Here is a 72,089-nt window from a genome sequence, read left to right as displayed (position 1 = left end):
GACTGTCAGAGTCGCCGTGAAAGTGTCATGTCGCCGTGTGGCCGTCAAATCACCAGGGTTGACAATGCCCTCGGCGGGACAATGCCCCTAGATAGCCGTGCCGCATGTCGCTGTCAGAGCTGACAAGATCTGGCGGCTGTACGGCGATTGGAGGAGTCGACCGACCCTAAGTCGGTGGCCAACCGAGTGGCGTCGGGCCCCTCCGATGGTCGGGGAGTCTTACATGAGTCGGCAATCAGACCTCTGGGCTCAGTCGGTCGGAAAAGGTGCGTCCGACATATCCTCAGTCGGTCGTGAGCCGATAATTAGTCGGTGATGGCATCCGTCAGTCGGTCGCTCCGACCGCCAATCGGTCGGTCCGGCCGTCGGTCGGTCGGTCGGGCCGTCAGTCGGTCGGGCCGTCAGTCGGTCGATCAGGCCGTCGGTCGGTCGGTCCTTCCGGCAGTCGGTCGGTCGGTCGGTGGGTATCCCCCAATAGTTGCCCCCCTCCACTCCTAAGTCGGATGGTGAGCTGGCCGATGCTCTTACTCGGGCAGCAATCCCAGGCGACTAGGAGTGGGGTTGTCGTATGCACAGACCCGACCGTACCGCCGGCTGATCCGATATCGGATGCCTCATAAATGCCAAGCGATCTGGACGTCTAGTCGGTGTCAGAAGTCATGTCGGCGTCAGGTGTCAGACGTCGCGTCTTGTCGTCGTCAGACGTTACGTCAGTGTCAGAAGATCGGGCGCCGGACGATACGACGTCAGACGACGGGATATCCGGCGCCGATCGTGGGAGTGTGGGGCGCTGTCAGGCGTCCCATCGGGAACGCGAATCGGCGTGGGCGCATAAATGCGGAACCGCGTCCGCGCGTGCCGCGTGTCGAAGGTGGTTGGCCGGCGCCCCCCCGTATTTAATATGGGCGGTGCGGCCGTCCCGGGACGGGGCGCGCCGAATCCTCAGCCACTCGGAGGTCGCCACGTGTCGCGCATCCATGGAGCTTCGGTCGGCGCGGAGTCATCTTGGCCGTCGGTCGGGCCTATATATATAGGACCCCTCGGACCCAAGACCCCACCATTGCCATTTTACTGTCGAAACTCTGTCCGGGCGATTTCTCAGTCGTCGCGGGCAGAGCTTTCTTGCTTCCAGAAGAGCTCCTCCGGTTCGTGGTCTCCTCTTCGTCCTCCTCACCTTCTTCTTCTCCTCCGTTTCTTCTTCTTCTCTGTTTCTTCCTCATTCGGTTCCGGTGCAATGGCCAGGAATCCGACTCAGGGAGCTCGGTCGGGGAACCCGACTGACGACTCCCGCTCGACTCCGGAAGATGAGGCTTCCTTGCTTTCAGGGCCGAATGTTGATCGGCTTCGGGAACAATACTGCATCCCGGAGCAGTTTCAACTGTCCGCCCCAGGGGCCAGTGGTCGGGTTAACAGCCCTCCGCCTGGTCAGCTGGCGCTTTATGTCGAGGACCTCCGCGCAGGTCTTCGGCTCCCGATTCCGGAGTTCATCCGAAATCTTCTGAACTATTACGGACTCTGTCTGGCGCAACTAGCACCGAACTCAGTCCGTCTCATCATCAGTTTTGCTTTGTTGTGTCAGCTTTTGCCAACAAACCCTCGCATTTCTCTCTTCCGGGCCTTTTTTGTGCTCCGACCCCACCCTAAAGCCCGAGGGTGATGACTCTTCAACCCCCGGAAGGGTCTTTCTTTCATCACCGGTCTTCCATCGTCCATTCATGGGTGGAAGAACCAATTCTTCTTTGTTTCTTCTCCGTCTTCTTGGGGCTTTCCTTCTCATTGGGGCGTGCCCCGAACCGAAGCTAATGACAACAGTCGGGTGGAAGCGGACGACCGGGAGGACTTCCACCGACTAAAAGATATGTCGGTCCCGAAGCAGAGGGAGCTTGTTACCGAACAAGCTCTCTATGACGCCGGCTTAAGCTTGGTCCCCCGACTAGGTATCGTCCGATTTTTCGGTCTCCTTTTCATCCGACCCTTAGTCCGGTCCTTTAGCTAACACCTTTGTCGGTATTGCAGGGACACCTCCAAGAATGCGGCCGACAGACGTGGAGATTCGGCAATTCGCGACGAGGAAGAGGCCAGCATCGGGGGCCGGACCTTCGCGCCCCCCGAAGAAGCCTGCTCCAGCGGCGCCGATCATCGAAGCGTCGGTGACCGATCAATCCGAGCCCATCATCGCGCTCGCGGCTCCGGCGACGCGTTCGGAGGAGAGGTCGATGGGTGAAGCGGCCGAAGGAACGTCGGCGGCATCACCGGAGGCGGTGGAGCCGGATGTAGTTCGGGAATCCGAACATCATCCGGCGGCGTCTGTGGCCGCAGCGGGGGGTGCTGGTTCTACTTCGAGCATCCCCTCGCTGCCGGTTTTGTCGGTCGGGGCAGCCGATCGAGGGAAAGCCCCGATGGACCCCACGGACGAGACAAGGTCGGGGAGCCGATCCGTGCTGCCCAGCGCACAGTACCCCGAAGGCGCGTCGGCGTTGGCCGACCACAACCTGGCGAGGAGGTTGTGCCAGGGGATTCTTCTTCCAGCCGATGTTGAGTCACTGAGATCTCGGCAAGTAATCGAGATGCTGTCCAGGTTCTATCCGACTATGGTCGAGGTAAGCTTCGCATCACCTTTTCTTTTCCTTAGAATTTTTTCTTGTTATGTGATCCTGACGAAGCATTCGCGATCGGCAGCTAATCTATACAATGTCGGAACTGGAGGCCGGGTACCGGAGGTTCGGCAATGTCCGGGCCGCTTATAAGGAGAGGTCGGCGGCGGCCGAAGCCGAGAGGGCGATGTTGGCCGACCACCTTCAGCAATCGGCCGACCGGGAGGCCAAGTTAGTAGACGAGGTCTCTCGGCTTGGGTCCGAACTTAGGTCGGCCAAGAAGGAGGCCAGACATAAGGGTCGGGCCGTGCGTCGCCTTCGGCACGAACGGGACGGCGCCACCGCCGAACTCCAAGGGGAGCGCGAGCAGCTTCGGGTGAGCCTGGAGAAGCTCGCCAAGGCCGAGGAGGAACTCTCGATCGCCCAAGCCGACGCCGACATAGCAAAGGTGGAGGCGGAGTCGGCGAAGGAATCGCTCGGCCGAGCGGAGGAAGAGGCAAGGTCGGCGAGGGAGGCGGCCGACCGGGCGGTTGAAGACTTCAGGGTCTCCGACCAATATCGGGAGGAGATGCTCGAGTCGGATTTCGCCTCGTACCGGGTGGGGTACGAGGACGGTCGGGAGGCAGTCCGGGCCTTGTATCCGGAGCTTGACCTTAGCAGCATCGTCCCACCGGGGGCCGAGGAGGAAGCCACCGAGGAGATGGCCGACCAACTGTCGGGAGGCGTAGTTGCTGCGGAGGAAGTCATCCCGGAGGAAGCGGCGCCGACTGCCAGTCCCCCGCCGACCGAAGGACCGGCTTCAGCCGTCGACCCAGCTCTGCTTGTGGCCGACACGCCAGTCATCCCCGATCTCCCGTCGGTCGAGGAGATCGACTCAGATGGGTGATCGGGCCATACCGACTTTCCTTTACTTTTCTGTTTTTTTGAAATACATGTAATCGGACTTCGATCCGACTTTGTACTTTTTGAATGAAAATTTTGAATGAAAATTTCTTCTGTTTTCCCTTTGTCTCCTTCTTCCAGTCGAATGCCTTAGTGAGTCATTAACTTGTGTAAGTCGCTAACTCACATAAGTCGGTAGGACGTTCGGCAACTCGTGCCGCTACGAAGAAAGGGTAAGTCCCGACTTTGGGTCGGCTTCTGATAGTCGAGCTCATCAGTCGGGCGCGTCTTGTTGAGTCGGGAGCCGACCGAACCTGGCAAAGGTTCGGTAGTCGGGCTTCCATGGACGCGATCAGTCGAATGTCGTCCGGCGCAGTGTCGGGGGTACGACAACAAGTCGGATCCCCATGCTCTTGCGTCGGGTATTCGCTTTGTGTCTTTCGATATACGGTAGTAAGCCGAATATCGTCCAGCCGGCCGTAAGTCGGTCAGCAAGTCGTGGATACGACTAAGGTCGCGTTGTGCGATAGATGGTGGTAAGCCGAATATCCTTCGACTGGCCGTAGCCTGGTCGGGAGTCGCGACGACAGTCGCGTAGGCTTTTCGCCTCTCTTTGGTCGGGGCCCGATCGGCTTGTCGGCCGATGGTTTGGTCCGAAAGTTCGACCGTAGAAGGAGTATTAACTCCCATCCATAAGGGTTCATCGGTCCTTGTAAGGGTCCGACGCATCGTCGAAGGAGTGTCAACTCCCGTCAATAAGAGTTCATCGGTCCTTGTAAGGGTCCGATGCATCATCGAAGGAGTGTCAACTCCCGTCAATAAGAGTTCATCGGTCCTTGTGAGTTTCCGACGCATCGTCGAAGGAGTGTCAACTCCCGTCAATAAGAGTTCATCGGTCCTTGTAAGGGTCCGATGCATCGTCGAAGGAGTGTCAACTCCCGTCCATGTAGATGAGTCGGTCCTCACAGGAGTCCGATGGATCATCGGCGATAAGGCCGTTGGTTCCAAGAGGACACTAAGTCCACATCGTCACGTCGGGGCTTGACCTTGATGAGCACCGATCATTAGTCGAAGAGTTAAAACTCCGAACCTTCAAACTGAATTTGTATTCCGACTATTGAATTACAAAGTTCACTGGTAATACAGCTTCAAGTTGTCGGCGTTCCAAGTTCGGGGAATGGGTTTCCCCTCAAGGGTCTCTAGTCGGTAGGCTCTCGGACCGTAGGTGTCTGCTACCTTGTAGGGTCCTTCCCAATTGGGGGCCAGCTTCCCTTGGTCCAAGGGCTTCGACACTTCTGCCTTCCTCAAGACCAAGTCGCCAGGCCTGAAAAGCTTCGGTCTGACCTTGGCGTTGTAATACCGAGCGATCCTCTGTCGTTACGAAGCCATGCGAATTTGGGCCTCGTCCCGTAGTTCGGGGAGGAGGTCTAGGTCGGCCCTCCGACTCTCGGAGTTGTCCGGCTCTTGGTACCGCTCGACTCTTGAAGATGGCAGTCCAATCTCGAGCGGGATCATGGCCTCAGTTCCATAGGCCAAACTGAAAGGCGATTCTTCGGTCGAAACGCGGGGTGTCGTTCGGTAAGCCCACAGAATGGAGCCTAGCTCGTCGACCCAGAGACCTTTGGCTTCGTTCAGTCGGGTCTTGAGTCTGTGGAGCAAGGTTCGGTTGGTCACCTCGACCTCACCGTTGGACTGGGGGTGCCCGACTGAAGTCAGTCGGTGCCTGATGTGGAACCTGGTGCAGAAGTCCCTGAAGTCCTGGTTATCGAACTGCCGTCCGTTGTCGGTGATGATGGTGTGCGGCAATCCGAACCTGAAGATGATGGATTTCTGGATAAAGTCCTCCATCTTTCGCTCGGTGATCTGCGCCAATGGTTCGGCCTCCACCCACTTGGTGAAGTAATCGATGGCGACAACGATGAACTTCCTCTGGCCCGACGCTGGTGGAAAAGGATCGAGAATGTCGACCCCCCACTGGGCGAAGGGCCACGGAGCGACAATAGGGGCAATTTGGCTGGCCGGTTGGTGTTGAATGTTGGCATACTTTTGACATGGCTCGCACCTCCGGACCAACTCGGCTGCATCCCTCTTCATGGTAGGCCAGTAATAACCTTGTCGCAGGACCTTGTAGGCCAGGGACTTGCCCCCCAGGTGATTCCCGCAAATTCCTTCGTGAACCTCTCGGAGAGCGTAGTCGGCGTCGGTCGGTCCCAAACACCTAAGCAGGGGAAGGGAGAACGACCTTTTGTAGAGTCGGCCGTCCATGATGACATATTGTGAGGCCGACCATCGGAGTCGCTTGGCCTCCGTGGGATCTTCGGGACTGATCCCGTTGGTCAGATACCGGACGATCGGGTCCATCCAACTTGGTTCGGATGTCAGCTGCAGTACTTCGTCGACCCGATCAATGCTCGGGTGCTCGAGGTTTTCCACAAACGTCCGACCCAAGGAGTCGAAGGCCGAAGTCGCCAGTCTGGAGAGTGCGTCAGCACGGGCGTTCTCCGACCTAGGGATGTGGGAAATTTCGAAATACTTGAGGCGTGTCACGAGGTCCTTCACTTTCTGAAGGTACTTGACCATGGTCGGATCTCGCGCCTCGAATTCGCCCTTGACCTGTCCTACGATCAGCTGAGAGTCGGAGAATGCCCGGAGGCTGTCGACGCCCAGCTCCCTTGCCATCCTCAAGCCGGCGAGGAGTGCCTCGTATTTGGCTTGATTGTTGGAGGCCTTGAAGTCGAACCGGAGGGCGTACTCGGTGACCACCCCTTCCGAATTCGTGAGCAGGAGCCCGGCCCCGCTTCCCTGAACGTTTGAGGCTCCGTCGATGTGGAGTACCCAGGTGGAGATCGGGTCTGGCTCAGAGACCGCATCTCGTCCTGGGTCTTCAGCTCCCGACCCTTGGTCGGTTGTCGGGCATTCGGCGATGAAGTCGGCCAAGACCTGAGCTTTCAGGGCAGGCCTTGGTCGATACTGAATGTCGAACTCGCTCAGCTTCATCGCCCACTTCGCGAGTCGTCCAGATGTGTCGGGTCGGCGCAGTATCGCCCTCAGGGGCTGGTTGGTGAGCACCACTATGGCATGGGCCTGGAAGTATGGACGGAGTCGTTGCACGGAGACGGTCAGGGCGAAAATCATCTTTTCCGTCTCTGAATATCTGGCCTCTGTGCCGTGGAGCACCTTGCTGGTGTAGTAGATAGGCTGATGGGTTCGTCACTCATTTTCTCGAACGAGCACCGAACTGATCGCCTCAGAAGATGTGGCCAAATAGAGATACAGGATTTTCCCGACCTGCGGCTTTACGAGCAGCGGTGGGGAAGCCAAGTACCTCTTCAGGTCTTCGAAGGGCTGTTGGCACTCATCCGACCAAGAAAACCCATTTGCGTGACGCAAAGTTTTGAAGAACGGGAGGCACCTTTCAGCTGATCGAGAAATGAATCGGCTAAGAGCGACAATTTTTTTGTTCAGCTGTTGGACCTCCTTCTTGGTGTTCGGATGACGCATGTCGAGGATTGCCTTTATCTTCTCAGGGTTGGCCTCAATCCCTCTCTGAGAAACGAGGAATCCGAGGAACTTCCCTGAGGTCACCCCAAAAGCACACTTGGTCGGGTTGAGCTTCATTCGGTGTCGTCGAAGGGTGCGGAAGGTCTCCTCGAGATCCTGAACATGGTCCGGGATCTGCGTGCTTTTCATCAGCATGTCGTCCACGTACACCTTCATGTTGCGCCCGATCTGGTCTTTGAAGACCTTATTGACGAGTCGCTGGTAGGTGGCGCCGGCGTTCTTCAACCCGAAGGGCATCACTCGATAACAGTAGAGGCCCTTGGGAGTCAGTATGCTCCTCGTCTTCAGGCGCCATTCGGATCTGGTTGTACCCGACGAAGGCGTCCATGAAGCTGAGCAGTCAAAATCCGGACGTCGCATCCACCAACTGGTCGATCTTGGGAAGTGGAAAGCTATCCTTTGGGCAGGCCCGGTTGAGGTCGGTGTAGTCGATGCAGATCCTCCACTTTCCGTTGGCTTTTTTAACCATGACAACATTGGCGAGCCAATCAGGATACGTGGATTCTCGGATGAAGCCTGCTTCGAGTAGCTTGTCTACTTCTTCGTCGATGGCCCTCTGCCTTTCTGGAGCGAAGGACCTTTTCTTCTGCCTCACCGGTCTCATCGTCGGGTCGATGTTGAGTCGGTGGGTTATTGTTTCTGGGGGATGCCCGACATATCTGCTGCCGACCAAGCAAATATGTCGGCATTGGCCGTCAGCAGCTCCGTCAGTCGGCGTCGTTCGGTATCGGGCAATTGAGACCCGACCCAAACTTTCCTGTCGGGATTTTCTCCTATCGGGATCGCCTCGAGCTGCTCGGCCGGCGAACCTCGTTCTTCCTCCTCCCGTTGGTCCAGCTTGTCGATCGTCAGAGAACCCCTTGACTCATCGCTTTGAGCGAAGATTTGGAAGCATCGTCGGGCGAGCTGTTGATCTCCGCGCATCTCCCCGATTCTATTTTTGGTCGGGAATCGAACAAGGAGATGGTACGTCGAGACGACCGCCTTGAGGGCGTTCAGTCCGGGTCGTCCAAGTATGGCGTTGTAAGCCGAAGGGACTTGGACGACCACGAAAGTTAGGTGGATCGTGCTTTGCCGTGGTTCGGTGCCGACCGTCACGGGCAGGGTAATTTCTTCCTCTGTCGTGACAGAGTCTCCGGCAAAGCCGATCAGGGGCACGGAGACCCTCCTAAGTCGGTCAGTTGACAGTTGCATTTGGGAGAAGGTCGAGTAAAACAAAACATTCGTTGAACTTCCATTATCAACAAAAATTCGTTTTACATCATAATTGGCTATTGTTGCCGACACAACAACAGCGTCGTCGTGGGGAGTTTGGATGCCCCGAACGTCGTCCTCCGTAAAGGTGATTACGTCGTCCGGGCGTAGCTTTTTCGTCGGCTCCCCTCCCGCAGACGTCCCCGGGCCCAGCCGCTTGGAGATCATGTTGATGACTCCGGCCGTTGGCTGATTGTTCGCCGCTTCTTCAGTCGGCGGGGGTCGTCGTGAAGCGAAAATTTAGTGCAGGGGCAAAATGGTAATTTTAAAACTTTTTCAAAATTACTATTTTACAGCAGAATTATTAATTAATCTCATTAATTAATACTAATTAACCCTACACTAGGATCTAAATATGATACAACAGCATGCATTTAAATTTGAAATTCAAATTTGAATCAGTAAACGTTTTACAGTACTGTGTTCAGAACACATCACCTTTTGCGGGTAGTCGATCACCGCAATCTGATCACCGTCGGAGGGCTCTGATCATCACGTCGTAGCCACCCAACTGTCTGGCCTCTGCGGATCGTCCACACGAAGCTCCCGTCTAATCAGCTCCTCACGAATGCTAGTTCGTGATTTCACTCTTTTGATGGCAGATGTTGATCGAACTCCTTCGATCGATGTGTGCTGACTTCTCGGATGCTCCGGATCATCTGCACAATTACTTGAGAGGCTGATGGATCTCTCTCTGAAATTTGGTGGACTCACGACACTCGTGGCACACCAATCTCACTTCCCGAACCCTAGGTAGAAACCCTAGGGTACACACCAAAAACCCTGCGCCCAATTTTCTCTCTTTTCTTTCTTTTTCTCTCGGAAGGTTTTGAACCTTCACCTTACGTAGAAGCCTTCCTCACGCCCCAAAGTTTCTCTCCTAATTTTTCTACGCACGTCCCACCTTTCTCCTCTTTTTAAAATAACGTCGAACGTGTCTTATCCGCGTGAGAGGATAAAGACAAGAGGTTACACATTTGAATTCAAATCAAATTTGAATTCAAACAAAAACCAACTTATCCCTATCCTTTTGGGCGTGAGAAGAGAAGGGGCGTGGCTATTTGTGCGTGGAAAAAGTTTCACGAGAAACATTTTCTCGTGTAAGTAATGTGGCGCACAAAATGGATAAGGATGAAAGGACAAGTGATAAGTTATCCATTCAAATTCAAACATGCTTTGAATTTGAATGGCTAACTAATTATTTTATCCATCCATATGGCGCACAAATGAGGACGTGGGGAAGGATTTTGCGTGAGAAAAATTTCACATGAAGTTTCTTCTCGTGAATTCAAATGGGTGCAAGGAAGTTGGGTGACGCAGGGAATTTAAAACAAGGTGGTTTGATTCAAATTGAGCCAACCTAGTTTAAAATAGGTTGAGCACAATTAGACCAAATTAAATCCAATATAATTAGACTTAATTAGGCTTAATAAAATCTTAATCAAATCAAGAATTAACTAAACCTAACCCCTGATCAAATCAGGGACTAAACCACCTTAGCGATTAGGTCAACATTTAACCTAATCGGGTCAATCCAAACTGAATCCAATTCAATTGGACTTGATCCAAAAATAATTACTCAATCAAATTGAGTTAATTAGTGATTAAATCACTAATTAAACCTCTCATAAATGTTGAGTCCAAATCCGATGGGCAATCAGGCATCAGAGACCATCGATATGAAACCCTGATAAAAGAGTTCAAATTTCAAATTCAAAATTTCGAAATTCAAAATTTTGATCCCGGTACCCAAAATGTGTGGAACTCATGATTAGAGAATCCTAATTCTCAATCATAGAGTCCCAGATAGATAAGACTCATAATCAGCCATCAGATCAGAAAGGAACCTCTAATGTGTGTGACCCTGCAGGTTCGAACCTAAGCCGGTAGCACAGGAACCAATTTCTGTACTAATCGAAGTGACCATCTAGTAATGGTACCCGACGACCGGATAGGTCGAATAATCGCAATCGCAACATTCAGAACCTACGTGAATATGGTTACCGTATAATTCCAGGAGGAGTCCACTGAGAGAGAATCCCATTCTCCTCTAGATACGTCAGAAACTCATTGAAAAGGTATTCACCTCCTCGATCAGATCGAAGAGTTTTAATACACTTTCCAGTTTATTTTTCTACCTCATTTCGGAATAGTTTGAACATTTCAAATGATTCCGACTTATGCTTCATTAAATAGACATACCCATACCTAGATAGGTCGTCTGTGAAGGTTATGAAGTAGAAAAATCCACCTCTTGCACTTGAGCTCATGGGTCCACATACATCAGAATGTACCAGACCTAAGAGTTCACTGGCTCGCTCACCTTTTTCAGTAAAAGGTGACTTGGTCATCTTTCCAAGAAGACAGGACTCACAGGTTGGAAGTGATTCACAATCACTAACTTCAAGAATTTCTTCTTGAGCCAACCTGTTTATCCTGTTCTTATTGATATGACCTAGCCTACAGTGCCAAAGGTAGACTTCTGACACATTATCTATTCTAGAGCGTTTACCAAATTTTTTGAACCACATTAACAGGCTGTGATAGTAAGTAAATTCCATTATTTAATTGTCCAACAAATATTGTAACACCATTCAAAATGATATTGTAAATATTTTCTTTTATTAAAAAATCATAACCGTACATGGCCAAAAGGCCTACAGAAATAATATTTAATAAAAAACTTGGACAATAGTGACATTCACTCAGAATTACATTACGAGAATTGATTACAAGACTCATGATTCCTAAAGCTAGAACTGGAACTTTGCTTCCATCTCCAACATTCAGGAACCTCTCGTCTTCATCAAATCTCCTACTGACCTGCAGACCCTGCATCGAATTACAAATATGATAAGGGCTTCCGGTATCCAATACCCAGGCAGTAGTATCACAAATCGAAAAGTTGCAAGGAGTTATCATATAATTACCTTGCTTCTTCTTTGGCCTGTTCGGGTCCAGTGAGGCAATGTATTGAGGACAGTTCCTCTTCCAATGCCCGTGCTTCTTGCAAAAGAAGCACTCCGCCTGGCTCTGGTCATGCTTGCGCTTCTTGGTCTGACCCCGTGCTACTGTCCTAGCATGAGATTGCACCTTCTTATTTTTCTTCTTCTTGTTCTTCTTCCCCTTCCCAAAGGGTTGACGACGAGAAGAAGACCCTCCCACTACATTCACCGACTCCTTATGGAGTTGGTGATCCTTCTCAAAGTTCTGCAGCAACCCCAACAATCCGTGGTAGTTTACTGCAGGCTTTGTCATTCGAAAATGAGTAAGGAATGGGAGGAAGGACTTGGGCAAGGAATTAAGGATCGCATCCTTACCGAGCTGCTCGTGCAGAGGAAAGCCCAATTTGCTTAGGCGCTCAATCATCTCGATCATATACAGTACATGATCAGTGACTGAGGCCCCATCCCTCATCCGAGCATTGAAAATAGCACAACTAGTTTTGTGCCTTTCAACGTCGTCAGGCGTGCCAAAGGAGTCGTTCAACATTTGAAGCATCTCCTGTGGCTGGACGTTCTCAAACCTTCAGCTGAACTCGTCATTCATTGCTGCCAGCATAATACATCGAACGGTAGTGCGGTCATTGAGCCACTTCAAGTAAGTGTCTCGGATCGCTTTACTAGCGTTCGGAGCTGGCTTCTCAGGTGCTGAATCCGTTACTACATAAAGGATCCGTTCATGCTCAAAGACGATTTTTAATTTTCGATACCAGCTATCGAAATTGGGTCCCATGAGCTTGTCATTATCTAATAATGACCGGAGCGACAGGATAGTGGCCATAACTGCTTAAAGGAAAACGAGACCTCTATTAGTACATAAATTAATACTAAAGACTTGGACTTTAGTCTAAAGTTTTTTCCAATATTTTTACGAACTGGTAGCCTCATCCTCCAATTCGAGAAATTACTTTAATTCCTTAATGGGTACTAGAATCCACACAGACTACACACGAGCCCAACTTTGGTTGGTCAACCCATGTGCATCTATGGGTAGGTTCTTAACCAGTTGTTTCTCTAAACAACTTTTAGTAATTTATTTTGCCCCAGAACCTAATCAGTAGGCTTTGGCCTCCACTGAAAAGATCTGGTTAGGTCCAACCATTAACATGACTTAATTTAGTGAATCGGACCAATAAATGATCAGGCCCGACTTTGGCCGGCCAACCTAACCACCATCAGAAAGACTCAATCAAATTATCATATTATGAATAATAATTTCATTAGCCAATGAGCACCAGGCCTTTGGGCCTCCAATGATCATTGAACTAATGGACTCATTATCATTCACTTAATGGGAGGCTATGACTTAGTTATCATTATAACTTAATCATTTTAGGGACCTAATAATTTTTGAGGATTTTATTAAAGAATAGTAGAGAAGAAATCATCCAGCCAATTTCAATCCTCCCACTGACTTCACCAAGTTAGATTAAAAAGGATTTAATTAAAGCTGGCATTAGGAGCACCTAAATCAGTCATACTGATTTACCTAATGACATGGGTGAGCTCTAATCACCAAGTGATATAATCAAAATCTAACTTACCAGATTGGCCAGGTAAGTGAGATCAGTGGTGGGGATTTGCCATTAACTCATCAATGATCGAATCAATTCGAGTAGCTCCCGCTTAAGAACCACTGGTCAAAACTGCCGAACTTACCTTAGACACCAACCGGTTCATTAGTTTTAATTTTGATCAACTTAGTAAATAGAGCTCCACCGCATAGCCATGAATTAAGTCCATCTTGGTCTAGTTAAAGACATGGACCCATTCAACTACAACTATTGAAGTTGAGTCTAGAGTATCCTTGACCTAATCTAATTCAACTTTTGATTAGATTTGACCAATTACTCCAATTAGTCCATTTTTTTAAACTAACCTTAGGTCTAACCCAATTATGGACCTAATTCATCTAACCCATTGACCCAAAAGTTTATGCAATTATCTTAGGTCTTAATTCACAATTCTAGACCTACTAGACAACACTTAATTCTTTTAATTAAGTACTTGGGCTGATGGGTCAGGGTTTGGCATTTTGAAAATAATTTTTAAATTTGAAAGATTTTATTTTCTGTTCACCAAATGTGTTAACTCATTTCACAAACGGGTCAGCACATTTCATAAACAGCAATTCTATTGCTCATTTCATAACAGAAAATAACTCAAAATAAATCATAAATTTTCTTTTAGATCTAATCTAACACATTCATGATAAATTTCTTAATTAAGTCCTTTCGCTGCTTCATCGGCATGGGATATAATTGCATCGGCACCCCTACCGCCATAGGAGACCCCATCGAATGGGAAGAGAGGGCCTTTAAACCCTACTTTTCTCCTATGACCGGACGGCCATGGCAACCAACCCAATTAGATTACTTGCTACTTGGATCATGTATATCTAAATATACAAATTTCAAAATTTAAATTTTGAATTTCAAATTTCAAATTTTAAATTTCAAATTTTAAATTTCAAATTTGAGATTTCAACCAAATTTCAAATTTCGAATTTTCAATCTTTGAATTTTAAATTTTGAATTTTGAATTTCAAATTTCAAATTTCGAATTTTAAATTTCAAATTTCAAATTTGAGATTTCAACCAAATTTTAAATTTCAAATTTTGAATTTTGAATTTCAAATTTTAAATTTTGAATTTCAAATTTCAAATTTCAAATTTGAGATTTCAACCAAATTTCAAATTTCAAATTTTGAATTTCAAATTTGAAACTTCTAACAAATTTCAAATTTCAAATTTCAAATCTTTTTGAATTTCAAATTTTGAATTTTGAATTTCAAATTTAAACTTATAGATTATACCTTAATCTACGCATGCATATGTATATCATATTCTAGAATCTGCTCTGATACCAATTGAAGCGAAAATTTAGTGCAGGGGCAAAATGGTAATTTTAAAACTTTTTCAAAATTACTATTTTACAGCGAAATTATTAATTAATCTCATTAATTAATACTAATTAACCCTACACTAGGATCTAAATATGATACAACAGCATGCATTTAAATTTGAAATTCAAATTTGAATCAGTAAGCCGATGCAAAGGAGAGCGTCGGTTGCCCCTTGAATCGTCATGAGAGCTTTATAGCCCTCGAGGTGGTCGACTGGGTCGGTGGAGCCGTCGTACGGCTCCACGTGTGGTATTTTGAACCGACTGAGAATCGGCTCGTCGAGGATCAGTTGGAAGAGGGGTTGGGCGGTCTGGAAGTCGACGTCGTTCGAAGACTTCTGGCCGTCCATCTGCAACTGGGCGAGTCGGCGGTCGATCTCCTCGAACCGGCGCTCGTAGTCGTCCGCTCGTCGGTGCTGGGAGACCCCGGGAGTGGAGTCTCCGGAAGATTCTGAGAGAGAGGCCGACGGCGTGCGCGGTCGTTTCTCCTTCCTTGCCCGTTCCAACGGGGAAGGAGAGGGCCGCTGGGACCGTCGGTCATCGCGCCATGGTCGTCCCCCGTCTTCTCCGTGGGAGCGCTGTTGGGGGCGCTCGCATGGAGGCGACGGGGATCGGCGCGGTCGTCGGCGGCTGCTCCTGGAGGGCATCGGGCGGGCCGCCGGTTGCTTTTGGAGACTCTTGACTGCGTCCGTCAGTACGGTCATCTGCCGTACGATGGCCGCAATCTGCGCCTCCGTGGTCACCGCGGGGTGTGGAGAGCTGGGCTCTGCCGCCGACGGTGGCGGGGAGGCCTCTTCCCGGCGGGAAGAGCGCCTTGCTGATCCGGTGATTCTCGATCGTTGAGCTCTTGTCTTTGTCATGCTGTCCCCTTCCTGGCACGCCAATCTGTTGCGGCCAATCGCCTCGTCGCCCGATCGCCGGGGAGCGTGCACCTGCAAAAATGAGAAGTCCGCACTGTCCGGAGGCGGCTCCGGCGGGGACCCTCCGACGGTCAAGTCAGAGAGGTGACTGGGCAACAGTGAAATGAAGACAGAGAGCTCGATCGAGAGAGAGAGAGGGAGAGAGGAGCGAGCCTGTGGATTCGAAGTCGAGAAGTGGGAGCGATGGAGCGGATCCTTTGCACTGTTGCCTTCTCCGGTTTATATAGTGGAGCACGGTATGGCGTCGTCATTAATGGCGCAGACAAGTGAGGAACTGTCAACTCACTGTAGACTGTCAGAGTCGTCGTGAAAGTGTCATGTCGTCGTGTGGCCGTCAAATCACCAGGGTTGACAATGCCCTCGGCGGGACAATGCCCCTAGATAGCCGTGCCGCATGTCGCTGTCAGAGCTGACAAGGTCTGGCGGCTGTACGACGATTGGAGGAGTCGACCGACCCTAAGTCGGTGGCCAGCCGAGTGGCGTCGGGCCCCTCCGATGGTCGGAGAGTCTTACATGAGTCGGCAATCAGACTTCTGGGCTCAGTCGGTCGGAAAAGGTGCGTCCGACATATCCTCAGTCGGTCGTGAGCCGATAATTAGCCGGTGATGGCATCCGTCAGTCGGTCGCTCCAACCGTCAATTGGTCGGTCTGGCCGTCGGTCGGTCGGTCGGGCCGTCAGTCGGTCGGTCGGGCCGTCGGTCGGTCGGTCCTTCCGATAGTCGGTCGGTCGGTCGGTGGGTATCCCCCAACACGGATGAATACTAATGTAAGCACAATTAGCAGTCGAGAACACATTTATAAAAGAGAGTACATGTCGAACCGAAACTGATTATTCAAATGCTCCTTGCATGTTTTGTGACTTTTGGGGGCATGTTTGATTGGAGGAGTTTCTGGAAATGAGAAACTTCCAGACCAGATAAATTTTATTTTTATTTCAATTTTAAAAGAGAATGAAAATATTTCTAATATTCAAGTTCCATTCTAATTTTAATTTTACTCATCAACCAACCACCTTAGGAGATACGATAATTTCAATTTTCATTCCGGCTCCAATTTCAATTTTGATTTTGGTCGTGAGACAAACACATCCTTGGTTAAAGAAATGCAATACAAATGAAACTGCTATGAAAAGGATAAGAAATGTTCAAATGCTGAAAGTGTTCTTAGAAATGTGCATGGTGCATGCTCGCAGCATGGAGATACATGCTTATCTGATTTTTTTTTTTTATCTGACGATCATTGGAGTCACGTGAAGGGAAGCCTAATGTCCTGTGCGAAAACTCCATGCCTGCGTGCTTGTATGAGACTGGCTTGAGCCATAATAAGGTTGGTTTTTTACTACGTGAATGGTTAATCAAGAGAGCCTCATCAGCGTGCATCGACTTGTATTGTGTATGCATATCTCAAACTAGTATGTGTGAGGTGATGCTATCTGTAGAGTTAACTCAAAGACTAGAATACTTATGGGCATAGACAAAGTTTCTAACATGACTGATCATCTAATTATTAGATGGCCCATGTGTAATTCCCCAGCCCAAACCTCTTGCTCTCCTCGTCAGAGATTTGCCGCAGCTACCACCATTTCCCTCTCTAGTGCAAAGAGAGGCCCAAACCTCTTGCTCTCCTCGTCAGAGATTTGCCGCAGCTACCACCATTTCCCTCTCTAGTCTTTTCCTCTTGGAAGATCACCAATTGGGCTCACTATGACCACCGGAATTCATAGCAAATCCCTCACTAGAGCTAAGGTAGGCCTTGATCTTTCTTCTCTTTGCTTAAGCTTGGAATCACCATCATCGGTTTCAATTTCGTTGGAAAATCCATCAAAAGAAAAAACCTGCTTTCTTCTCTATCTTTGGCCAATTTTTCTTTCTTTTTCTGGGTCCTTTCCTCTGTTGGCGATTGTCACCGAAGCCTTCGACCTCTTCCTTGCACCATCCCTTGGCCTAAGCCGAAGCTCCAACCGTCAGAAGACTGTGAGGATCTTTGAGTGTGGGATCGAAATCGCTATTTTAGTGAAGTTTGATTATTTTGTTCCACTGTCGGCTGCTATCGTCGCTGATCAGCAACAGCCCCGCCGTCAATTGTGTCCTTAAGCCATCATTGGCCATAGGCGCCACTGACCTTTAAGCATTCTCTATTATGGGAAAAGGGGATCAATGAGTCCCCTATTTTGCAAACGGGAAACCAAAGGGAAAAGAGAAAGAGAGATAGAGATAGAAAAGAAAAGAAAAAAAAAAAGAGGGGCTTCTTTCCCTTTCTCCTCTCTCTTTCCTACTTTCTCTCTCTTCTCTCTGATTTTTCTCTCCATATTTTTTTTTTCTATAGAGTTTATCTCTCTACCATGCCCATTGTCTCTATGTTGTGTTTCTTTATTGAAATTGATGAATCTAGAGGATCCATTTTCCATGATCAGTATAATCCTAACCGATTTTCATCAAAAATCTGGATGCTCTGTTTCGTTCTATTTTGTTGTTTAAATTGTATCCGATAAAGATAATTTTAAACTTGGCTCTGATCATCGGTCCATAACCACGGCAAGCCTCTCTCTCTTTGCTTTTTCTCTATATGATGTTGGGTACATGGACCCCACAGGGTCTCTATCCTATGATTTCAATTGATTCCAATAGCAATTTTGAACCATCCTACTATTCACTTAGTGTATTGGTTCTTATCGGTATTCATCGAATATCATTAGATTTTGTAGTTTTGAATTTCTATAAAAATCATCTATACCCTAGCTAGACCTTTGATCAAATATAATTGCTTTGATTGGATTGACATGTATCACCAAGCATTACCACCTAGTCACCCTATTGCTTTGAATCCATGTTGACCCTAATAGAGAAACTTTAAACTATTCGATTGATCAGCTAGTATATCCGTACCATCTGAGTTTTTATCAAGTATCTCAAGATCTAGTCCATATTGATTTTTTATCGAGTTCTTGTATTTTAAGTGGCTCTGGTCGAACGAAGTTATTTAATTAAACTAACACCTGATTACTAGATGGTATACTGACCTCCATCTTGACTGTTATCGGATACTACTGGTTTGAGCACCTTTTAATCTCTGTTGAATTATCTATATCTTAGTTTAATCATAATCAAATAAAATTATTTTGATTGGACTGATTAAGATGTTGGATACTATCACTTTTGCCAGCCTTGTGAAGGTATTCGAACTTAGAATTTTATTTCTTAAATATTCATACTTAAACTATTATTTTGAGATATTTTATTTAAATAATTTTATTTTGAAGGTAAGTAATTAGTATGTGATTTATATATGATTTGTGAAATTGTATTTGAATAGAGAGCCATTTGTAAATTATGAGATTTTTGAAAAATGATGATTTATTGATTTGTTATAGAATATATATATATATATATATATATATATATATATATATATATATATATATATATATATATATATATATATATATATATATATATGTTGACTAAAATTATAACATATATGTTATCTGATAAAAATATTTTTATTTATGTATTAGATTTGAACTTTCAATCTAACTATATTCAGTTGACTTTATCGATGGAGGTTATGCACTGGTATTCAGTGAGCTCTGCCAATGGAGATTATATATTGGTATTCCATGGATCCTATCAATAGGAGTTATGCATTGGTACTTTTATTATTATTGAACTCATTATTTCTATTTTAGCCTTATCAAAAAATATAAGTGTGGCCATAGTTAAAGGCTGTTGAGTTTTACATGATTTGTTTCGAATCAAATTTATGATTATATGTGTATAGAAATATTTAAAAATATTTGATTTACACAAACTAGCATAAAATATATTCATGTATTCATTCATGGTATTTATTTTTGTTTTGAATATCATATCTTATGCTAATATTTGAAATATCTAATTGAGATGTTGATTATATACTGAGCTATCAAGCTTATTACTTCTCCTTTATTTTTAGATTTAGATACTTAATTATGGATATGAATGTTACTTGGAAGTAAAATTAGATGCGAGAGTTGACACTATTAATATCGTTGGATTTAGATCTATTGTTATCATTTTTAACTTTTTAATGGAGATTTATTTGATGTAAAGACTTTTAAATTTGATTATTTATTGAATTAATTAATTAATTTTTAATTTAATTATTTAATTTAACTTTATTATAATATATTGATATCATATTTGAAATGTCATGCATTGACATGCATATTTGTGCTGAGAGTTTTATATGAGTACGTAACGATTGTTGCGAGCCTGATTTGTGATCTCAGGTCAAGGCATGACAGCCAGATCCAATGAACCAATTCAATAGTTACTCATCAGATTTTCCCTTATATTTAAATAAGTCAAGATCAAATGAGGGGTACCGACTATCTATTGTACATGTGGCCAGAGATTTGGACTGGTTCATTGGCCTGGTCCATAAAATAATTTCTTGATCGAGTGGCTAACCTTGATGACTTGATCTGATCATGTCTCAATCCATTTGCATTATTACTGTGATAGAAAAATTCTTTGTACATTGTCCTCGATATAGAAAAAATATACAGCCCCATCTGATTGGGCCATATAGCTATCATTTTTCAACACGTATTTAATGTCTACACTGCATGCATTTAATGCTTGTAGTTCTATTTTTTCATTTAAAATTTTGAATGATAAAAATATCTTTCTTTTTCTGAAAATTTTATGACATCTTAAGGCTACGTTATAACATTCTACAGTCAAATTATGATTTCCTATACAGGATGTCATAATTTTTCTTTCAGAAGTCATAAAGTGAGAAAGATATTTTCGTAATTGAAAATTTATAAAATTTTTGAATGACGAAAATGTCTCTTTTATTATGACATCCTGTGAAAAAATTATGACATTTTGTACAAGAATTCATAATTTCACTACAGGATATCATAATATCGACATAAGATGTCATAATGTTTTCAGATATGGAGAGGCATTTTTGTCATTCAAAATTTCAAAAGAAAAAGCAAAACTACAGATATCAAATGCGAGTTACAAAGTAGTTGGACAAAAATATCCCTTCCATATTATGATATTCTGGGATCAAATTATAACTTCCTGTTCAGAAATCATAATGGATATCATAATTTCAATACAGGATGTTATAATATAGGCACAGGATGTTATTATTATTTTTTTTTAAAAAAACATTTTCATCATTCAAAATTTTAAACGAAAAAGTAGAACTACGAATATTAAATGCGTATTGAAAAGCGGTGGATTTTCTACACCACGAGCGGTGTACAAAAAATTTCTCTACTGATATCCCAACCCAGCCTACGAAAGAAAATAAATCCTTCACAAATTTTAAAGCATAAACGAAAAAAAAAAAAAAAAAAAGGAAAAAAAGAGAAACGGGAGGAAGAAGACTCCAACGAGAGTCTTCTTCTTCTCCCGAAAGGACAGGACTCAATTGGAGCCAAAAATCCTAAGCCCCTTCCGTAAGGTAGAACCCCCTCTCCCTTCCACGGCCATCCACTGATGAATCGCGTATGCTGTAGAGGATCTGGACTCAATAACGGGAAACCGTCAAAAATTGTTTATGCAACGTCTTGCAAGCCTGAGTTGTCAGGTTGCCCCTTCTTGATATGTCAGAGAAGTGGAATTCATGTAGAATGCCTTTTAAATCCCAGGTGCCAACGAGACGTGGATGTACGGAGAAGGAATAAATAAGCCCCACCACCAACCCCAAACCCTTTTCTTTGGTTAAGTTTTTCACTAAAAACCTTTCATTTTCATCCATGTGAAAAGTTTCGAACCCATCACCTCCAGATCATAATGCAGCCACCTTATTGTTGCGCCAAGATTGACTCACTAAAAGGTACAATACTGCATGGTATTTGACAAAAACAAAAGATGGTTGAGGCAATCAAGCATTCATAATGCAAACATTGTGGCGTTAGATCCTTCAGTCAAAGCGATCGAAACATATGCTTTAACTTATTGCATAAATAATGCTTCAATGCGAATTTCACATGGAGAGATAATTTACGAAGGTATATAATGAATTACAGTGGAACCAAGCATGCCGTCCTAGTCGATGTGTGGGGCTATACATGGTATATGTTTAAGTTAATCAAACCACACTCATAGAGATCTTACCCACGAGAAAAACAACACTCACAAAGATCAGTGCTACAAATGCCGAAGAACAAATGCATCACATGCCTTCGGAACTGACAGGAATGACCCTCTGATGTATCATTAGCTTCAGTTGAGTTTTACAAAGATCCAAATTACAAATGACAGGGCTATCAATCAAATCAGCCAAAAGATAATTACAGCAGTTTCTGAAAAATATCATCGAAATGACCAAGTTTTAATAAACTAGTATTATAGCGCAATGATCATTCCATTGCTATACAAATATAACTTCAAATTTACCACAGGGGTTGCTTTTGATATATCTCTCAAGATCACCATCATCATTAAATCTGAAAGTGTAGAGTGCTTGTCTCTGGGTAATGCCAACTGGGTATATTCTGTATATTCTCAATTCATCATTTCCTCTTATACTTTCTGGTCTTTCATTCTTCCATATGGGTGTGTGGTTCAGTGATCGGAACCTTGTTAGTACCGCAGACTCCAATGCTCCTAAACTTAAATTGCCAGATCTGCCAAAATTGTCAAAAAGAAAAGATAAAAATAAAAATGGGCACTTGGTTGTAAAGTAACAAACAAAAATGGACACTTAGTTAAGTCCCAGGTTGCCTATTTGACTACCAGTCAACGAGTGATCCAAAAACATAATTGAGGAAATTCAAAATTGTGACCTCAAACTGCTTAATGTTCCAATAAGCCATAATCCCATTTTGATGGAACCATGGTGAAACCAACCATGATCATTAATAGTTACAACAGCAGTAACTTGTTTGAGCTGAAGTTATATGGGAAAAAGATAGCGTGTTCTAACAGCCATTATTTTCCATTAAACGTGAATTAGTTCTCAATAACAGGAAAATTACAGTATTATTTGCACAAATCACTATTCCAGAAGTGAAAAGGAGTAATGATAAGGGGCTACCCCTATATGCACGCACACAATTCTCTTACCATGTGAAAAGAGGGGATTGATGTAAATTATGGGATTTGTTGCCAAATACAAGTATTATTGAGAGGAGCTTTCACATGAGAACCTTGGATGGTGGTTCTCCATGTGTTCATTCTGGGTAATTTTTCTATCATGTCCATAAAATAATTGGTGGTGCTCCCACAATTATCCTCAACACAACGCGCACATGCACGTGCATGCACCCACACACACACACACACACACACACGTGCACACATGCACATGCACGCAGATGCGCACGCAAACATGCACACGTGGACACAAGCACGCACGTGCGTGTGTGCATGCGCACGTGCAGCGAGAGAGAGAGAGAGAGTGCAGGTACCTGAGGTAAATGCTCTCCAGCTCAAAACGTCCTCTTTCTCTCACAAATAAATGGTATACAGTTCCTGTACTTCTGGTGCAATTACAAGGACGATTCAGAAATCTAGCAGTCTTCTCCTCCGATTCTTGGATCTTGGTTGCCAGATGTATGCAAAGACGACACGATGAATGCACTGCTGCCATGTCCACAAGGGCCTTGAAAGAATCAGACGGACCCTCATATTTCCACCTGCAAGAAGTCCCCAATCAATTCAACAGTGTGTCTGGGCTGATAAACAGGTGTCCAAGTATTTGACACGGCAAGAGGAAAAAGAAAAGACATACAGATATGCAGGAAGCGACTTTGACTAAAATTTGTATGTTTAAAGTTTGAACATTGTAAAAAAGAAAATATTAAAAGATATCATTTGTTAAGGTCATCCAATATGCGTATTTCTCATTAGAACTTTCTGATTTGCTCCCAGATTTGGAATGATATTTTGCAAATTTATTTTAATACCTATACACTTGATCAATCCTGGAAAAGAAGGAAAGCTGCATTTTAATATTATATTGTATCAAACTCATTGTAGGAACTAGCCCAACTCTTGATCAATTTCTAAAAGATGCAACCAAAAAACTTTCATGAGCATCTAACCATCTAAGCATCAAACACATATTCAAATTAGATATATGTAATATGGATTTTAGGAGCTAGACACAAATGTACACATAACACAAGCACACTTAATGGGTTTGCATTTTACGAAACTATGATCTATGTCCCTCAAGAGGCAGGCCTTGGCATAATGGTAAGTTTGCTCCAATTGTGACTTTGGTTTCATAGGTTCAAAACATAGAAACGGACTCTCCAAATGCAGGATCACGCTGTGTACATCTAACACTCCCCAAACCTGTAGTGGTGGGAGCCTTATGCACTAGGATGCCCTTTATCTAGTCTATGTCACTTAGAAGACAGTGTCGAGGGCAGACCTAAAGCACCTTAAGGCCTCTACCACCCAAAATTCCATGTCTTTATGTAGGCATGCTCCTTGATTTCCTCAGGTGGCCCCAACTAATATTTGAGCCTTTTCCAAATGTTGATCCCCTCACCTCACGTGGTTTTGCAAACTTAGATGGCATAACCCATTCAGTTTAGAAAGAAGAAACTCAATAACAGATTCAATACATAATAAAACCTCCAACACCATCCACTATAGTAGCCTCACAACCCCATATCCCATTCCTTGAGACAACCATTTATTTCTTTCAATGAAACGGGGCAGAATCCGAGCTTGATTAAAATACAATCTCAAAATAACGATTCTTGCAAAATGAACACTTTTGGCTATAGGCATTAGCTAGATCTCTATATAGTCTCCTACTCTTTCAAGAAATTGTGAATATTCTTGACAAGAAACTTCTCTTCAAGGATTTATATCTCTGTGCATCCAAGCACATCCTGCCAGTACAATACTGTTCCACTGAGAGAACGGTTCCCCAAACACCCCCAGGACACTGATCTGCTAACAGGACATCCCGACCATCCTAGTTGATATTGGCAGGCATGGACTGGACAATTGTTCTGACACGAGATGGGTTGATAGGGTCAAATTTTCTTTTCATTCTCATTGTTAACGGTCATTCCAATCCATCCCAATCTATCCTGCTCCATCCTGATATTATATCAACCCACAGCAGACCAAGATGGGCACTGTTCCTAGGACTTCAATACTTTCTTCTGCGTATTCAAAACTTCCTTCAAAAAGAGTTCCTCTTCCTATATCAAATTTCCTCTCCCTCTATCATACACTTTCTCCCTGGGTTGGATTCTTCACACTCATGTTCACATAGATTGATTGCCAAAACTCAAAGATCAAAGCCTCAAAGCCCACATTAAACTGTTTCCTTAGTGCTTCACCAAGGATTTGTTGCACCTCTTTCTCTTGAAAGTCCTTCATTTTGATTTTAGGTTTTTTAATATGTGAACATGGATATATTATATTTGATCTCTATTTTGATGTTTCCATTTCTTCCCTTAACATCTCATCAACCTACTTCTATGTCATGGTTTTGGCTGAGATTTTAAATTATTTACTACATAAAAATTATTTTAAATCAGATAAGTAGAATGATTATTTGTGGAACCAATATTAAGGCCTGGCCTTAGGACTTCATAGTCTTGTATGCTAATGATAAATTATGTTACTATTAGTGCCCACAGCTAGCATTTACTTAATATAACTACGTATGCATGAATATGAAGACTGCTACCAATGAAAACACCAATATGCCCCTATTCATTAGCATTGCAATGGGTTTCCTTATACAAGTTGAAGCCTTTTAGTTTGTTCTTTGCTTTGGTGATTATGCATTTTAGTTTAGTTGTTAATTAAACTATAGATACAAATGCTAATATAGATGGTATCATAGTAATATCATATTCTGAATCATACATTAATTATGTACTCCAATGGTCTCATTGGTTTCTAAGAGATATTTCACAGCCCTTTTAATCCCAAAAACTATTAGTCTTCCTATTTTAGCTAATTCATGTTGATTTATGACTCACTAATGGGAAAATTATAATAAAAGGCTGTCTAAATCAGACAGAATATCACCAACACAATATGATAAAAACCATGATGAGGTACAATCCAATTCAGCTTGAAGCTTTTTTGAAGCTGACATGGAGAATTTTCCAGCAAAACTTGAGGACAGCAGCCCTTCATCTCCCATATCTTGTCTCTTTCTCCCAACTCCTCTTGTCTCTTCCTTCATCTTCTTCTTCTTTACAGATTTCTCCTGCCGATTTCGGATTTTGTGACATGGCATCAAAGCCAGGATAGGATTGGTCTCATTCCTGTTGTGTAATCCCTAGAAGTGATTATCAAATCATATATCTGTAATCAGAGAGCATATTGGTCTTGCAGCCATAGTTTTCTTTCAATATGCGGGATCATGGATCATGGCCTTCTTTATTCATACAAAGCACGTGATGCTGTGGAAAGAAGGTTGTTGAAAGCTGAAGGTAATTATTGGTGTTCAATCTCTATTAAGGAGTACTCATACTATTCAGATGTTATATCAGGACAGTCAAATTCTAAGGATATACTGTTTTCTTTCCAATATGTCAACATCATGTTGCTGTCTTGCGGTGCAGAAATCCGCACATTGTATCTGATTGTCGACTTGTAAGAACCTGCATATTGTTTCCTTGTTTCAAGTGTTCCTGTGCTCAGTTTTGCTCATACTTCATTTGTAATCCGTGCTTACTTTTGCCCATGGATTTAAATGTGGCCAGGCTTAGCATATTGATTCCTTTTTCATTGTCACAGCAGGAGATGTTAAGCTTGGAGCTTCTATGGATGATATTCCTGGTGTGCAAATGATATCTATGAAGCTATATGAAGCCAAAAATTATTTGTATGGGGCAAAGATGTATAAGTTTTCTTAAAATCTTAAAAAAAATGGTGCAAAGATTTAGAAGTTTTCTTAAATCTTAAAAAAGAAAAACATGATTATATCACTGACAATCGTCCATCTAGAAGTGAAAAAATGAAACTATAGCAAAGAGACATTTCTCAAGTTGGGACCTTGTTATGGAATAGCATGGTGCCCAGTATCAGCAGCAATATGTTTTATGACCCAGCAAAGGAGATGGAATCACATGAGCAAGTATTCTTCAAAAGAATATTGCTTGAATATGTGAAATATAAGATCAGATTTTTCAACTTTATCAGGGAAACAAGTCACTAAGTGACAATTATGGTCAGCTTAGAGGACTAAGGAGTTCAATATTTGTCAACCTCCAGCAAACTATCTTGGATGGTAGAAGACAGCAACTAATCCTCATTCATTACACAAGCGACCCTGACCTTTAAAGAAATTGATCCTGTAACAAAACAGGCAGCGATCCCTTCCCCCTCTCCTATTATTCTTCTCTGTCTTCATCCTCCTTTAACATTAGCCACATGCAACAGTAATTGCAGATCATGGAACACCTCCAAGGTATAGAATTGGAAAGAGAAACATAAAGACGAAAGACAAAGGAATCAAGGAAAAGAACAATTGTTTTGTAACATTACAAGTTCTCAGCAGTTAAAGTTTAGTATGTATCTAATAGGAAAAATAATTTAATTTATAAAACATTACTTCCTACGAACCCCATTTAGCAAGTGAATTCAGTTCCATTTCCCAATGCTAAAAACAAGCTAGAGAAAGGAAAGACATGAGATATAAGACCACAATTTTGCAGCACCTTAATCATGATTATTGATATCGTTGAGTTAGATAAATGATAGCTTTCAGTAATGCACATGCATATAGCCCGCTGGAAAGTAAAGTGATTTATGAAGGTTATCTCAGGAATATATAGGAGATATTGAAAACTAAAAAGCTGATAAGAGGTCCTAAATATAAACTTGAAGAATTAAAGGTCAAATTTATAATTTTCCCAAGACTTGTGTCATCTAATGCTTGTCTCTAGAACTGCTGCATCATGCTTTCTTAGCAAGCAGGCATGAAATATTAGCTGCCACCTAATGCTTGCACCGCCCATAGCCATCTCATACATTTTTCTAATTAGGTTTCAACCTAATGCTTAGCCACTAAATTGCCACCTCATACTTGCTCCAGGATTGGCACATTGTGATTATTACTATTAGTAATACCCACCTCATGCCTTACCCATCAGCAACCTAGCTGAACCTTAGCTTGACAACTGGCTACTATCATCTTGGTGGCTAAACATCTAATGCTCACAAACCCTACCCCAAACCACTAAGTTCCAAGCATACAGAACCGTTTCAAGTAGGAACAGGGATGGGATGGCCTCTCAGTCAAGACAAGCCTCAAACACATCTAAACCAACCCAGATCCAGTAGAACTGCTTGTTTCTACTCGATTCAAGGCGGTTCAGGCTAGTTCAAGACCTGTCCTGCCCTTAATAATTGATACAAGGCCCTAAGAAGGTTTCCCATGCCTTCTCAGCCCTCCCACACCATTTGAAGCTAGGGAATGAGCAATCTTTATGGATTTCATCTGAAACCCAACTCTTAGCAGGTAAAACACCCTCTTCCCTTCCCTCTCCCAATTTTCCTTTTTCTCATTCTTTTTGAAAACTAAAATAGGCAAAAAAGTGGAAAATGAGGGAAGATCAAGGATGATCTATAGTCTATATAATATCAAGAAAATCGCAAGTTGCATTCAATGGATAATTTTTTTACATTATAAATATTTTTTGAATTTAAAAAAAATACTATATATAATTTAATGTTCAAAAAACTTCTACAAAATCAATAGCATGTTTGAGGTATACATGTTACTTGCTATCTCAATTTGATAGCAATTTATTTAAATTTGGGTGTGATCATGGCCATGCGAACCTAAGCCCAAATTAAATAAATTTAATAATAAATGACAATTAATGTATACCCATTGGCTGAAAAATATATGTAGCACCCCTAATATGGTGCTACACTAATCTGAATTAAAATTAATTTTATAGATATTTTATAATTAAAATTAATTTATCATTAAAAATATTTTAAAAATTATTAAAATTTATGAAAAAGTAGTATCATGAATAGATAATGCAGAAGTATTTTCTGAAATAATTCAGCCTTTTTGCATTACAATGTAAACATAAAATTTTAAATAATTATTAATTTAACTAAAAATATATAACATGTTCGTTAAACTTGTAGAAATGGATCCAAGAAAGAAGTAAATGGACCATGATATAGATTAAGAGCACAAGGTAATGATTTCGAGCCGGCACTGCTAAAGGTGCAAATGATGCAATGTAGTGTGGAGAGGGGAAGTGTGACAACGTCGAAGTGGCACTTGGCCAATAATTTCCCAAATGTGGCTGCTTATAGGAAATATCCACAACAGGTCAACCATATTTTCAAAAGTACTGCACGGATTTTAAGGAGAGCATGCACAAAGTGTTGAGAAAAAAGCAAAGATCAAACATCAAGCAGCTAAGCCACCTTCATATCACCAAAGGATACATATGGTTGTAAGGTGTCAAATCCAAATGACATAAAGGAGCACATTTAGGTGGTCATATGGGAGAGACTAAATGATCAGTGGCAAAGGAAGAAGATTGCCAGGTATAAGGCTCAATTTTGGGGGTCCTCATAATTTGAGTCAGGTTCTTATTCTAAGTCTACTCAAACAGATCCAGGCTACAAGAAGAGCCAATCAATCAATAAGTTTGTAGAAAAAAACATGGCAGCAAGATTGTATCTATTTTTGGGACCTTCGACAGGAAAAAGGGAGATAAGTCCAAGGATATATCAGAAGGGGCCACTATTTACAATGTAGATCCCACACCTTTCCTCTTAGAGATTCTAAATAGCAAAGGATTGATACTATTCTTGTAAAAGACAAGAAAAATGATATGTTAAGAGCTATTGCTTCCTGTTTTCAGTTTAGCCACATCCCTACCAATGCCTTAGATAACATATATTACCAGTTTGTTATCAACACCATTCAGAAAGCCAGTCAAGTTGTAAATCCTCCTGGCCAAAGGACATATATGGTAAGCTGCTGGATAGTAATAAGGAGCTAGAGAGATGGATGACCTCCTACCAGAGTAAGTGGAACAAGTACGGTGTGACTTTGATGTATAATGGTTGGACGTAGCCCGGCAAGGGAAGGATTACTAATTTTGTCGACATATTGTAATAAGAACACCTTTATTCATAAGTCAGTTGATGCTTCAGATAAGGTACATAATGGTCACTATGTTTTCCGCTTGATGGAGAAAGTAATTGATCATATAGGAGGAAATGTACCATGCAAGTGGTTATGGATAATGGACCAAATTAAAAGGTTGCTAGGGAGATTCTAATGATCAGGAGGCCACTTATTCTCTAGAAACCATGCGTCATCCACTACATAGACTTGATTCTGATGGACATTGACAAGATCCATTGGGTCAAGCAGGTTGTGTAGACAGACCAGTCCATTACAAAATTCATTTATAACCATGCATGGGTTCTATCTTTCATGAGAAAGAACACTAGGAATGAGGTATTGAGGACAGCAATTACCTGCTTTGCCGCACACTGCATTACCCTCAGATATTAAAGTGGGACACATGCCCTCATGCTTCCCACACATAAGCATGCAGGCACATACATATATATCAACACAATTAACATGCATGTGGTGAACATGTGCACATACAGCACATAAGAAAGTACATGCGTATAATGACAGTTACTGTTTAAATCCAATAGATAAAGAGGAATTTGACTCTTAAAATGCATAACCCTTTATAGAAGTTAATATGCATACATTAACATATTAATAAGTCAGATCCTTATTTTTCATTTTGTTCAGATACTAATTCCAGAATTTTAATTCTTTGCCCAAGTTTTAAATTCTTCCACCATTCCGTTGAATCTTGGCAGTATCATTTCATTGATAATATAAGGATAAGTTGACCTGCCATTTGGATTGTGTGTTTTCAAATGATCTATTTTAGTTCTTGTAAATTATTAAAAAAGAAGAGCATAAAAGGATGTAACAGTAGAAAATCAACTGCTCCTACATAAATAATTGCAAATGGACTCGAAAGTATTTCCAGATCTTTAAAATGATGAGCAAAATTATGAGCTTGGGATATTTGAGAATAGAGGTAGTAACTTTGAAAAGATTTGAGAAGATTACCTCAAACTTTGGTTATAAGCAACAGGATGTGTTGCAAGGTGTATCATTGTTTTGGCAACAGAAGCAACATCATTTAGCTCTTTAATGTGCAAAATTGAACCAGGGGAAGGAGCGAAATCTTGGATATTTGGGGCACCAATGACAACTGGAACAGCTCCTGCAAATTGTTAACATGGATACAACAAAATTTGTGAATGCAATATTTGAATTATGAATATCACCCACAAGCATATTCCAAAATAGCAATTTTGTTTATGCATATTGAATCAAGGTCTCAACTTTCAAGTGATTAATTCAAACTAGACACATGGAGATAGAGTTAGGGTAGAATGCTCTTAAGGAATTTAGCATCAAATGCTTCCCAATGAAGCAAAGTAATTAACCTCTCAAAATGGATATCCACACCATTGATCATAATCTATGATATATAAAATACCTAAAAACAAGCATTTTTATGGTCTTTTACTCATGCATCAAATAGATGCAAAACTAGGGTTGGCGATTTATAACCCAACCCCCATCCAACCTAAAATAATCAAGTTTAGGTTTAGCATAAACAAGTCCAAGTTGTAAATGGGTTGACCCAACTTTTTTCTTTTACCAGATGGGTCGAGTTCTAATTAGAACCCTCACCCATCAAACCCAAGGATTGCCGACTCGGACCAGGATCCCGTGTCGGCAGTATGAGTGGGTACCAGACTGTATCCAGCCCAAACCGACATGAAAATAAGGAATGAACTAGAGAGGAAAAGAGAGAGGGGGGAGGGAGGGTGAGCGAGAGAGGGAAGAAAAGAGAGACCGGTGGAGACACCGGCAGCGGCCACCAAAGGGCTGCGGAGGCCACCAGAGGGCCATTGAGGCCTCCCAAGCTCTGCAATCCTCTACAAGAAAAAATGTGAGAAGAAAGAGATAGAGAGAGGGGGGAAGAGAGAGAAAAGGGAGCAGAAAGCGGCAGAGAGGCCGCCAGAGGGCCATCTAGCAGCTACGGCGGTCCAGCTTCACTGTGTATCATATTTTTTTTTAAAAAATGATGAAATAGAGGCAATTTTGGGCCATCCAACGGCCATGGTGGTCTCCCCACTGTCTTTCGTTCCCTCTTCTTTTCCTTCCCCTCTCTCTATCTCTCTCTCTTTGCGCATCTCGTGGAGGACCGGGAGCCCTTAAGGCCTCGGCAGCCCTCCGACGGCCTTGACGGGCCACTACCGGCCTTTTTCTTTTCTTCCCTTCCCTCCTCTCTCTCTCTTCCTCTCTTTCCTTCTCCCTCATCTCATTTTCACTAGCATTCCGAATCAAACGTCTAAACTGCACCTGTTAGCCGTTAGTACAATTCGGCACGTCCCAAACCATCTGATTTGGGGTGGTTCCGCAAAACCTAGTCTAACCTGCTTCAACCCATTTAATAATTGGGTCCCACTAGTTTATGACTTGTTTAACCCATTTAAATTATTTAGGACCTGTTTAACCAGTTTAAAACCTATTTTACCTACTTAACTTGATCTGACTTTTTGTTTAAACAACACATGCAGGTCTAGCATGTTACCTATTTAATAAGAGTTCAGATTCAGGTTTAGAGTTTTGAGCGGTTCAATAAATAGGTTAGTTTCGAGGTGATAGCTATCTGACCCAACCCATATCTTGACCCAATGTACACTTGACCAAACCATAATCCTCATACAATTTTCGTGGTATCATATTGTCTTTAGTTTGATCTATAGTCTTGAAGCATCTAAATTCGTTGAAATTTGATAACTGTATGTTTTAAAATATTTTATCTTAAGTTCAATGGTCTGAAATTGCAAATCATACCACTAAAATTACATCGATGAACAAAAGTATCATATTGTCATACTTACGTATTATACAGTCATATACATATGATTATTAGGAAAATAATCACAATCAACAATATTAAATAGATAAAAGAGTATCCAACTCACTATCACAACTGCTCAAAAGGAATGAGTTGCACAAAACCAATACTGTGCTAGTCAAATAAGCATACCTGCAACAAGGGACTGAAAGAATTTTTCGGTAACATAATCCTCTTCATTAGAATTTTCAAAAGCTAAGCTGAATTTATACCACTTTAAAGCTTGCACTTTGTCCACTGCATTAAGCAAAGAATATCATTACATGTAGGTGCACCATTTCAATATAATTAGAATCACAAGAAAGTACAAACTTTGCATAATGAGATGACAGTTCAAACACTTAATTGCTAAATCATTTTTGGTTGAAGACCAAAATGAAACATTTCAACAACTTTTGTGGTTTTGGATTGGAAAATTATTTAACGTGAAAAATTATGAAGAACTTAAAAAAAAGAAAACAATAGAAAAATATAGATGTTATAGTGTACTATTATACTATTCTTTAATATTTGAAGATGATATAACTGTCAGTAATGCTCAAAAACTTGATTTTACATTTGCTTGAAACTTGAAACCATTGTCACTAAATCATTAGGCTACCAATCAATAACGAGCATAAACTAAACAACAAACAAGCAACAGTATTATCAAAGAACGATCAACCATGCAATATCTTCTATGAACTATAAAGTGAAAAATATTGAGTAACAATACAAGTTTGATTGTAGGAAGATACCAATTTAGTTTGCTAAAAAACATTTTATAAAATATTTTGGACCCACACACACACACACAACACTATTTTTATGCGAATTATAGAAATTATCCAAACTCATGTTGCCAAAATGATCACTGGATGACTGTTGACAACGACAGTGGTGACAGTAGATATACATGAGGAACACAAATTTTTTTCACACTGATTATACACCTTATCTTAGCCATCTGCAATCCTTGTAGCATGTCTGATATCTTTGCTACTGATGTCTCAGACAGGAAATGATGAAAACTGTACTTACTTTCCATGTAAGAGTTAGATAGGAAACTCACTAAATTAAGACATTGAAGGCTCCACCATCAAAAATGAAACAGAAAGAAAAATGTCTTAGATTAATTGAATATATAGAAGAAGAAGCCCTGAAACTTTGAGTAATTGTTCTTATTTATATACTTATCTTAACATAAGCATGTTAAAACTAGACCCTTTTTTTGGTCACGAATCCTTATCCTCTTCATAAGACGGACATATGTAAGCTTTGGTACAAAAAAGATGCTGATGATTTTGAAAATGATGTCTGAACAAAAATAAAACAACTAATTTCAAAGATTTTTTTTTCTCCTTTTTGGTTAGAATTTCAGAGTTCTTTATCCCTTGATAAAAGTAGAATTAGAAATTTAAATTTAATTCCAGAAAGTAGCTTCATCACTGGACTAATAAATAATAATATCAAGACTAAAACCATCCATCCTAAACTCACATCATGTGGATTGCTGAATCAGTAAAATCAACAAATAAAACTCTGTCATATACAGTCAAATTCCCTCTGAAAATCTTAGTCTCAGCCAAAATAACCACAAAAACAAAAATGATAGACTGAAGAGATGGAAGAGAGTAAAAAAGCACACATGCATGAGTGCGGAGAGAGAGAGAGAGATGAAGATTGTCCTTAATCACTTCAGCAGTCTACCAACTAGCAATAAATTCTTATAATGGTATCTTCAAATCAGAATCACTCTTTGGCTGACCAACAAATCTCCTTCAAAGAAAGAATAAAGTTGTGAATTTTGATTCTGCAGCAAAGCATGCATTAAATGCAAATGACAATTTGATATGGCTTCTCACTCTTAATTCTACCACCGCACTCAGAAAAACTTCTGTACTTGTAGACTCCTAGAATTCCTAAAATAAAAATCCTACTCGAACTTCTCATCAAAAATACCTAGAATAAAATAATATAAAAGAAACAACTTTCCAAACAACACTAGGTTGTGTGACCCAAATGATGTCAAGTTGTAGGAAGACAACCTCTTTGCTTTCCCGATTTGGGTTCATATTTAAGGAAGGAAACTTCCAACCCAAGAAAGCACCATGCTGTTGTTGATGTTTTCTTTTCTTTTATTGGTTGAAATTTTATTCATACGAGGATTCGCACAAAATGGTTAGTCCATTTTATGAGCTCCGAGTGAACAGTAACCAAGGTTTTCCATACCAATCAGTACTAATGCATACCGATCAGATAGTATCATACTGATACTGAACTGTACCTGATATAGGGGGTGTGTGCCGCATATCCACACTCGGTACGCCAAACTGGCCCCTGTAGTGGACATACCGACACCATAATAGGATGGTCCTGATACAAGGTCTGGTACTAGACAGCAAACCTTGACAGTAACCAATGGAACAAGTACTCAGCTGCTCCAGTCTTGTTCAGGATGCAACTTATAATCTCATTCTTCACATTGTCCAAAAAATGACATCTCAAAATTCAACAGAGTACAAGAGCACAATTCATAAGTACATTACCACAATTGTTTTACAACCCAACCCAACAATAACTTAATTCAAATATTAGTCTAAATCTAAAGGGGAAATAGCACAAACTAGGCAACAAAGTACAAGAGCTAGAAACTAATTATTTCTAGAGTCCAATTAAGCAAGATTTACACCAAATTCTAGATGCACAACCATTAATAAAAGCTCTAAATTAAGGCTCTCCCTAGTTTACACCTCAAGCAAGGCTCTCCAAGATCCAAACACACCTTCGGACTCGATGGTCAAGCTCTACGAGGCATTAAATTGCATATAGGAAGCCTCATATGTTATTTTATGACTTTTATCACTAGTAAGTACATTAAGTTTGAAATACATTCCATCAATAGTGCAAAAGAAGAGAAATTTGTCTTTATTTCTACAAACACTAAGCACTGTAACACATTTTAAGAGTACCATGCTTACCAAATGTTGGTCCCAGTTTGAGCATTATGTAAAAGAATTTGTATTAACATTGCATGACCAAATGCAAAGATGTTCTTAAAACAACCTTATGAACTTGAAATGGCCATTATCAGTTTTTAGTTATGCCTTTGGGATGGGTTAACACCCCCAACATCATTCATGGATTTAATGAGCTGAGTCTTCAAATCATTCTTAGACAAGTTGGTTGTTGTGTCTATCAACAACATATTTATTTACTTACAAAATAAGAATCATGAACAATATTGAGAACTGTTTGACAGATGTTGCGAGAGAATAAGTTTTATGCCAAGTTGACTAAATACTGACTTTGGCTAAAGGAAGAAAGATTTCTAGGCATCAGGCATTGTTTGGGGTTGCAATATAGTTATTTTAGACCTTAAGAAGCCCTCATTAGGGACTGCCAAGATGAGGGGTCACCTTAAGAAGTTGGTGAAACTAGTTTGTCTAAGATGTAACAGACAAATTTTGGTGCCGTTTATTGATCATAGTTTTAAATGACTTTTTTTCTAGGATTTAAATTGAGAACTATTTGAACATTTTTAGAGGTTATTAGCCTCTGAGAATACAAGAGTAGGAGATTTAGGTAGACATGCATGAGATACCATTCTTTCCTTTTCCTTGAATATGCTTTACCTTGCAATATGACCATTAATTTGAATCATGTCTTTATATGCCTAAATCAGAATTTACATATGGAAAATTGTGGATTTATAAATATTTATTGCTAATTTGTTTGTGATTGGTTTTGAGCATATCTTTAGGGTCATGTGTCTTGTTTATGAACTTGGAGTGTGGCAATTAAAGTCAATGCTCATGTTGCACAAATAATTAAATTTTAGAACTGTTTCATATAGCTTAAAATTATTGTGATTTCTATATGATTTACTGACACTAGTATGCATTCTAAGTGTTTTGAGGTTAGGAATATACATGAGTATTGTCCTATCTAGCAGGGTTGTGTTGTTGGCCTTCAATAACAATGTTCTGTTTGGCCCAAACTATGGAGACTTTATGTGCATTATTTGGAGGGGAGTCTGTTTATATTTGTGCTTCAGATGGATAGATTGTCAAGCAATGGAAAGCTGCTTGGAAGAAGATTTAGTTTTGCATTTCAGTTTTATCAAATCTTCACGACATGAGAGTATTTCTTTAAACTTGTGTCTTTTTGTGAACATGGATACATAAATTTGCATTCCTCTTAGAGTTTGCGATAGAGATTTCTTATGCAACATGATTTTAGTGATTGTCTATAAATTGAAAACTTAGTTGCTCTGAACATTTTCCATTGAAATGGTATTTCAGAATTTGATAATTTTATATTTAAAAATATTCGTGAAATATATTTTAGAGTAATAAAGATTTGTGGCTAAGATTTTGCCATTTGATTATTGTTGGTCATGCTCTGGATCATTAGCATTTTTGACCCTCATTCGTGACCAGGTACCTCATTTATGTCTACTTATATTAAGAAGTCTAAAGGATTCTCGGATGAACCTAAAGCCATCCAAAAACCTCTTCTTCAAGGAGATAATGTTGCATCGCCCCCAGAAGGCCGGAGAGAATTTTGTCACCACCATTACTACTTGGGGCACACATCTCAATTTTTAAGAAGCATTTATCCTTTCTCATAAGTCCAGAGGCCCTTAACAAGGCATACAATGATTTGGTAGCTTCAGGCTAAGGAAAAAAATGGGTCATTTGGGCCAAGTTGAGACAGATATTAGAAAAAAATAGCCAACCCAAACTTGCTTGTTTGTTTATTAAACAGTTCAAACATTGAATCCTCAACCCAACCCACTTAATAAAAAGGTGACCAACCAAACCCGCATAACCTATCTAATAACTAAGTCATGAAGTCGGGTCTACAATGGCCTCTTAACCCAATTTGACATGAGTGATGGATGATAAATAGGTTGTAAACATATCATAAAGAGGTCATAAACAAGTTGACCTAACCGAGTTATTAAACAGGTTACACTGATCAAAACTGTAAGCCTGAACCCAGCCCATTTAATACATGGGTTTATTCAGGTTAATCAATTTATAAATCAAACCAATTCATGTCCGATGCAAACTTACTTATCACAGGTCAAGTTTGTGTTGGGTTGGCAGGTTAATTCATAAATTACCTCCCCTGACTGAGGCCCTATGTCACTTCTTGCTCAATAGAATACAACCTGTCAACAAGGTCAGGTTGCTCTCACCAACCCCCACCAAAAAAGAATGTAGAGATTGCCAACAACAAAAACAAGGGGCCAATCAACATTTCCTAAGAGGACAAGCAGGTCTAGCATTTCTGCTCCACCTAATGGTGAAACAACCATTTGCTACGTGTATGGAAAAATGGGTCAAACTACATCGAAATGCTAGCACAGATACCATCTTACAAAGAAGCTGGGATTACAACTAGTCCTCCCCAACAAGCACTGGCTACTCTCCCCATCCATTATGCAAATGATTCCTCTTGGTATACTAAAACCAGTGCCATTACTCACCACTAATAGTGCAGGCAACCTTTCAAATCTCAAACTTCACATTGATACTCAAACATTTTATTTTTAATGATCATCCTCTTAGTATAACTCGTACAGGTCATGTGCTCTTTCCACCCCTTCCAAACTATTACATTTATCTAATGTGGTTGTAGTTCTACTCGTCGCTTCTCAACTGATAATGATTGTTCTATTGAATTCACTCCATCTCATTGCTTGATCAGGGACCAAAAAGGGAAGCATCATTCTAAAAAACTAGTTTTTAAAAAGGTCTCTGTTCTCTTGGACATCCTCATGAAGTTCTCATTCCTTCTCCTGACAATATTGTTCATCTTTGGCATTAGATTTTAGTCCAGTCATCTTCAAAAGCTCGACAAGTCTTCCATAATAAATTCTCTTCCTTTCTGTACCAATAATGTAAGTAATTTTTGCTCTACTCATGAACAAGAAAAATGACCAAAATTGTCTTTCTTGTTTTACATAAACAGGCTGGCTCTCCACTTCATGCAATCCTTTCAAATGTAAGGAGGCCTCACCAATTCATTCTGCTTCTGGTTTCTGATTTTGTTATTTTGTTGACTCATTTAGTTATACATTTTATTAAATTCCAAGAGGTGGTAGATAATTATTTTTGTTGTGGAATTAATGTTCTTCCAAGTGATGATGGGCAGAATACATATCAAGTGCCTGTGTGACTCACTGAGAAGTGACTCAGCCCATCAAGGTCATGCTGCAATATGGCATAGAAGAAGGTTAACACAGCTAAATTAGCAATATTGGGCTCGCTTTAACTCCACATAGTCAAGCCCAGTACAACTAGCTGGTTGGAGCTTTTTCAACTTGTGTGCATCTCATCAATAAGCTGCCAACCCTTGTTCTATGAAATAACCATCTTTTCATGTTCTTTAGGGACATCAACCTACAAGTACTCATTATGTCTTTTCAGTGTCAATAAGATTTCACCTAAGTCTGTGTCAAGCGTATTTCAGGATATGGTTCCTCTCAAGAGGGATATAATGCATGCATTTAGATGATGGGTATGTATTAACATCAAGACATGTTACATTTCATGATTCCCTTGTCCTTATAATGTTAAATTTAATACCTTACTCCCACGACCCACCATTCTTCTCTTTCACCTTCTTCTCCTTTCTATCATTCCACCATCACCAACCATCGCAGTCATTCCCATTACTCAATGTAAACCCACAAATGCACCTGAACCTTCTTTACGTGATGCTAATCTGATTCCATCTGAACCACCTATAATTCCCACTACCTCCAATTCATTGGTGGCTTCTGAAAAGTGCCGACAACCTATCAGGATGATTACAAGATGGGACTCGCTAATTGAAAGCTTGGTTTGTCAGGAAACATCCACATCCAACTCATTGTTATATGGCTTTACAAACCTTAATACCAGCGGAGCACATGTAAAGATGTAACATGGCAAGTGACCATGATTTGTAAGTTTAACACTTTGTCAAAAAATGGCACAAGGACTCCCATCCATGCACTCTTAGAAGGCAACATAGTCGGTCATAGATGGGAGCATTAAATAAAAGAGAATTAGATGGCAGCAATAAAGAAATAAAAGCACATGCTTAGTATCCAAAGGCTATCATTAGCAAGCTAGGTTGGGCTCTAGACCATCAAGCAAATGGACACTAGAAATGCATTTCGCCTGCCACTTAAATGAGGAAGTTTATATGGCTCAAACACCTGCTTTTATCAATCTTAATCATCAACCATATGTGCAAGCTTCACAAGAATATTATGGCCTTAAGCAAACCCGCATGCACGTTTGATGGCTTTAGCAATCATCTGTTTCAACTTGGATTTCAATGAAGTTATGCTGATTCTTCCATGTTTATTTGAAAAACTAACACTACCTGGTTTTACTGATCTTACTCATCCATCATATATGTGTGTGCTTCACAAGAATATTTATGGGCAAGCCCACATGCATGGTTCGATAGATTTAGCAATCATTTGTATCAACTTGGAATTCAATGAAGTTATGCTGATTCTTCAATGTTTATTTGAAGAACTAACTCAACTCAACTATCCCAAACTAGTTAGGGTTTAGCTACATGAATCCTTTGCCTCCATGTTGCTTAATTCAGGGCCATACCGTCTGAAAGATATTGAAATATTAAGTCCTTTCTTACAAACTCATCCCATATGATTTTCAGTCTGCCTCTGCCCCTCTTCATTCATTCTGCACATGTCAAGTCTCTCCTTCATACTAGTGCATCCACAGGCCTACGTTGTACAAGTCCAAAACATCTAAGTTCTCGTTCTCTCAATTTGTCCTCAACTAATGCTACTTTTACCTGTTTACGAATAAATTTATTTCTTACACTATCTTTCCTTGTATTAGCAGACATCTATATCAACACCCTCATTTCAGCCATACTCATCTTGTGCATGTATTATTTTCTAACTTCCCAACATTCTATATCACAAAGCAAAACTAGTTGTCCAACTGTACTAAAAATTTGCCTTCAACTTGATAGTATAACGCGAACACATAATATTCTTAGTTGCACTTTTCAATTTTACCAACTTGCTTTCCCCTCTTCCTCATAAATAATCGATTTTAAATACCAAAAAGCATCACTATAAATAACTTCATGACCCTCAATTTTCATTTCACCTTTATCTCTATTTCTATAATAGTATTAAAATTGCATTCCATTAATTTCATCTTGATACTCAAGGTCCCAAAACCGATACCGGGACTCATGCCAGCAAGCTAGCGGGGCGAGTTGGTACAGATCCATATTGGATCGGACCAGCACGAACCGCACAGAAGCAAAGAAAGGAATCGGAGAGGAAAAGAGAGAGAGTGGAGGGGAGAGAAGGGAGGGAGGGAGAGGGTGGTTGGAGGAGACGCCGGCGGTGGCCACAGGCGGTCTGCGGGTATAATCAGAGGGCCTCCAAGGCCTCTACTTCCTCCATCAAATTACAGCTGAGAGAGAGAGAGAGATAAAGAGAGGGGAAGAAAAGAAAAGGAGGGAGGGGAAGCCAGTGAAGAGGCTACCAGAGAGCCTTTGGCTGGCCGCCATGGTTGCCGAACGGCAAAATCGTGGCTTGCGGCTCCACAGGTATGAAACAGGAGCAATCACCCCTGTTTCATCAATTTTTTTAAAAAAATTCCGACCACAGTGAAGCCGGCACACCCATTGCCGGCTTCACTGTTTCTCCGATTTTTAAAACAATTCTGAAACAGTGAAGTCGGTAAACTTATTGTCGGCTTAACTATTCATCATTGTTTAAAAAAAAAAAAGCAATGAACAGGGACGGTTGTCCCCCTTCCACGGCCACGGCTCCGTGCACGTCTTTTCCACCATCCGAAGGCCACAGCAGCCACCCAGTGCCCTCCAACGATCTCTCCACCGGCTGCGCCACCCTCTGGTACCCTCAATCTCCTTTTCTCTCTCTATCTCTCTCGATTAAATGCTTTATCGAACGATACAAAGCTACAGAGGCCTCCACAGCCCTCCGACAACCTCGACGGACCACTGACGCCTCGACGAGCCACCACCGGCCCTCCGACAGTGTTGTCCCCTCTTTTACTCCCCTCATCTCTCTCTATTCCTCTTTTTCCCTCTTCCTTATCCGATGTTCTGATTCAAAAGACTGAACCATCCTGGTTTGCAGTCAGTACGGCTCGAAATATCCCGAAACGTTCAATTCGGGATGGTTCGGCGAACCACGGCCCTACTTAACCTAAAACATAGATTCTAACATAGACCTTAGTTTCATCTACTAAGATTATGTCATCCACAAAAAGCATGTACCAAAGAATATCATCCTGAATATTTTTAATAAGCTCATTTATAACTAGCACAAAAAAAGTAAGAACTTAGACTTAGAGCATACCCTTAGTGTAAACCTATTATGATTGAGATTTTACTATATTGGCACCAATAGTTCATGTCCCTTATTACAGTAGCAGCTCTAATGCAAAAATCCTTTTCTAACACCCACAATAAGAATTTTCTAGAGAATCTATCATATTTTTTCTCTAAGACAATAAAAACCATATGAAAATATTATATCGTTTCTCTACACTTGTCCATTAACCTTCAAAGTTAAAGGAAACTTCCATAGTCGACCTTCCTAGCATAAAACCAAATTACTTCTCTAATACTTTTGTACCGCACCTTAATCCGTGTCCCCTCGCAAAGTCCACCCCTAGTCCATGTGTTCATATTTTTAGCTCTTCTCTTCCATTTTCTAATGCACATCTAAAACCAACAATCTATATTAGGTGACTAAACTCTCACCTAGTATAACTTTACAATCTTTATCCAATATTCAATTAGCATTTCTAATAAAGAAGAAATCTATACTATTTTTCTGATATATGCTCATTAAAACTTGCATTAACCTATGACCCTACTAAAAAAAGCTACCAATAAAGTACTATCTTGCATTCCTTGGCCTTGCAAAAGTGTCCAAGATCTATCCAATGCATAATTAATGTGGGACTAAACACAACACACGCCCACACAGATCCTCACATACTCTCCCACTTAAGTCTGGTGTCCTTGTCAAGCTAAACATCTAAATCTAGTCAAATCTAATACAAAATCCACAATTGGCCTGAGATAGCCACAAAAGGCCCATGCTGCAATGTCTCCTAGTCATGCATGCCCATTTGTAATAACTTAGGATCTCATCTAAAAAGGTTCGTCAGAAAGTACTATTTCAGTTGCCTAGCCTTATATAAGTACCTAAGATCTACCAAGTCCGTAACAGATGTGAAACTAAACACATACCGATAGGATCCTCACGAAACTCCTTAACAGAGGTATCCAGCCTTGCCCACAAACCTATCATTATCAAGCTACCATGACCGTCCTTTATTTGAAGAACTAAGGCCTCTAATATTATTCTCCTAATGGATGTGCATGACATCATTATTATTGGGAGTAATAGTAAGCATATCAAATAGTTAATCAGTGCTTTGATGGCTCGCTTTGACATGAAAAATTTAGGTAATCATCATTATTTTTCTAAGCACGCAAGTTTTCCAACTTAAAGTCATTTCTTGATTAAATGAAATATTCTATGGATCTCTCATCTTGCTTCAGAATGGACAGATCTAAACTGATAAGCATGTGAGTTACTTCTAATTGTAAACCCTCTCCATATGAAGGCGATCCACTGCCCAACGTTCATGAATATTGAACTCCTGTCCATATGCTAGTATGCCATTAATTAGCTTTGTCAATTTATGCCCTTCCTTGTTTAACTAATTATAAAACTGTTAAGCACATCAAAGATATCCAAAGAATACTATATAGACAATGGTCAAAACACTCATTGATCCAAGTCACTTCATTTTATTTCCTATTACCATGCTAATTGGGCTAGAGATCCATGTGAATGTTGATCTATATCAGGTTCTACAATTTTTTTTGGATGTAGCTTTACATCTTGCTTTGCTAAAAAGCAATCTACAATTTCCAAATCTAGCACCAACACAGAATATCTATCTTTATCATCTATAGCTTCAGGCATTGAATGGCTTTATATATCGTACATGAACTTAGCATTAAACTTCAAACTGGTCTTATTCTCCATTGTGACAATGCAAGGACTACATACCACTTCCTAATGATCCATGTTGACCTTCCAACTACAGCCATTCACCTTGAGCGAGGGTAATGAAGATGAGCATCGATATTTTAGAAAACACAATACTTTTCAAACTCTTGACTTGTAACAATAAGATGTTTTTGTAACTTGGAAGCTTCCATGTATTCTATTATAGAGTATTATCTTTGACTACCTGGAGTTTCATGAATAAGAGTAAAGACCTCCAATTCCAATTTTCCAAATCTTTTTACATATAACACATTGCAAAGATATTAAAAATGGTGAGCCCACATGACAAAAAGCTTCAGGATAGCTTCATGTGTCTCGAATATGGGATTTTGCATTGCACCCAGTAACACACTACATTGTATGTGGATTTAAATGACCCAATATTAATGCCATAAGCTGTCCCTTTACACTTATAGCTTTACACAGCATTCGCAACAATGAACTAAAGTTGGTCATTTATTCGTGTTCTTACCAAAGCTCAACAAATAAGCAAGTGTAAATACAAAAGTCATATTGTTCAACTTATTTACATATGTTTAATTGATTATCACAATTTCTCTTATATGACAGAAAATATATGATGCACATTGAGGTGATGCCTCACTTAAGAATCTAAACACCTCACCGTATGCCTCTGACTCTAAAATACCGGGTTAAAAATCACTCTAAGCTCATGGCGAGCTCTAATTCATAAACTTGAATGCACAACATAAACACAAAGAAGCCACATAAACAACATTGTGGATAAATAAGACCAGAAATGTCAACCTCAAAAAGAACATTGAAGATTGACTCCAATGTAGCAATTCTGGCTCCAACAACAAGGAGAATCGCAATAAAGATGTATTATCACAGAGATAAAGAAGGTTGAGATAAAATCTTATATAGAAAATTTGTTGTCTAGTTGAGGCACTGAAACATGAACTGCAAAGCTTCTCGAAAATAACTATGGCTGTAGTTGGAGATAAAACATAAATATTTTTATGAAATTAGAAAACCTTTGATAAGGTGAATCCAGAAAAGAGTCATTTTTACAGAAAAAATGTTAGACATATACAAAATATACATGCATATACACATCCATATAGAAGGTCAAATTCAAACTTTGAAAATTTGGCAAACATTAGTTTCCGTTTCTATTACTGTTCAACTATCAATATGCCTTCACTGAATCAATTCATTAAGATTTAAGTCAGTAGTTTAAAGGTCATATATTAACAACGACCCCACACTAATCTCCACAACCAATAGCTAAAGGTATAGAAAAACATATTCATGATTCATCTTGTCCAATTTTTAGAAGCAATTGCATCAAAAATTGCATATAGAACTTTTAACAATCTAGCCTGTATGCTATGCTGAAAAGAGAAATCAACCATCATCTGCTATTATTGTATTGAATATGAATTTTTATGTAGAGCACTGCAAGAATCAGAACAAAGCATTTCAAGTGTACCTCTACCATTACGGTTTCGATGACAGCTCCCATATGAATCTATTTTGATATTGAACTTTTCAAGCATTTCAAGGGCCTGCAAACGGAAATTGCGTGCCCCACAATTAGAAATAAAAGCAGCTGCAAGGGCTTCTTCAGTCTTTTGTTGGATAGGTGCCATAATGTCATATTCAGCCCATGAGAAATAGCCAACTGGTACGTCAGAGGACAGGCTAGTTGTCATTACAATTCTGTATCCTCTCCTATCAGCCAAAGCAGAATGATCAATATCCAATTTAAATATTGAAAGAACCATCATATATCAGCAGAATCTGTATTAAAAGTTGAAGAATTGAAACAGCATTCTTTCCCAGAAAAAGCCTGAAATGAAGGTACAATTTTTCTTAGTAGTAAGAGTCTGTTTAATTTAACAGACACCAAAACAAATATGCAGAGATGCAATAGAAGCATTCTAAAGTGATGTTTTCATGAATCAGCTAGAATAATGTACATTGATTGTGGATTTCTAAGCAAAAGTGTACTGTATCCAAGATTGGTTATTGGAAATGAGGCAAATTGTTGATAAATGCAAATAATTCATTTAGTTTATCAAAAGAAGTAGAGCAATTTTACAAAAGGTTCTTTGTTTATCCACTCTCCTGATTGTTTCTAATTGATTGTGATGTCACCAGTGTCCCGGGGTCACACTGTTATACAAAGTGATCAGCTTCTGAGTAGTATTTGATTGGTTATGTAGTTCTCAACCATCTGAAAGTTTTGCAGCTACAAGGTTGGGTATCTCACTTACTATGGTTGCGATGATATAAAATTTCTAAGGCCATTATAGTCGTTGAGTCAGCAAATTCATGCTTCACATAGGCATATCAGTGGACTCTAAATTATGCAACTCCAGAATCCACATAGCTGACACACATTATCAAGGTGGTGTTGGTTCTCATGCACATATACTGTAGTCTTTTTATTTATGCTCATCTCAATTCAAAAGAATATTCATCATTTAGAGATAAACCTATCAAGGTAGTATTGATTCTCATGTGCATATGCTTTATTTCTTTCATCCAACAACTTTTCTTTCACTAAAATATTCATCACTTCAGGGCTAAATCACACGATTAGACATAGTATATGATAAAGCACTTTAAGCAAAAGCTACAAGACAAGAATCTTTTCAACAGTTAGGTTTAGTCTCCTAGCAACTTGAGGACCCTAAGAATTTATTTGCCTCCATACCAAGGTAACTGGCTGGTTCAAAGTATACCAAACCGGACTGATCGATTTCCAGCATGGTACATCCCCTTCAAAAAGGCTTCTCTCTCTCTCTCTCTCTCATTTGAAGCTCTCATCCCATTGAAGCTGTCATCCCCCTTCGAAGCCCTCATCCCTATCAACGAATCTGGTCCCCCCCCCCCCACCTCTCTCACCACCTCACTCACTCTCTTGCCTCTCTCCCTCTCTTTTGAGGTCCCTATCCAAAGCTCTCAAAGCTCCCCGTCGACGGGGCCTTGCCCTCTCCCACCGTCTCCTTCTCCACCCACCCCCCCATCCTTCCTTTCCTCTCCCCCCTCCTCCCTCGCCCTTCCTCCTTAAAGCTCCCCATAGATAGGGCCTCTCTCTCTCCCTCTCTCTCACACCCTCCCTCTCCTTCCTCGGCACCATCTCCCTCTCCCCATTTTGGCACGCTCCAACATGGTACAATACAGACCCATACCATAATAAACCTATTGCTAGCCAGTATGAGCCATGGTACTGGTCTAGCAAACCTTTCTCCATACAATAGGATAAGGCCTAAAATAGCCTTTGACATTCTTGATCGAGTGAATAGAGCCCTCCGTATCTACATCAGTTCCCCTCAACTTTGAAGAGCTCAACTTTTTCTCATTAGGAAGGAACCCGACAAGCCAACTCTTCTTGACCCAACTCATTGTAAAACAAAGCTCAGCAATCTGCTTCAGCTTCTTATGGTATAGGTCCCTGATGGTTACATATATATCATGTAGCCACCATGCTGTAATGAGTATGTTGGTATGGCCATCATCCTTCACTTTACAATCAACGGGCCAGGAGGTTCAACATGGATGTGACGCACTGTTAGAAAGCGGAGTAGTTTCGTACGTATAGTTTTAAAATTTTTCAACATAAAACAGATTATGCACAGTAAAAATAAATTAAATTAAAATATTTTTAATTTAAAAATGCATAATAGATCAGATCTGAAAACCATGCACTGGATCTTCGTACGAACACATCACCAAAATCTGAAATCTGAAACAAGAAACAAAAATGAATAGAAGATCTAATCTCCATACCTGATTTCTTTTCTCGGATCCTACGGATATTGAGGATTTCTGTTGGAGCCGCACAAGCGCTCAGCCTCTGCTGGTATCCACACGGAGATGCCTCATCAAAGCACCAAGGCCACTAGTGTGCTAGCACCTTGCAGGCCTTGCTCCTCGGCTTTGGATCAGAGCCCTTTTTCTTATATTAGTTGAAGCAGCCCTGTAGTAGGTTTCTGAGGATTGAACCTAACCACCAAGAAAAATCAAGAACCCTTCTTGATTTTCTTTTACATCTCTAAAGCCTCTCTTAAATATGATCTAAAGGGAGAACCAGGGGCGTGGAGAACAAGGAGGGGCGTTAGGAGGGAAAAGTGTGGAAGAGAAAAGATGGCACCAAGAATTAGTTACCTTAACTAACTAGCGCATGCCAAAGCACCTCTTCTATAATTTGTCGCACAAAAATAAGTGTCCCATGCCCTAACTAACTCCCTGTAACCTGATAAGAATAAAATTCAAATCAAGGAGTCCTAACTAACCAAGGGGAGGTTGACGCCTTCTCTTATTATCTCACGCACGCCAAAATAAAGAGGGTGGTAACCCTTGTGCCCTCTCTCCCTTTGGTCGGCCAATCAAGAGAGAGAAGCCCAATAACCTTGGGCTTAGGTGGTCAAGATCAATTCGGTCCAATTTGGATTCAATTCGAATCCAATTCGAGACCAGTTTGAATCAAATTCGAAAGGCCGTCAAACCTAATCTAATCAGGATTGAAATCCAAGTATAACTTGGATTATTAAACCCAATTAGCCTTAAATTAATTCAAATCCGATTAAATTAAATCTGATTTAAATTAATTAGGACTTGATCTATAATTTAATCAGATCCAATTAAATTGCAACACTTGCAATTAAGTCCCTCTACTAATAATTAACAGTTGCTATATCTATAATACTTACAAATTAGCAGTTTCCAGATTCAAACCATCAATCCAATTAATAATTCGAATATGATCCAAGCCGTTGATCAGATTATACTTCTTTTGTGTGTGACCCCTTAGATTCTATTCTGTCTGATAGTGAGACATACCGTTATCTCCATTACAATATCATCAAAACTCTTTTCGATGGACTGGAATGATTCTAACTCAACCTAACAAGGATCCTTGATCTGAAAACGATCTTAGTGAGTTCTCACGATCCACCAGTGACGTCTAACAGCATGTAGTGGCAATCCAGCAGAATAGAAGAATAAATCTCTAGATGCAGTTACCGTGGGATACAATTCCTCTATCGTGAGTCTCAATTAGACGAAGGTCATAAAAAACTCGTCAAATCCCATCATCAGTCATATGCTAGTTTAGCTCAACTCGAATTCATTTGTAAATCTCGTGAAAACTCTTTTTCAGTATTCACACTTACTCTGATTAGAGATTTTCTGAACTCAGTCTCGCGAATCGCATAGGACTACTCCTTTTCTACCAAAATCGATAGATTCCATCTAGATGCATCCTACTCAAACAGCGAATCTGAACCTATAATAACCAACATACACAGTAAGGATCCGAATGGCAAGGGACCAAAAAAACGTGCAGTCAAACTAAATAGCCTCGCTGCGAATAGCCAACACACTGCAGGTTAAAAGATCAGTCACACCACTGCAGCATCAAGAAAACCACTGACGAGTGAGTAGACATCCAAATGATTTTTCGTATTCGTTACGCTCAATGCAAGTTATTTTCTAACAACCACCTGCACTCTCATCCCAATGTCCCCACACTGCAGACTCAAGATTCATCTGCCCAAGAAGGAGGTGATCCGTGCACTGATCTTAAATAGATTGATCAGTGTCCTCCGTGACGATCCTACGATTAGGAGCATTTAGAAATTAACCACTAATAATGTACGTCTCAAATTTTCAACATCTTAAAAATATATAAAATCATCTTTGTTAATTTCTAAGACAATTCATGGATACATAAACATGAATAATAATAAAAATTATCCGTCAAATATAAAAACATGCCCTAGAAAAAGATGTGCGTCAGTCAAGATTGTCTTCTAGGACATACATCTAACATACACCTTCACTAATTGGATATATTCTATGTTCTATCAACCAAGCCTTGGATAGAAAATGTAATGAAGCATTGTTCTCTGATCATTGCATAAGTTCCGGCATGCCTCGATAGTCAAACCAAGATTTTAGACCAGATCTCCAGACATAACATTGTTTCAACTCCTAAAGTCAATCATATCGCAATAGCTGTAACAGAGCACTCTAGCCTGAAAGATGTTTGTTCTCTGCCAACCTTCTCTATCATCTTCATCTTCATGATGGGAAGCAAAAAGTCGACAAAGTGCAATACATGATTCACTTCAGTTTAGTAATTTCCTAAAAGATGAATGATTAGCCTTGGGAAGCTCTAGTAACATATGCAACATTCAATTCATATAGACAAGGAATATCACTATGTCAATCAAAACCTTTTTTTAACTCAAAGAATGATGAAAAATGACTAAGATTCCACATCAATTGTTCAAACATACTTGAAATGATAAATGATTTTAGAGTGACACTAAAAAGCTAAATGATCAATAAATATATCATTCATAATCAATTTTGGTCAGATTTAGCTAAATTAGCCAAAAGGCCCAAAACCATTGAAACAGACAAAAATTGATCAGCTTTAGGCTGGCACACAAATATGAAGATCCATTGTTATTGATCATGTCATTACCAATCCATTTCAGCCAGACAGGATCAATTTAAGCTGAAACTCAAAACCAAGGTGTACGGTACCAAGGTATGGGCTCCTGACAGTCACTGACCAATACAATATGCATCACAGCATGCCCTTATGTGGATATAAGATAATGGTTAGCACAACCAGTAACCTATATTAATGCAGACCAGCATTAGTGTACATACTGGCCTGGACAGATTGTACCAAACAGGTACTTGACTTCATGCCTAAAACCTTTTCTCTGAAAATAAAAATAATAATAATAATAATAATAAAATACAGCACTATACCAACTACTACATGAATGCTTGCTAATAGCAGATTTTGGAGCTACCTACTAAACAATGTAGAAGCACCCCGATCAATCTGAGTGATATACTTTTGGTGGCACTAATTTCACCAACAATTAATTTTACCCATTGGAATCTCTCTCCCGGCCGCGTGTGTGTAAGTGTGTTTGTGTGTTACCTGATTCTTGCTTAGTTTCTTCAACTATACCAGAAAATGCTGAGCCTTCAAAAAATTAACTGAAGTGATTGCCTATCTTGATTCAAAAATATGGATAATTTTTGTTTGTGAAAATTAATGTATATTGCAGATCAATATATGCCACAAAGCTGACCTCTGAGTTGCATTTGATTCTGTCACATTAAACAAAAGAAACACTATAGACAAACACTATTTAACAAATCATATTGTGCTTACCCACCCTCGTGCCACATTAATATTATTTTCTGAATAGTAGTGTGATGATTCCATTGATCGGAGAACACTAGCTATTGCAGGATCTTGATGTAACCCGAAGGCAGCATCAGGTTTCCGGTCAGCTGCAAACCCAAACTTACATCCCACAGAACATGAACTCCAATCCTGAAACAGGGCATCAATAATATATACTATCAAATTATAAGAATGGAAGAAGACCATATAAGCACAGCAAAGGGGCATTGCTAAAATTTGATGATGTATATTAAAATGCCAAGTTTCTTTCAAAAACAGGAATAAAACTCAAGAATACAACATCTTGATATGAGATTGGACCACTTGAGTTTTAGCTAACTGTGCATGCCAATTTCAATCTATTACAGTTAATGAGGGGGAATGGATAGGTGGCAGTGGAACCAGCAAGGAAATTTTAGTATAACAACCATAATCCCTGTTTCAATTTAGTCTTGTGTATTAGGTATTGTTACCAATATAATAATTAAAGAACACTGCCTCTTCTAACAAAAAGGTTCTTGTGTTTGTGTTTTGGGATCAATATTCTACTATTGGGATCATTCCAATATGAAGGCTAAGATGTGAGCATTATTTGCTGGGAGTTATCCTGTCTCCTTGCATGGGCATCTTAGGAGAAGGACCAGTATCAGAGTTTTCTATCATATTAGAATTTGGTTTCATCTTCCACTTTAAGTAAGATTAGCAGGGTTTTATTTGAGGACACAATTAGGATTCATTATTTAAGTCTTAGTTTAAGCAGTTATAGAATGAGTTTGTTAGTTAACTAGAGCATGAGTTGAAGACTTGAAGTAGCATGAAAGGTTTTATCTCCAACTCTATACATAAGACAATTACTTTATTATCATGTATGTGGCTGGATGGGCACAACAGAGTTAGGGGCGAGGTTTAATTTGTCAAAGTTTGATTTATGGATCAACAAATAGAGAATATTTGGGCTGCCTATGTAGTGGTTGTCAAGCAATAATTAAAAGTTTGAATATGAGAAAGAAAAGGATTATCAGTTGGCGTATGGCTACATATTATGGTTGTGTAGCATCTTTGGAGAGTAGTCCTCATTTCTTGGAGTTAGAGAACAGTGTCCGTTAGGTCAAGAGAGAGCCTGAGCTTTAGGTATTAATTGTAAGTAGCGGTCAGTTTGGGGAGAGTGGTTTATGTTTAGTACTCAAAAGTTTAGTAAACATACATTTCATTCTCTCTCTTCCTCTCTCCCGCATTTCCACAATAAGTCAGAAACATAACTCAACAAGGATCCCAAAGCCTAGATATGATGCAGAGAGTAATCTACAACAAGTTCAGTGTGTGACAGGAAACATCATGGTGGTTTTAGGCACAAATTTTAGAGCGATGTCAGAAGAAAAGGCAATTTTATTGAAGAACATGTCTGCATACTAGGGTTTCTCGGTTTTGTGAAAGCTTAACTACTTCAACTATAAATTTTGGAAATCACGTATTATGGAGTCATGAGGGCATGAATTGTAGGACATGACTTGTCATGGAACCACTAGTTATAGTGAAACATCAAGACAGAGCTTTGAGGGGATAGGCCAGTGGCAAAGTTGCCAAATCATAGAATGACTAGGTTTGATTGCCTATCAGAGAAAGGAAGTTTGTTTCCCTTTTCTTTTTCAGGTGGGGGGAGGCTATTCTAATTAGTGTTCTTTATTTTTCTTAGTTTGAGTAATTATGGAATATGTTAGCTAAGGAGCACATCAATCAAAGGTTGTTAATGTGAGGTCTAGGTGTGAACCAGTCAGGGCCGGTCCTAACATTTTTTAGATCCGGGGCCAAATGAAAAAATGGGGCCTTCTCTATTAAAAATTAACATATTTTAAATATTAATTATCCTTGAAAAATTAATCTACGTGCATTTTGTAATGCAAAATTTTTTATAATTTTTTTGTAATCAATATTTGACAATAATTCTTCCTCAATAGATAGCATAGCTAAACCATTTAATCTTTCTTGTAACATCGTTGATCATAAATAGGATTTTAATAATTTTAATTTTGAGAAACTTCTTTCAACAGAGGCAACAGTGACATATATGGTCAATAATATTCTATATGCAATTGATGCATTTGAATAACAATTCATTTTATTAATATAATTAAGTATATCCATAGCAGTATTTTTTTCTTTTGACATAATTGCTTTTAGAACTTTTAATTCTGAAAATAAATCAATTCCATCAAGACCATAATGATTATCATTTGTTAAAATATTTTGAAGATTAAGACAAGATTTTTTCAAACTTTCTTCACCGAATGAAATTAATGTTTTGAAATCAAACAAAAATCTAAAATTATTTTCATATAATTGAAATTGTTCAAACCTATGTTTCAATGAAAAGATAGCTTGATCTACTAAATATAAAAAATAATTAACTATAAATGATTCTTCTGGTGATTGTTCAATATCTACTTTAACATTTTCATCAAATTATCTTTTTCTTTTTACTTAACGTTTTATACGAAATATAGGATCAATTCCCATCTCATTTGCAATTTTCTTATCTAAAATCATGGCAGAAGTAAAGCCAGTTTCTCTATATCTTTCAAAAAACGAAACTAGTCTTTTTAACTGATCAATGGCAACATCTATACGCATATCCTTAAATTATAAATTTTTGCTAACTAAATTAACAGTAAATAGTATATACCCAATAATCATTCCTAATAAAAATTCAAAATTTTCAAGCTTGTGTGTTGCTAAAGATCCAATTTCACTCTTTGTTTTTGGATCCTTACAAATTTCAACTAATTGATATAAAGCTTTTCTTATTTGTAGAGTTTGAAATCTTATTGCTTTGACGCTCTTAACGCGACTTTCCCAACGTGCTTGTGACAATGACTTTAATGTTAAATTAAGTACATTATCAAGTAAAATTTTTCATCTCTTTGTAGAACCATCAAATGCATTATATATACGTTGTATCACACCAAAAAAAATTTTATCTTTACTACAAGATGAAGCCATATCACAAAGTGTTAAGTTAAGACTATGACAAGCACATGATGTATAAAATACTCTAGGATTTATTTCTAATAATCTTTTTTGTACTCCCTGATGTTTTTCTTTCATATTAGATCCACTGTCGTATCCTTATCCTCTTATATCATCAATGTTTAAATCAAGAGTTTCTATAATAAATTGTAATTCATTAAAAAGGCCTAAACCTGATGTATTATCCACTTTTAACAATTCTAAAAAGTATTCTTCTATTGTTATTGGCCTTTTTGAAATATTCACACATCGTATGATCAAAAATATTTGTTCTTGGTGACTTGCATCTGGAGTACAATCAAGTATAATGAAATAATATTTAGTTTTTTTAATTATTTTAATTATTAAATTTTTTATATTAGATGCTATGCAATTACTAAATCATCTTGAATTTTATGACTAAGGTAATGATATTGAATTTCATTATTTTGAATATGTCTAAGGTGTTCTTGCATAATTGGATCAAAAACAGCGATCATTTCAATTAATCGTAAAAAATTATCATTACTATTTTGATAAATCCTTTCATTTGTTCTATGAAAAGCTAGAGAACTTTGAGCAAGAAATTTAACAGCAGTTACTATTCTTAATAGTATTTTTTTCAATGTTCCTTCTCTTTATTAATTTGCTCTTGAATATGTTTATCAATTGTTTGATTTTTTTTAAATCTATTCTGCAAATCAATCCAAGTGGTCATATTATGAATGTGATCATTACTAGTTTCATGAGCTTGAAGTCTTTCACTAAGGTATTTCCAATCTCTAAAGCTATCACTTGCTAATTGACTTCTACTATTATTATCATTTGATTTAAATAGCTTACAACAAAAACAAAATAATTTGTCTAACTCTTTTGAATACACTAACCAGTTTCGATCATGTTGCTCTCCATTTGATAAGGTTCGATCGTAATGTGTTAAAAAAAATGCCTATTATATTGATCAAGAGGAAACTTTATATTAATATCTCTTTTAGGACCGTTTTCAATTAATAAATCTCTAGAATTTGTATCAAGACTATCCCATATCCTAAGATCATAAATGTCAAAAGTATTTGATTCACTTGATTTTTCATTCATTAAATTTTTATCACCATTAATGAGATCATCCATATTATTAGTATTATCATTAGTATTATTATCATTATTAATAATATTATTATCATTATCTAATTCACAAATAATATTTGTATTTTCTTTGACAAATTCACTAGCAATATTATTTGAATTCTCAGCTACATCGTTTTTTTTACTTATAATAAATTTATCAAGACCTCCTTTTAATGATTGAGTCAATTGTTCTTTTTTTTTTTCTTAAGTTTTTCATGATCCGAAGGATATTTTCTAGGTATCATTTTTATAGATAAAATAATAAATATTAACTAAAATTAGTAATCAATAAATTTGAAGTTTAAAACAATAGAACCTGATTTAAAGCCTTTTGATAGAACAATAGAACTTGCTTGAAGGCTTTTTTGATGGAACAAAATTTGAGCAAAAGCTACTGTAATTGTAATAAGAATTTAAACCTAAAAACTAAAACATGATAATTAATTAATTACTTTAAGAATAAGATATAGTAAAAAAGAAATAGGAAAGTGAAGTGAAACCACAAGCTATCCAAAAAAATAAGATAGATATAAAGACCATAATTACATTTATTTAAAAAAATAAATCCTAGGTGTACAAAATTAAATGTATTCCATCATATGCCAGGATGCTGACCCATTGATTGAGACTCTCACATAGACGGGCCAAATTTCATATGCCTAAACCAATCAGATCATAATCAACAAATCCATGTAATTATATTGTGTGGACTATCTTTTTTTTTATTGTGTGGACTGTGGATCATATTTTTTTTTCTTTCTTCTTTTTCCACGATAAAACAGAGGACTCGTCCTCTCTTTTTTCTAACGGAACAGTGTGGACCATCTTTTCTCCTTTTGTTTATTGTGTGGACTGTGGACCATCTTTTCTTTTCTCTTTTTTTTTCCTTCTTCTTCCACGGTAAAACAGAGGATCTTCTCTTTTTTTTTTAACAGAACAGAGGACTCATCCCATCGTTCCTAGGCAAGGCCGCAAGGGAGATCCTCCTCCCTAGCCAACACCGACGGTCCCCGACGACCGGATGACGACGACAACCACAGGCTTCGGTGACCGGCGGCAGCCCCACGGTGCCAGAAAGATAAAAAAAAATGAAAAAATAGGAGAACTTATTCAACTAAGATTTCAAAATTTTTTCTGACAATAAATCAGCAAAAATCAAGCTTAAAATCCATAGCAGATTGAAGGAGGAGGATTGAAGAGATTTACTTGACTTTTTGACAGATTTTGATCTGATTTTTGATGCCCAAAGCAAAGAAGAACCATCGGTGAACAGTAGAACAGGAAGAAATCAAGGGAGGCGTTGCGAGGTGATGAGAGGCGATGAGAAATCAAAGAAGAAATCGAGGTGATGAGAGCTGAAAAGTTGTTGCTGGGAGCCGTTGGGGAGTCGAGACTCGGTCACTCAGGAGAACGACGTTTGGTTTATCCAGAAAAAAAAAATTTGGGGGTCTGGGGCGGTTGCCCAGTTCAACCCGCCCCAGGGCCGGCTCTGGAACTAGTTCATGTAAAATGTTTTATTTCCTATTCCTTGTAGGAGCCAATTATTCCTATAGCATCTACTCTGAATGAATACTAAATGCAAATAGGATTGGAATAGAGTTTGGCTTGTGAAATTTCAAATTACACCAGGAATTTCTTTTTGAAATATGAAGGAATTACTGAATAATCAGGCAGCCTATGTAGCAGCTGTGAGATAGTGGTTAGGAGTTTAAATACATGAGGACAAAGGATTATAAGTTGATACATGGAAAAAGGATTACGAGTTGATGCACAGCTATATACCATGGTCACATAGCGCTTTTGGAGAGTGCCCTTCAAACTTGGAGTTAGAACATGGAATCCTTTGGTTAAGAGAGAGACAGGGAGCGTGCCAGTTACTAGCTGGGAGTAGCAAGTGAGTTTGTAGAGAGATTGTGTTATGTCTCTTAGAAGAAAAGTTTAATAAAGTTCCTTTTTCTACTCTTTCTCACTCTTATATATGTAGTCTCTTCTTCTTCCCTGCTACTTCTTCTCTTAAAAGCAATTCACTCTTATATATGTACACGACATGAACCCAGATCAACTTGCAAAAGGTTATCTTTCATTTCCACCACAGTACTCTTCTATTTTCCGACCCAATCTTTTGTTTGGCCTCCCAGTACCCTGCAAATTTATCAGAAGTCACTAACGGCTCACAGAAGTTTCCCCTCTCAGTCCAACATTCTTACCAACTACACGCAAGTGTCAAGAAAACCTCATTCGCCCCATTCAAATGACACCAATCACACCCCAATCAACAATAACAATAAACATTAAAGAATGACCAGCTGCAAAGAAGCTCAAAAATAAAGATCAACTAACTGAAATATATGACAGAGAACATTTGGAAGGTTTGACAAGCAAAGCTAACCTGTTCGATGCCGGAGACGATGATCGGGTCTTTCCGGAAATCCCGAGCGTACGGTACGGCGTCCTCCTTCTCCAACCAATCCTGGCAGCGGCGGTAGTCATCATCGAGAAATTCGGTGGGAGAAGAGGAGGAGGTGGAGGTGTTGGTGGCAGTGGAGGCGATGGTGGTGGGGGTGGAAGGGAAATAGAAGGAGGTGGTCCACTGGTGGACCATGGCGGCGTTCTTGGCCATGTCAAGGCGACCCAAAAAGGCGATCTCGAGCACGACGACGAGGGCAACGAAGAGGGGAAGCAAGCTCGGCCATCTCTTTTTCTGGTTCGGAGAAGGGATGCCCATGGATCGATCGCCGCTTGTTCGGTCCGTAGCGGCTTCTCTCCTTCGCGCCCTTCTCCTCTACAAGAGCGGCGAGGCGGAGGGAGACAGTTGACGGACGGAGCTGTTTCCAAGGCAGGTGAGGTTGGTCGGTCTCCGGTCTTCGGTTACCTATAAAAATGGTAGCTGGCGTTTTCTTTAGATAATTGTCTATTTGAGTCCGCGCTTCACGTGCAAACCACATGAGAGCCCATGTGGAACTGTGGGTACCTGCTCCCCCCGGTTTTAAGTAACGATTAGACCTTGTAACGCCATCCTCCAATTTGAGAGGACTTCGGAAATGTACAGTTGCTGTTCGCTGCACCTCTGCACATGTCAGAGGAGCCAGAGGCTAAACATTTAAAGCTGAACAAAACGTATACATGGAGGTACACACAGCCGAGAATTCAGCCATTGTGAAAGAAAACATGCGGCATCCTGCGAATGTTACGAAATTAGGTGCCGTAGAAAATAAGTAAAAACATCCATAACTGCAAAAGTGGATGAAGCCACAATACGGTAACAAAGGTCCAAGCAAGGTATAATTTTACCTCCACGCTCATATTTTCAACTTCTATCTTTGATTCAAGATTATAATATAAATTTATATAGACAAAAGCTATTATGGCATCAGAAATCGAGAACTTTATGGTTGAAAGAAGGAGATGCTAATACAAAATATTTTTATAGACCAATAATTTTACGAAGAAGGAGTAACAGAATTTAATCTTTGATTGATTAAACTGGTGCCCATTAAAAGAAGAGTGCCCTACAAGTCAATCACATATATGATACGATGGAAATTTTTTTTATAAACTTCCAACTCATATAATGATATTTTTTATTTGATAATGAAATGAGACATTTGATTTATCATTTTAGCTGTATCTGACTATATTTAAGATTATAATAAACCTCAAAGATTAGGACAATGATTTTAGGAAACATGAATGGATCATGTCTGTGAGATCTAAAATTTTAAAATCCTAATATTAAATATTCTTGATCGAGGGAGCATTGAGTCGGAGATCAATATTCCAAAAAGATTGGTACATCCTATATATGCTCAACCACTTATGTGAAAACACTAATACAAAAATGTAGATGCTCATTAGAGAATGCGTTCACTGAATTGACTCACTGATAGAGAATATCTTATGGAAGCTTTACTTGCATGTCAAAAGATGGTTCTCTAAGTAAAAATTATGCAAGTGATTCTTAGATCTTAGATTACCATGAAAACTTATGCACATGAACTCATATTGTGGTTCATACCCAGACATGGTATTAAGACATGTATGAGATGTTCTGGATATGGTGGAGTACGTACAAAGATTGTATCGATCAACATGGAATCAATCACTCTTAGTAAGAAGAGATCGCTGTTGGGAATAGTGTCCCAAAGCCAATCGTCAGCCTGTTGACGGTTGTGCTCATGTTTGTATTAGTATATGAATTATAAATTAATAAAAGTTATTTTGATATTTTTTATCACAATTGTTTCATCTTCTAATGAACTCCTGTGTTGTGGTGAAGTCCTTAGGACTATTTAGACTCGACAAAGGAAGATTTGTCGTTTAGTCCTTAAACCTGTTCGCGACCAAATGATACGTTGTTATCAAGGACAATAACGTTTATCAAGCATAGATCGTTGTGTGCCATATAAGTTGGTTGTCCTCTTAACCAAGGAATGTGGAGACACTGGTATGGCATACAGGAAAGATGTAAGGGTACATCTGCACTGAATGTGACCGACTCCAGAGCTATTTCTGCTGTCAAGATTTGCTCCGATGGGATATGGGTATAAATATCTCTCCGACCTGAGACCGTCACGGTGACTTACAAGCAACTCACTGCACTTAGGCACTGGACTACCTGAATTTCTAATTCAGTGACGGAAGGATGCTGGGTGTAGTCAAGTACTTGACTTGTCGGTGCGTGTGTCAAGATGGGATTGACCACTCCAGTTCAGGAGTTGTGTGCAGTCGTATTTCAATTTAGTAAAATCTTGACCAGGATAGTCCTAGTGAGGAGTCACAGGACTGTTTGAATTGAGCACGATTCGGATGATCTGATCAGGGTTGACAGTTTAACCCTGAGTCATCCTAAACACAGGGGTCAAAAGGGATGAATTATACAGTAACCATATTCACGTAGGTTCTGAATGTTGTGATTGTGACTATTCGACCTATCCGGATGTCGGATACCATTGCTAGATGGTCACTTCGATTAGTACAGAAATTGGTTCCTATGCTACCGGCTTAGGTTCGAACCTGCGGGGTCACACACATTAGAGGTTCCTATCTGATCTGATGGCTGATGAAGAGTCCTAATACTCGTAGACTATAAGTCCTACGTGTCTGAGACTCTGTGATCGAGAATCAGGATTCTCTGATCACGAGTCCCACACATTTTGGATATCGGGGTCAAGAGTCCCACTGGTTTGGGACTCTTCGATCAAGATTTCATATCGATGGACTTTGATGCCCGATTGCCCATCGGATTTAGACTCAATATTTATGAGAGGTTTAATTAGTGATTTGATCGCTAATTAACTCAATTTGATTGAGTAATTATTTTTGGATCAAGTTCAAATGAATTAGATTCAGTTGGGTTTGACCCGATTAGGTTAAGTGTTGATCTAATCGTCGAAGTGGTTTGGTCCCTGATTTGATCAGGAGTTGGGCTTAGTCAATTCCTGATTTGATTAGAATTTTATTGAGCCTAATTAAGCCTAATTAAGTTGGGTTTAATTTAGTCTAATTGTGCTTAACCTATTTTGATTATGTTGGCTCAATTAGGTTCAAACCACCTTGACTTTTCTCCCTGCGCCACCTCACTTCTTCAGCGCCCATTTGAATTCACGAGAAGCAACTTCTCGTGAATTTTCTCCCATGCAGAAAGCATCTCATGCCCACACTTGTGTGCCAAATTTTGGATAAACTTGATTTGTTAGCCATTCAAATTCAAAGAGTGTTTGAATTTAAATGGATAACTTATCCCTTGCGCCTTCTTGCCTTATCCATCTTGTGTGCCACTTATCATACACGAGAAAGAGTTTCTCATAAAATTTCTCTATGCATAAGAGAAGTCACGCCTCCTCTCTTCTCACGCATAGAGTGGATAGGAATGAGTTGGTTGGCATTTGAATTCAAATTCGATTTTAATTCAAATGAGCAACCACTTATCTTTATCCTCTCACGCAGTAAAAATGCTGCAAAGACGCGGTCTTGCATCGTTTTAAAAAGGAGATAAGAGAGGGCATGCACACAGATGATCAGAGAAAAAAGGGTGGCGTGAGAGAGGTTTCTGGCGTGAGAAAAGAAAAGAAAAGAAGAGAAAAAGAGAGAGAAGTGGGCGCACTCTTTTTTTGTGTATCCTAGGGTTTTGGCTTAGGGTTCGGGAAGTGAGAACGTGAGCTACGAGTGTCGTGAGCCCACCAAACTTCAGGGAGAGCATCATCAACCTCTCTACCATCTTTGCTGACGATTTGGAGCATCCAAAAAGTTAGCAGACATCGATCGAAGGAGTTCGATCAACATCGACCATCAAAAAGGTGCAGTCACAAACTAGCATTCGTGAGGAGCTGATCAGATCGGGAGCATCGTGTGGACGATCCGCAGAGATCAGACATACTGTGTGGCTACATTATGATGATCAGACTCTTCTGACGGTGATCAGATTGCGGCGATCAACTACCCATACAAAGGTAATGTGTTCTGAACACATAACAGTAAATTATTTACTGTAGAAATTTGAATTTCAAATTTAAATGTATGCATGCTATATATCATATTTAGATCTTAGTGTAGGATAAACACATATTAATTAATTAGATTAATTAATAATTTTCACTGTAAAATAGTAATTTTGAAAAAGTTTTAAAATTATCATTTTATCCCTGTACTCAAATTTCACTTCAAATGGTATCAGAGCAGGTTCTAAAATATGATTTATATATTTGCATGCGTAGATTAAGTTATAATCTAAAAGTTTAAATTTAAAATTTGAAATTTGATTAAAATTTTAAATTTAAAATTTAAAATTCAAAATTCAAAATTTAAAATTCAAAAATTTGAAATTTGAAATTTGAAATTTGAAATTCAAAATTTGAAATTTAAATTTTGAAATTGATATATTTAGATATACTTGATCCAAGTAGCAAGTAATCTAATTGGATTGGTTGCCATGGTCGTCCGGTCATAGGAGAAAAGTAGGATTTAAAGATCCTCTCCTCCCATTCGATGGGGTTCTCCTATGGCAGTAGGGGTGTCGCTGCAATTATATCCCATGCAGATGAAGCAGCGAAAGGACTTAATTGTAAAGGTTCAATTATAAAATTTATCATAAATGTGTTAGATTAGATCTAAAGAAATATTCATGATTTATTTTGATTGAGTTATTTTCTGTTATGTAATTAGCAATAGGATTGTTATTTATGAAATGTACTGATCTATTTGTGAAATGAGTCAACATATTTGGTGAACAGAAAATAAAACCTTTTAAATTTAAAAATTATTTTTGAAATGCCAAACCCTGACCCATCAGCCCAAATACTTAATTAAAAAAATTAAGTGTTGTCAAGTTGGTCTAGAATTATGAATTAAGACCTAAGACAATTGCATAAACTTGTGGATCAATGGGTTAGATGGATTAGGTCCATAATTGGGTTAGACCTAAGATTAGCTTAAAGAAATGGACTAAATTAGAGTAATTGGTCAAATCTAATCAAAAGTTGAATTAGATTAGGTCAAAGATACTCTAGACTCAACTCCAATAGTTGTAGTTGAATGGGTCCATGTCTTTAACTAGATCAAGATGGACTTAATTCATAGCTACGCGGTGGAACCCTATTTACTAAGTTGATCAAATTAAAACTAATGAACCGGTTGGTGTCTAAGGTAAGTTCGACAGTTTGACCAGTGGTTCTTAAGTGGGAGCTACTCGTATTGATTCGATCTCTGACGAGTTAATGGCATATCCCCATCACTGATCTCACTTACCTGGCCAACCTGGTGAGTTAGATTTTGATTAGATCACTTGGTGATTAGGGCTCACCGATGTCATTAGGTAAATCAGTGTGACTGATTTAGGTGCTCCTAATGCCGGCTTTAATTAAATCCTTTTTAATCTGACTTGGTGAAGTCAGTGGGAGGATTGAAATTGACTGGTTAATTTCTTCTCTTCCTTCACTTAATAAAATCCTCAAAAATTATTAGGTCCCTAAAATGATTAAGTTATAGTGATAATTAAGTCATAGCCTCCCATTAAGTGAGTGATAATGAGTCCATTAGTTTAATAATCACTGGAGGCCCAAAGGCCTGGTGCTTATTGACTAATGGAATTATTATTCATAGTATGATAATTTGGTTGAGTCTTTCTGATAGTGGTCAGGTTGACCGGCCAAAGTCGGGCTTGATCATTTATTGATCCGATTCACCAAATCAAGTCATGTTAATGGTTGGACCTAACCAGATCTTTTCAGTGGAGGCCAAAGCCTACTGATTAGGTTCTGGGGCAAAATTTATTACTAGAAGTTGTTTAGAGAAACAACTGGTTATGAACATACCCATAGTTGCACATGGGTTGACCAACCAAAGTTGGGCTCGTGTGTGGTCTGTATGGATTCTAATACCCACTAAGGAATTAAAGTAATTCCTCGAATTGGAGGTTGAGGCTACCAGTTTGTAAAAATACTGAAAAAAATTTTAGACTAAAGTCCAAGTCTTTAGTATTAATAATTTATATACTAATAGAGGTCTGATTTTTTTTTATGTAGCTATGGCCACTACCCTGTCGCTTCGGTCATTATTAGATAATGACAAGCTCATGGGACCTAATTTCGATAGCTGGTATCAAAAATTAAAAATCATCCTTGAGCATGAGGGGATCCTTTATGTAGTAACGGATCCGGCACCTGAGGAGCCAGCCCCGAATGCTAGAGGCACGGTCTGAGACACTTACCAGAAGTGGCTCAACGACCGTACTATCATTCAATGCATAATGCTGGCGGCAATGAATGATGAGTTTAGCCGCAGGTTTGAGAATGCCCAGCCACAGGAGATGCTTCAAATGTTGAACGACTCCTTTGGCACGTCTGACGATGTTGAAAGGCATAAAACTAGTTGTGTCATTTTCAATGCTCGGATGAGGGATGGGGCCTCAGTCACCGATCATGTACTGTACATGATCAAAATGATTGAGCGTTTAAGTAAACTGGGCTTTCCCTTGCACGAGCAGCTCGCTAAGGATGCGATTTTTAATTCTTTGCCCAAGTCCTTCCTCCCCTTCCTTACTCATTTTTGAATGACAAAGCCTGCAGTGAATTACCACGGCTTGTTGGGGTTACTGCAGAACTTTGAGAAGGACCACCAGCTCCATAAGGAGTCGGTGAATGTTGTGGAGGGTCTTCTTCTGATCGACGATCCTTTAAAAAAGGGAAGAAGAACAAGAAGAAGAAGAATAAGAAGGTGCAGCCACATGCTGAGACGTCAGCACAGGGTCAGACCAAGAAGCGCAAGCCCGACCAGAGCTAGGCGGAGTGCTTCTTTTGCAAGAAGCAAGGGCACTGGAAGAGGAACTGTCCTCTATACATTGCCTCCCTGGATCCGAACAGGCCGAAGAAGAAGCAAGGTAATTATATGATAACACCTTGCAACTTTTTCATTTGTGATACTACTGCCTGGGTATTGGATACCGGAAGCCCTTATCATATTTGCAATTCGATGCAGGGTTTGCAGGTCAGTAGGAGATTTGATGACGGCGAGAGGTTCCTGAACGTTGGAGATGGAAGCAAAGTTTCAGTTCTAGCTTTAGGAATCATGAACCTTGTAATCAATTCTCGTAATATAATTCTGAGTGAATGTCACTATTGTCCAAACTTTTTATTAAATATTATTTCTGTAGGCCTTTTGGCCATGTACGGTTATGAATTTTTAATAAAAGAAAATGTTTGCAATATCATTTTGAATGGTGTTACAATATTTGTTGGATAAATAAATAATAAAATTTACTTACTATCACAGCCTGTTAATATGGTTCAAACCTCCAGTAAATGCCCTAGAATAGATAATGTGTCAGAAGTCTACCTTTGGCACTGTAGGCTAGGTCATATCAATAAGAACAGAATAAACAGGTTGGCTCAAGAAGGAATTTTTGAAGTTGGTGATTGTGAATCACTTCCAACCTGTGAGTCCTATCTTCTTGAAAAAATGACCAAGTCATCTTTTACTGGAAAAAGTGAGAGAGCCAGTGAACTCTTGGGTCTGGTACATTCTGATGTATGTGGACCCATAAGCTCAAGTACAAGAGGTGGATATTTCTACTTCATAACCTTCACAGACGACCTATCGAGGTATGGGTATGTCTACTTAATGAAGCATAAGTCGGAGTCATTTGAAATATTCAAACTATTCCGAAATGAGGTAGAAAAACAAACTGGGAAGTGTATTAAAACTCTTCGATCTGATCGAGAAAGTGAATACCTTTCCAATGATTTTCTGACATATCTTGGGGAGACTGGGATTCTCTCTCAGTGGACTCCTCCTGGAACACCACAGCATAATGGTGTGTCTAAAAGGAGGAATCGGATCTTGTTGGACATGGTTCGATCCATGATGGGATTTGCTGGTCTGTCGATCTCCTTCTGGAGATATGCACTCGAATCGTCTTATTACCTTCTAAATAGGGTTTCGAGTAAGTCTGTAACCAAAATGCCATATGAGATATGGATAGGACGTAAGCCAGTACTCTCGCACTTTAGGATTTTGGGGTGTCCGGCTTATGTTAAACATTTAATTACGAACAAGCTTGGACCTAGGTCTGACAAGTGTAATTTCATAAGGTACCCAAAAGAGATCAAAGGATATTATTTCTACCTAGCTGATGAGCAAAAGGTGTTTGTCAGCCTTAAGGCAATCTTTTTGGAAAAGGAGTTCTTTGGTGAAGGGACTGTTGCCTCTAAGGTCGAACTTGAGGAAGTTTGGCAGGTGAAAAAATCGACACAAGTAGCTGAACCTGAACCGAATTTGGTTAGATCAGATCCAGAGCTCATTGTTCCTGCACCCTTAAGGCAGTCTGGTAGAGTACCACATCAATCGGACAGATACTATGGTTTCTTGGTCCGGGACGGCGATCCTGTCGAACTTGATGAAAACGATGAGGATCCGATCACCTACATGGATGCAATGCAGAGACCTGACTCTAAGAAATGGCTAGAGGCCATGAAATCCGAAATGGAGTCCATGAAGGTCAACGATGTATGGACATTGGTAGACCCACCTGAAGGAGTAAAACCCATAGAGTGTAAGTGGATCTTCAAGAGGAAGAGGGGCGCAGACGGAAAGGTGGAGACCTATAAAGCCCGTCTGGTTGCCAAGGGATATCGTCAACATTATAGTATAGACTATGACGAAATATTTTCTCCTGTGGCAATGCTCAAATCCATTCGGATTATGCTTGCAATAGCTGCCCATCTGGACTATGAAATCTGACAGATGGATGTGAAGATAGCTTTCTTAAACGGAGAGCTGGATGAAGAGGTGTATATGATACAACCTGAAGGGTTCACATCCATAGATGAGTCTAAGGTGTGCAGGCTACAGAGGTCCATTTATGGACTTAAGCAGGCATCCCGGAGTTGGAACATACATTTTGATAGGACGATCAAGACGTATAGCTTCGTTAAGAATGGAGAAGAGTCCTGCATTTATAAGTAGGCTAATGGTCCAGTAGTAGTATTTCTTGTATTGTATGTGGATGATATTCTCTTAATCGGAAATGATGTCCCTACATTACAAGGAATAAAGATTTGGTTGTCGTCACAATTCTCCATGAAAGATCTGGGAGAAGCTTCCTACATCCTAAGGATGAAGATCTATAGGGATAGATCTAAAAGGTTGCTTGGCTTATCCCAGTCCACGTACATTGATACTATGCTGAAGAGGTTCAGCATGAAGAATTTCAAGAAAGGCTATCTACCGATAGGCCATGGAATTTCTCTCTTGAAGAGAAATTGTCCGACAACACCTCAAGAGAGAGAGCGTGTAAGTAGAATTCTATATGCTTCAACAGTGGGATCTATCATGTATGCCATGACATGTACACGATCAGATGTGGCATACTCACTAGGGGTAGTGAGTAGATACCAATCTGATCCAGAAGAGAATCACTGGAAGGTTGTTAAAACCATCCTGAAGTATTTGAGAAATACTAAGGACCAGTGGCTTGTTTGTGGTGAATCGGATTTGAGACTTATAGGGTTTACAGACTCTAGTTTTCAGTCTGATCACGATGACAGCAAGAGTATGTCAGGATTTATTTTTACGCTTAATGGTGGGGCTGTCTGCTGGAAGAGTTCCAAGCAGCACACAGTGGCTGATTCAGTTTGCGAGGCAGAGTATATCGCTGCATCAGATGCTGCCAAAGAAGTGGTGTGGTTGAGGAAATTCATCACCGAGCTCAGAGTAGCACCTTCCCCTATTGGTCCAGTTCTGCTCTACTGTGACAGCTCTGGAGCCATTGCTCAGGCGAAAGAACCAAAGGCACACCAACGGATGAAGCATATTCTGTGCCGCTACCATCTCATTCAGAAAATCATGGATCGAGGTGATGTCGACCTTCAAAAGATCGACGGAAAGAAAAACCTGACTGACCCATTCACTAAAGCCATTGCGGTGAAGGAGTTCGACGACTTTAAATTGAAGATGGGTATTAGATACTGCACCGATTGGCTTTAGGCCAAGTGGGAGATTGTTGGGAATAGTGTCCCAAAGTCAATCGTCAGTCTGTTGACGGTTGTGCTCATTCTTATATTAGTATATGAATTATAAATTAATAAAAATTATTTTGATATTTTTTATCATAAATTGTTTCATCTTCTAATGAACTCCTGTGTTGTGGTGAAGTCCTTAGGATTATTTAGACTCGACAAAGGAGGATTTGTCGTTTAGTCCTTAAACCTGTTCGCGATCAAATGATACGTTGTTACCAAAGACAATAACGTTTATCAAGCATAGGTCGTTGTGTGCCATATAGGTTGATTATCCTCTTAACCAAAGAGTGTAGAGACACTGGTATGGCATACAGGTGAGATGTAAGGATACATCTGTACTGAACGTGACCGACTCCTGAGCTATTTCTGCTGTCAAGATTTGCTCCGATGGGATATGGGTATAAATATCCCTCCAATCTGAGACCGTCATGTTGGAGCACGATCCCGACTCCTCCTACGGACATTGGGTGCAGCAGAACCAGCAACGAACAAATCTGGAGACTTCTGGACTCGATCGAAGGCCCTTGACGAAATCAGCCTGGTTGCTGTCTTCTTCGTCAGTCTTTCGTTCCAGATGAAGAACACCTCTAAGATCACCTCTAAAAAATCCAAGATCTGGTACCCAACCAGATCAGGCCTAGGCTGAGGTCTTTCAATTCGTAGATCTCGAATCGGGATATTCTAGATAGGGAAGAAGGTAGATAGAACTAGACCTTGCAGATCTGTCCTGCTGCAGCCTTTCCTGTAGATCTGTTGATGGAGATCTCACCCGCACCTCAAACGACCTCAGATCAACTCCAGATCTGAGAGAAACTTGTACCAACCTCGTAGCAAGAGATTTCAAGTCCTAGACCTGATGTTTGGGTGGCTGCAAGAGAGGGAGAGGCAATATGGTTGGCGGCACAAAGGGGGAGGGGCTCAAAACCCTAGCGCCTCCCCTGCTTTTCCTGCCTTCTATGGATCTGGCGGCAAGAAACCCTAGGGTTTCTTACTCCTGGAGCGTGGAGAATAGCTGAAGAGAGAGGGAGAAGAGAGAGACTTGGGAGAAAGGGTTTTCGTATTTCTTGGCTTAATCAAACCTATACAGTGCATGTATATATAAACACAAGGTCAAGTGACCCAAACCCAAAACTCCCTTGACCAACTCTATGGGAGATTAGGTTAACCCAAGCCCATGTACACCCATGACTCGACCTAATCTCACCTATCCTGGGCCCAGACCTGGCCCATAAAGAGTTGATCTCTTGAGGCCCACATAACCTAGACCTCAAGAACCCGAAAGGCCCACAGCCTTTCAACCTAGGGCCCAACTAGCCCTAGAGCCTCCATGAAGCCCTCATGAATGATGGACCTTGGCCTTAGCCTTGGTCCCCTGGGCCTTGGGCACACCACCTGGATTACAACAATCTCCACCTTGGTGTCCCAAGGCCTCAACCAGCTCCACTCTGTCCATCAGCCGAATCAGCTCAACACATCTCTGAAAGCTGTCCCGTGGAAGTACCTTCGTAAGTGCATCAGCTGGGTTCTCTTTGGTGTGTACCTTTACCAGCTCCACCTCACCATCCTCCACAAGCTCTCTGATCTGATGATACTGAATGTCGATGTGATTTGTCCTTGCATGATAGACTGAGTTCTGTGCTAATAGAAGTGCAGTCTGGCTGTCACAGTGCACTCTAATGGCCTCCTGAGTAAGGCCCATCTCCATCAAGAAACCCTTCAGTCAAATTGCCTCCTTAGCTGCTTCTGTCAGCCCGATGTATTTCACCTCTATAGTGGATAGGGCCGTGATAGGCTGCAGACTCGATCTCCAAGAAATAGGACTTCCATACAGATTAAAGATGAAGTCTATCGTAGACCTCCGGATATCCACATCTCCATCGAAGTCTGCATCTACATAACCGCCAATCAGCTCCTGAGCCTCCCTGGACATGTCAGAGTATCCCACTGCACCTCTTCGCTGTTCGTAGCAGATGCCAACTCCAACTGAACCTGTCAGGTATCTGAATATCCACTTCAGAGCTCTCCAGTGCTCCCTGCCAGGCTGCGCCATGAACCTGCTAACCTGACTCACTACATGAGCGATGTCTGGCCTACAACAGACCATCGCATACATCAAGCTCCCAACTCCTAAAGCATAAGGAACCATCTCCATCTCCTGAGCCTCCACCTCAGTCTGTGGCACCATGGTCTTTGAGAGTCTGAAGTGACCGACAAGTGGCAGCTCCGCCGGCTTTGCTCCCTTCATCCCGAACCTCTCTAAGACCTTCTGTATGTAGCCCCCCTGAGATAGATGCAGCACCCTCCGGGCTCGGTCTCTGAAAATCTCCATGCCTAGGATCTTCCTTGCAGGGCCCAAATCCTTCATCTCAAACTCTCGAGATAAGGATGCTTTCAGGTCCTGCACAACCTTCCAACTCTTACATGCTATAAGCATGTCATCCACATACAAGAGTAGGAATACCCTAGAACCATCCTCAAGAGACTGAACATAAACACAGGGATCAAACTCGCACCTAGAAAGTCTAATACTGCACACATAGGAGTCGAACCGCTTGTACCATTGCCTCGGCGATTGCTTCAGCTCGTACAGCGACTTCTGCAACAAACAAACCTTTCCCTCTGATCTTGGATCCCTAAAATCAGATGGCTGCTCCATGTAAATCCTCTCCTCCAAATGCCCATGAAAGAACACTGTCTTGACATCCATCTGCTCCAGCTCTAAATCCTGAGCTGCAACAATGCTCAGCAACACTCTGATGGAAGTATGTCTGACGACGGGAGAGAAGACCTCGCTGAAGTCGATGCCTTCTTTCTGAGAGTATCCCTTGGCCACTAATCTCGCCTTGAATCTGATACCTCCCTGCTCTGAAGGCCCTTCCTTGCGACTGTAGACCCATTTGCAGCCAATGGGCCTCTTCCCCTGTGGCAACTGCACCAATCACCACGTCTGGTTCTGGTGGAGAGATTGCATCTCCTCGGACATCGCCTGGACCCACCGCTCTCTGTCTTGGCTCTCAATAGCCTCCTGATACGTATATGGATCTCCATTCGCTGTCACCAGGGCATATGACAGCGTCTCCTTGAAGCCATATCAGTTCGGTTGCCTGATGGTCCTCTTGGGCTTGTGTAGGGCAATACCGATATCAGTCCTCGATCCAGCTCGCTCCTACTGGACCTCTCTGCCTCGATCATCCGTCCGAGTCCTCTCCACCTGTGGAGACAACTTAGGTAGGTTCTCCACCTGAATATCATGTCCTCCCGTAGTACCTGTAAGAGGCAAAATCAAAGAGGTAAGCTGTCCAACAGCACCCTACTGGACCTCCTCCTGCTCCTGCTGCTCCTCCATGCCTGCTCGCCTCCGTAGAACTGACTCCTCATCAAAAGTCACATCCTGACTAATGATGACCTTCTTTTTCAAGGGATCCCACAACCTGTATCCCTTAACTCCTCGCGGATAGCCTAGAAACACCATCTTGCGTGATCTGGCGTCTAGCTTGCTCCACTCACCAGCTCCAATGTGCACATAGGCCGTGCACCCAAATACCCATAGATGGCCCAGCCCAACTGTCCTCCCAGACCACACCTCCTCTGGAAGCCTGCCATCCAACCTGGTGTGAGGTGATCGATTGACCAAGTAACCCACTGCGTCAACTGTGTCAACCCAGAACGCCTTTGGAAGCCCTGCCTGCAGCCTCATGCATCGTGCCTTTTCCAGAAGTGTTCTGTTCATCCTCTCGGCCACCCCATTCTGCTGTGGAGTTTCCTTAACTGAGAAGTATCTTCTAATCGCACACTCCTCACAATAGTCCTGGAACTCTCTGCTGGTATACTCCCCGCCATTGTCTGACCTCAAACACTTCACGCTTCTCCCCTGCTCCTTCTCCACCTCAGTTCTCCAAATTTTGAACTTGATGAAGACCTCAGACTTCTCTCTCATGAAGTAAATCCAGAGTTTTCTTAAGAAATCATCAATCAGGATCATGAAGTATCTGGCCCCATTCCTAGCTGAAACTGGGGCTGGTCCCCACACATCCGTGTGTGCTAACTCCAGAGGGGCTGCACTGTGGGTTGTACTGATGTTGAACTGAACTCTCCTCTGCTTTTTCATCTGGCAAGGCTCACAGATCTTCCCTGTAGTACCATCCTCCAGATCAGAGATGAGTCCTCTCCTGCTCAACTCCCTCAGTCCCTTGTCACCCATATGGCCTAAGCGGTAGTGCCACATCCTGTAAACCCCCTGCTGGTCCTGTGCTGCAACTGCTACATCAGACTCTCCGGTCACCACAGATCCCTCCATGCGATAGAGATTATTGTCCAACCTCCTGCCTCTCATCACCACCATAGCTCCATTGGAGATGTTTAATACTCCGCTTCTAGCCCTACTGCTGAAGCTGTATCCACTGCGCTTCAAGTAGCCTAGTGACACCAGATTCTTTTCCAGCTTCGGGATGTGCTTTACATTTGTCAATGTCCTCACAATCCCATCAAACATCCCCACCCTGACTGTCCCTATCCCAGCCACCTTGCAAGGATGATTGTCGTCTAGAGTCACTGATCCCTCATCTGTCTTGGTGTATGTCGCAAACCAAGACCTGTGTGGTGTGTAGTGATGTGAGCACGCAGAGTCTAGTGTCTACTCCTCTGTGTAATGCCTGTGACCATCTGATACCACAAGTAGATCATCCTCCACCTGCTGCCCAGCAACTGCACTCGCTGATTCTGAGCCACTTCTTTCTCCCTTCTTGCTCTTCCATAGTGGACATTCTCGCTTGAAGTATCCGAACTCGTTGCACTTGAAGCATTTCATCTCTTTCTTTCCCTTTCTAGACTTGGACCGTCCCCTGGACTTGCTTCTGCCTCTGCCTCTACCTGTCCTCTCCCCTACTGCCAAATCCTCCTGGGGAGCCCGATCTCTGGTCAACTTTTTTCTTTGCTCATTAGACCTCAACACCAAGACCATGTCCTCATATTCCAGAGTCTCCTTGCCGTAGAGCAGTATAGTCACCAAAGAGTCATATGATCCTGGCAGCGAACATAAAAGCAACAGGGACTTGTCCTCCTCATCCAGCTTCACCCCGATATTCATCAACTCCG

General features: G+C 40.6%; 1 protein-coding gene across 1 annotated transcript; it reads right to left on the bottom strand.

Annotated features, from left to right (window-relative positions):
• Nucleotides 1-21,311: 21,311 nt before the first annotated feature.
• LOC105060901 (glycoprotein 3-alpha-L-fucosyltransferase A) lies at nucleotides 21,312-57,370 on the bottom strand. The gene is made up of 7 exons (XM_010944763.4): nucleotides 56,873-57,370; nucleotides 50,342-50,502; nucleotides 44,617-44,858; nucleotides 32,198-32,302; nucleotides 30,196-30,352; nucleotides 22,532-22,759; nucleotides 21,312-21,748 (listed from the first exon to the last, which is right to left on the bottom strand). The coding sequence occupies exons 1-7, from the start codon at nucleotides 57,206-57,208 to the stop codon at nucleotides 21,493-21,495; spliced, it is 1,485 nt and encodes a 494-aa protein (XP_010943065.1). The 5' UTR covers nucleotides 57,209-57,370; the 3' UTR covers nucleotides 21,312-21,492.
• Nucleotides 57,371-72,089: the final 14,719 nt, after the last annotated feature.

This window comes from Elaeis guineensis, chromosome 13 (assembly GCF_000442705.2).
Source record: "Elaeis guineensis isolate ETL-2024a chromosome 13, EG11, whole genome shotgun sequence".
Taxonomy (NCBI): Eukaryota; Viridiplantae; Streptophyta; class Magnoliopsida; order Arecales; family Arecaceae; genus Elaeis; species Elaeis guineensis.
This window is presented reverse-complemented; position numbering and strand designations above follow the sequence as displayed.

Excerpts from the sequence above, each read along its gene's own strand:
- LOC105060901 (XM_010944763.4), bottom strand. The coding sequence starts at position 57,208 with ATGGGCATCCCTTCTCCGAACCAGAAAAAGAGATGGCCGAGCTTGCTT. Across the intron at positions 50,503-56,872 it reads TCGTCTCCGGCATCGAACAG|GATTGGAGTTCATGTTCTGT; the intron begins GTTAGCTTTGCT and ends GCCCTGTTTCAG. Across the intron at positions 30,353-32,197 it reads CTTTCAGTCCCTTGTTGCAG|GAGCTGTTCCAGTTGTCATT; the intron begins GTATGCTTATTT and ends AACAATTTGCAG.